Source organism: Ipomoea nil, unplaced genomic scaffold (genome assembly GCF_001879475.1).
Source record: "Ipomoea nil cultivar Tokyo-kokei standard unplaced genomic scaffold, Asagao_1.1 scaffold2647, whole genome shotgun sequence".
NCBI classification, from domain to species: Eukaryota; Viridiplantae; Streptophyta; class Magnoliopsida; order Solanales; family Convolvulaceae; genus Ipomoea; species Ipomoea nil.
In genome coordinates this window covers 1,981,051-2,051,408 of record NW_017619075.1, presented here as the reverse complement: position 1 = coordinate 2,051,408, position 70,358 = coordinate 1,981,051, and the positions used below count along the sequence as shown (strand labels likewise).

Sequence of the window (70,358 nt, the reverse complement as noted above, 5' to 3'; positions counted from 1 at the left end):
AATCCGCTTGTCAATCCATTGGTGCAATATCTTGTTGGCCATTCCTATTAGGGCATGTTCTTTTATAATGGCCCGGGTTCTTACAAAGAGAACAATGCATCTGCTTTCCCTTTTTAGATACCCTTGTCTTAACACTGCCAATGGTAGTAGTAGTGGATGGCTTCTGACGAGTTGAGACTTCATTGCCAATGGTAGTAGTAGTGGATGGCTTCTTACGAGTTGGGACTTCATTGGCCTCACGATTTCTTTTTCTTTTTGGTCTACCTGTCATCTTTTTTGGTATTGGAGCAAGTATCTCCTCAGATTGTGTCTTTGGCCAGAATAACTCCCCATTCATAGGCTGAAGTGTATGTGAATATGTCCTTAGATAAATCTCTTTTGAATAGCAGGAGTCAATGTACTCTTCTGGGTCCCTTCCAGTATCAAAGATTGCACAAATTGCATGTGGACATGGTATACCAGAAAGATCCCATGAGTTGCATGAGCAGCTTCTACCTGCAAGTTTTACTTTGAATTGTTGTCTTCCTTTCTTAATTTCATAACCATCATCTCCATTGAAATCAACCTAGTATAATATAATAATCAAGTCAAAAACTAAAAATTACAATAAAGTGATATTGGCAGTAAGCTTTCACTTGGAGTGAGGTTTACTAGCAGTGGCAGTGGCATAATGAAAGGGAAGTGGTAGAAATATAATTATTTTCCATCCCATACTTTCACTTATATTTGCATTTAGTTTCTTCATTATCAGGGGTCCATAATTTCCTATCCACCTTTCAACATCTTTCTTTTTTTTTTGCAATCCTCTTCATCATCCCTATTCTTATGTCTTCCAATATAGGGATAATGGGCTTCACTCTTGCTTTCACCAAAGTGCCATTAAAAGCCTCACACAAATTGTTATCTACAACATCGCACTTAACAAATGTCCTAAAGAAAGCCTTGCACCACAACCTTGGAGGGTACCTTAACACACATTGACACATATAACTTAATACATAGATGTCCTAAAATAATACACACAATGAAACATTGACACTTTATATGCATTAGAAATATGAAACAGTTTACCTTTCTAAGTCAGCTTTTGCAGTACGGTCCATCTTTTCTAAACACTTAAGTTGTTCTTGGAATTGAGCTTCAGTTGTAGCCTTGGCACACATCCAAAAGTGTTTCTTCAACAATTTTCCTCTATGTAGCTTACTCCAATTAGCATGCACATGTCTAGCACAATTGCGATGCTCGGAGTCGGGAAACAACTCTTGAATCACACGTGTTAAACCCTACAAAAGATATAGAATAGAATATATTAGATAATTATTCTAGTAAAATGCATAAGTGGTATTTTATTATTTTTGTTTTACCTTCTGTTGATCACTGATTATTGTCCATGGATAAGTATTGGCGATGCCCAAATCTGTTTTCAATAACCCTAGAAACCAGCTCCAAGAATCAGTGTTCTCTATCTCTACGACTGCCCACGCTATTGGGTACATTTGGTTGTTAGAATCTCTACCAACTGCACTTAAGATTTCACCTTTCAAAAGTCCTTTTAGAAAGCACCCATCCAGCCCAATCACTTTCCTACACCCTTCTAAAAACCCTAACTTTAAAGCCCCAAAGCAAACATAAAATCGTTGAAACACACAAGGACTATTAGGGGTAGTTTTATTAGTTTGTACCAATGCTTTTGTTCCAGGATTTGAGTTCATACATTCAGTAGCATAATCCCGGATTCTGCGAAATTGATCCTGAAAACCAGCATTTATTTTCTTTAGTATGGCCCTCACTGCTCTTCTCACCATAGAGATGCCCAGATTGAGTTTCAATTCTGATTGGATGTGCCTTTTCAATTCTGATGGTCCAATTGTAGGGTCATCTCTTACCTTATCTTCATACCTATCTTCAATCCATGTTGGTTCACAATTGCCAAGCTGTATTTTAGATTACATTTGTGTACTGCAGTTAGTGTTTTAAGCTGAAAGCACTTTAGAGTTTCATCGCATGAACCAGTAGCTTGAAATGGGCATGGCTTTACACATGCAACTGAAACTCTCTTTGGTTCATTTTTCACATAGTGAATGTTTCTCTTTGCGTACACCGCATAATTTATCATCGCCTTCTTGAATTGTTTCCCATCATCATATAGAGTTCCCAGTTCAAGCTCAATTAATTCAACATTGGGATTATATGAAGGGTTTCTAAATCTACTTGTTGACTTCTTGGATTGCTGAAATGATGCTTCTTCATCCTCCTGTTCAGATTGATAACTTGGGGGGTCTTCAGAGTCATAATATTGACTTTCCACTTCTTCATTCACATTTCCAACTACATTTTCAGGTTCAACCTCTACCTTTCTAGCCTCTCTATTGTCCTCATCATCATTAGATGAGGCAGCATGACATTCAACATCCACAAGGTCATCATCTTCATCACTGTTTTTGGTTTCTTCCCCTACTAAATCATCACCCAAGAATTGCTCTTCATCACCCTCTTCCCCTTCTAAATCATCACTCAAGAACTGCTCTTCATCACCATGATTTTCAGGTGTGGGTAATGCTAACTCTGGAACTACCTCTGCATCGTCTATACCATGCTCAACAAATAAATCAACTTGACCACACAGACACGCAAAATGAACAAGGTCAAGTGTACTTCTGTCGTTATTGAGTATATGTAGGTTCTCCATACGCTCATGAGGTAATTTATACGACAGAGATTGAATTTGACCATACATGTTCTCTTTAATATATTTCAGCAAATGAGGATACGATAAATAATCTGGGTCCATTATAACCTCTTCAACCTCACCATTTACATAATTCATAACAGGGTGTTGGACAAAACTGCCACCATGATGAATTCTTATACATACAGTGGAATGCATCCTAAAAAAACAAACAAACAAACAAAGACCTATATTTAAGCAATACATAGACCTATGTAAATTAAAGCAATACAAAGACCTGTATAGATTTAAGCAATACAAATCCCAGATTTAAAATATATCTCGATTTAAGCAATACAAAGAATACAAAGACCTATATAGATTTAAGCAATACAAATCCTAGATTTAAAATGCTTATATTTCAATACAGTGTATGTCATTGTATACATTTAAGTACTCTATATAGTTAACATATACCTAAAACAAACACCATGTGTAGGGGGACCACAACAAGTCAAAAAAATCAACTGCCAAACACTAAAGAAAAATGCAGGACTACACCTACCCAAGTTTATCTCAATTATTAACTACATTGTAGGGGACCCATATCACAAAGCAATCCAAATTCACACCAAGTCAAAAAAAAAAAAAAACACTGCCAAAACTATTTAATATACAAATACCCATATCTATGCCTGCAAATATACAAAATCCATATTTTTGCCTTCAAATATACAAAACTCATATCTTTGCCTTCAAATATACAAAACCCAATATACATTTTTGCTTTGCTAATATGAAATCTTCAGTTGAATAAGGGTTAGGTTTATTACCTCTCTTCAAGGTCTGTTATCGTTTGTTATATCGCTCACCGTCCGTGGAAGAAGTTCGCCCAACTGCTACAACTTCGTCTTCAAGCTCCACTGCTACAAACTCGTCCGACTTCTCCTACTCCTTTACTGCTAATAACTTCGTCTTCAAGCTCCAGTCAACAACAATAGCCTTCGTCTTGTTGTTAGCATGCAATGTTCCTTCGTAAATTTCAATTTTGGGTGAATGAAGTTGGAGATTGAAGGGAGAATTGATTTTGATGGTAAGATTAAAGTATTAGGGTTATGGAGTTTCGTTCCCTTCTTTCATTCAATCTGAAAAGCAAAGTTAATTTCCCCAATTTCCCCAATTTCCCATTTACTATTTTTACATTTCGTATTTCATATTTTTATATTTAATTTAATATTTTGTTTTTTTTTTCTTTTTTAATTTAATTTTTGATGAGTGGCATGTCAAATGTATAAAGATGGTGCCTAGTCAGCGTCTACAGAGCATTTTACCGGGTGTTATAGGTGGTTACCCGGTCAGTGGGCCTCATTGCACAGAAATTAAAAGTTCGTGTGTCTAATTGCCACTTTGAAATGTTGGAGGGCTTAATTGACTTCTTATGGAAAGTTTAAGGGCCTATTTGACCCTTTTCCCTAACAATAAATTATGAGAAAAAATACTTTAAATAACATGATATATTTATGTCTTTATACATCATTTTAAATGTAATCAGTTAAAAGTAAACAACTAATATTTACCAACATGCATCTTTCTATAACCAACTAATGATATCAGGTGATCAAACCAACTAACACAATTAACTATTAGCTAAATCAATCAATTATCAACTAACAATCAATTGCCAAACACCTCATAATATTTCAAATAACTAACACAAGAAAAAAGTTCAAAAAAGTATCAATATACAGTGAGAATACAACTCTAGACTTGGAAGTAATATAGTTCACAGTCCAAACCACCTAAAAAGAGACTTTAACTTAGAGTTAATACCTCCAATGGTCCTCCGTGTATTAGGGTATTACCAGGCGTGATCCTCTGAGTTTAAAACGACCACGAGACGTCCTCCGAGTTTTAAAAAATAACCACCCGTGGTCCTCGGTTAGGATTGGTGTCAAATGGGCGTTAAGTGTGAGGGCAAACCGGTCATTTCTCGTATGAGTTAATACCTCCAATGGTCCTCCGAGTATTAGGGTATTACCAGGTGTGGTCCTCCGACTTTAGAATGACCACTAGACGTCCTATTAGTTTAAAAAAATTACCACCCGTGGTCCTCAGTTAGGTTTGCTGTCAAAGGGGCGTTAATTTTGAGGACAAAGTTGTCTTTTCACCTATATTTCTTCCTCCTTCGTTCAGAGCAATGGTATGTCTGCAACATTCCCCCCCCCCCCCAGATGCTTCTTCAAATTAAATCCTCCACCATCGCCTTCATGTCCTGCTTCCTGGACATGTCACTAGATCCTTTTCTGTATTCACTTTCACCACTTTTTCTTAATCAAGCATACCGCATTCATGGAGTACAAGGAAAAGTGGGGTACATGTATAGGAAAACTTTGTGCCCAAGAATCAACATAGAGAGCTACCCTGGAACAGGAAACAATGGAGGAAGGGTCGTCCAAAGACTCCATCTTTGAGGAGAGAGAGAGGAGTTAATTGTATAATCCACAGGTGGTTCGCCAATCTTCAGAGCTGCCAGTTTTTTGAAACCCACGGCTTTCGCAATTGACGGCCCAAGGCCAAAGCTTCCTTCGTTGCCATTCTCGTCGAAGTAGAGTGGCCTCTTATACTTAACACCCCTTTGACAGCAAACCTAACAGAGGACCACGGGTGGTTTTTTTTTTTAAACTAGTAAGATGCCTAGTGGTCGTTTTAAAGTCGGGGGACCACACCTGGTAATACCCTAATACTCGGAGGACCATTGGATATATTAACTCCTTTAACTTATCATCTATAAACTGAAAATAAGTATACCTCCAAGATTTCACAACAAACAAAGGTCCCCAGATGCCACACCTTCCCACAACAAATCCTACACCCATGCTAATGTAAAACCACTTTGCCTCATTATTGCAGTTGGCAGTGAAGGGTGAAGAAGAAGAAATAAAACTGTTTCATTGACCTGCTTTGTTACAGAGAGGAACCATTTATATGAGAGGAAAAGAAACCAAAGGGAAGAAACTGATTCTAACTAACTTTCCTAACAGATATAACAGAAAGATTAAAGTTGATTACAAACAGATTCTAGCTAGCTTTGTAGAGTGTTGTTTGCATGTGTTGACACCCCTCCCCCCCCCCCCCCCCCCCCCCCCGCAAGCTGGAATATACATGCTATGGAGATCCAGCTTGGAGATTAAGTTGTTGAAAGTAGTTTGAGCATGTGGCTTTGTAAAGACATCTGCTAGCTGATTATCAGTGGAAACATGCAGTAGCCTTAGGATACCTTTCTGTAGCTTTTCTCTCACTAAGTGGCAATCAATCTCTATATGTTTTGTTCTCTCATGGAACACTGGATTTTCAGCTATGGCAATGGCTGATTTATTGTCACAATATAGCATGGCTGGAAAAACTTCCAAGACTCCTAAATCCTTCATGAGATAACACAACCACTGAATCTCACAAGCTGTTGTGGCTAGGGCTCTATATTCTGCTTCAGAAGAACTTCTGCTAATGGTAACCTGTTTCTTGGATTTCCATGAGACAAGGGATGAGCCAAGGAAGATGCAAAAACCAGTAATTGACCTTCTTGTGTCTGGACAAGCAGGCCAATCAGAGTCAGTAAAGCCTTTTATTTGTAGGGAGGATTTTGCTGAGAAGAACAACCCTTGCCCAGGTGCAGACTTGATGTATCTCAAGATCCTATGAGCAGCCTGCATATGAACATTAGTTGGGCAATCCAAAAACTGTGATGGCTGTTGAACAGCATAACTAATGTCAGGCCTAGTGATAGTAAGGTATAGAAGCTTTCCTATCAGCCTTCTAAATTGAGTGATATCTTCCAACTGATCACCAGAGTTCTTGCTGAGTTTGACTGATGTAGCCATAGGAGTTGAGGCTGTTTTGCATAGTAGGAAAACTGTTTCCTCAAGCAGTTCCAAGGCATACTTTCTTTGTGACATAGAAATGCCTCTACTATTCCTTGCAATCTCCAACCCCAGAAAGAACCTTAAAGGTCCTAAATCTTTAATGTGAAACACACTGTTGAGATGCTGTTTAATCTGCTCAACTTGATGTAGATCAGGGCTTGCTATCACAACATCATCCACATAAATGAGTAGAGCTACAAAACTGTCTGCACTGCCTCTGGTAAATAAGCATGGATCAGAAATGGCTTGTTTGAAGCCCATGCTGATCAGTTCTTGAGTTAACTTTACATTCCATTGCCTACTTGCCTGTTTCAACCCATAGAGGGATTTTACCAATTTGCAAACTTGGCCAGATTTCAGAGGAGTAAAACCAGGAGGTAGTTTCATATAAACATCTTCATTTAGATCCCAATGCAAGAAGGCATTGTTGACATCCAATTGGTGAAGAGTCCAACCCTTTATAGCTGCAATGGCTAACAACATCCTGATGGTGGTGATCTTGGCCACAGGACTGAATGTGTCCAAGTAATCTAGGCCAGGAGTTTGAGTATACCCCTTCGCAACAAGCCTAGCTTTGTGTCTCTCTATGGTTCCATCAGCTTTGAGTTTGGTCTTGTATACCCATTTGCATCCTATAGGCTCTTTGTTGGGAGGAAGATCTGTGATTATCCAGGTATTATTGTCTTGTAGGGCTTTGATCTCAGCCTCCATGGCCTTCTTCCAGCAATCTTCTTTAATTGCTTCATTGTAGTTCTTTGGCTCCTTAGCCTGTAAGGCATTGATAGCAAAAACCTTAAATCTTTCTGTCAAATTGTCATAGGAGAGAGTTTTAGAGATAGGATGTGGTGATGTCTTCTTGGCAACTGCATTTTGACATGTATAATCCATCAAATAGGCAGGAACAGTCCTGTTTCTATTTGATCTCCTTGGTTGAGGTGCGTGTGTTGACTCTGCATCATTTTGTCTATCATTGCTTGGTGGTAATGGCTGGGATTGAACCTGATCTGCTACTGATTCATAAACTTCAGATAAATGCATATCAGTAGGTCTTACCACATGCTCATTTAAATCAAAACATACAGCTTCATCAGAGGGTAACACAAGATCAGTGGACTGACTATCTTCAATATTGTGGAAAGGGAACTTGTCTTCATAGAAACAGACATCCCTAGACAAGAATACCTCTCTACTTTGTAGATCAAAGAGCTTGTACCCCTTAACTCCATTAGCAAACCCCAAAAAATGCATTTTCTAGCCCTTGGTGACATTTTGCTTCTCTGACAGCTAGGGACAACTGCAAAAGCCAGACATCCAAGAACTTTAAGGTGTTGATATTGAGGCATTTTATTAAATAGGATCTGATATGGGATCTTGTTATCCAAGGTTGCAGATGGCAGCCTGTTGATTATATAAACTGCATGAAGGATGCAATCCCCCCAAAGATCCTCAGGCAGATTTGCTTGGAACCTTAGAGCTCTTGCCACTGCCAAGATGTGGCCATGCTTTCTCTCAACCACACTGTTTTGTTGAGGAGTGTACACACAGGAAGTTTGGTGCACAATGCTTTTACTGTGATAGAATTCTTCCAGGTTAAATTCTTTGCCATTATCTGATCTTATGCACTTTATACTTTTAGCAAACTGTGTGTTGATCAACTCATAGAAAGTCTGTATAATTTGCTTAACTTCACTTTTCTTCCTCATTAAGTAGACCCAAGTAGCCCTGCTATGATCATCTACTAAGGTTAGGAAGTATTGATGACCATAAATGGTGGGGGTGTGATATGGTCCCCAAATATCAACATGCACAAGATCAAAACAACTTTTAGAAATAGAAGAACTGGATTGAAAAGGCAGCCTTCTTTGTTTTGCAAAGTGACAATAGTCACAAACATCTGGTTTGTCATTACAAATCTTACTATCTAAGGTGTGTAAGTACTTGATTTTGCCTTCAGATGGATGCCCCAGCCTGGCATGCCAAAAACTACAGACATTAACAGCCAGATTACATTGAGTAAAAATAGGAAATGTAAGCTGATAGAGTCCCCTCCTTAGTTTAGCCATACCAATCATCTTCCCAAGGTGTTGAGCCTGTATAACACATTGATTAGAGTGAAACAATATATGGCAGTTTGATCTCCTTGTAAGCTCTCCTAATGAGAGTAAATTGTAGTGAAAGATAGGAACACACAGAACATTCAGCAGTATCAAATCTGTGGAGAGCTGAGCAGTCCCTATGTGGGAAACCTGAGCTTGATTTCCATTAGGCAAGTCAACAAATATTCCCTTAACTTCCTTAGGATCTTGCAAAAAATTTACATTGCACACAATGTGATGTGTGGCACCACTATCCAAAATCCATATTGATTCAGAGTTTGTAAGATTGGCATTCTTACCTTCCATTCTAGTGCCAGGAATGAAGTTTGCTGCTATGGCATTAGCCTTGGCTGGTATGGTGTTGCTACTGAGAGGAGAACTGCTGGCCCTTTCACTTTTCATAAATTCCAAGAATCTTCTAAAATCATCTTCATTAATAGATGAGTTAATTTCTGAGCCATTCTCTGAGCCATTAACAACAGCTTGTGCTTGATTAACTCCCCCCCCCCCCCCCCCCTTTATTTCTTGATTTCCAACCAGGGGGATACCCATGCTTCTTGTAGCATTTATCAATTGTGTGTCCAGTATAACCACAGAAACTACACACTGGTTTCTGTTTTTTACCAGGGAAGGATCTTCTTGCATTGTTGTCATAATTTGTAAAGAAAGCACTAGCCCCTGCCAGGTTATCTCCTGGATTAACCAATTCACCATCTAACTGTCTTTCTTGCTGGGAAACCATAACAAAGGCTTCCCCAACATCAGGAAGAGGCTTCATCAACATTATCTGCCTCTTAGTGTTAGTGTAATTCTCATTCAGTCCAATGAGAAATGCTGACAGCATATCAGCTTCTAGATGTTCCCTAATCTTTTCAGATAGAGTTCTACCACACTCACAACTTGGTGAGCACTCACATGAGGGAATTGGTCTAAGAACAGACAATTCATCCCAAAGCAACTTCAGATGAGTGAAGTAATCATTAACAGATTTAGTACCTTGTTTAATTTGATGAATTTCTGACTGAATCTCTGCAATGCGAAATATCTCTTCTTGACTGAAACGTTTCTTCAAGTCCTTCCACATTCCTTCAGCCGTATTGATCCAGAGTACACTCCTTCCAATTGTTGGTGAAACAGCCCTGAGAATCCATGAAAGCACCATGGTATTGCATTGATCCCAATAGAAGTACCTGATATCTCCTCTACTCGGAACAGCCATGGTCCCATCCACGAACACCATCTTGTTTTTTTATCTCAACGCCATTTCCATAGCCCTTGCCCACGGATGGTAGTTCGATCTCCCTTCTAATTGAGTAGTCACCAGCTGAAGAGAGGGAGTTTCACTGGGATGAAGATGCAGTGGATCAACTCGATCCTTAGGCTCATAGGCAATAGGGTTTGGAGTGGGATTTGTGGAAATTGAGGCATTCTGGCCAAGATTCGGAAAAGGAGGAAGCCATTGTTGGTCTAACTGTGTTTACTGAAGGTGCACCCCAGGCCATGATCTTATGGCTCTGATACCGTATTGCAGTTGGCAGTGAAGGGTGAAGAAGAAGAAATAAAACTGTTTCATTGACCTGCTTTGTTACAAAGAGGAACCATTTATATGAGAGGAAAAGAAACCAAAGGGAAGAAACTGATTCTAACTAACTTTCCTAACAGATATAATAGAAAGATTAAAGCTGATTACAAACAGATTCTAGCTAGCTTTGTAGAGTGTTGTTTGCATGTGTTGACATCAGAATCATCTATCTCCTCTGTCTTCCTCTTCATCAGGAACATCATCATCATAATTGCTACATTTAATGAGAGGAGGCCCACAAAGATTGTTACCAACATAACAAGATGCAGTAGGGATCTAGCTTCCCCGACAAATTGTTATAAGTCAAATTCAAGTAACTCAGAAAGTTTAGATTCGAGAGGCTGTAGGGGATTTCTCCAGAAAAGTGATTTCTAGATAAATCAATGGATTCTAATTGCTTCATGTCTCCTATTTTCTTGGGAATGTTTCCTGTCAACTTATTTCCTGATAAGTTCAGGAATCTTAATTCCACTAAAGAGGTAAGTTCCACAGGTATTTCCCCCGAAAAATTGTTTGAAAGATCAAAACTTGCAAACAATACCAATATAATCATCATTGATACATTTAAGCTTGATCGATTCATTTTGAGGATGAGAAAAGACAGCAACGACGTCCCCTGAGAATAAATTGTTTGACAAGTCCAATTTAGTTATGGGAAATGTGTTTCGAGGCAATCGACCACTGAATTGGTTGTGAGGTAGATTGAGGACAGAGAGTTGAGAGGATAAGTTCCAAAGCCAAGTTGGAATTTCATCTTTGATTCCAGCATTAGATATATCTGTTGAGCATATAACCATTAATGTGTAATCCAACTATCAGCTTAGACTTTTAGTTGAGATGGAGCACATGTTTCAATTATATCCACCTCAGAAATCTCTTTTTGTGACTGCAACCAAACTGGAAATTGAGGACCCAAGTGCCAACTTCCCAACCCAAGCTCGCTAAGTTCGAAGGGAGGCAACCAATTTGGACCCACTTTCAATGTTAATCTATTTCCAGATGCATAGAAGAACCGTAATTCTTTGAGATTAACAAAGTGATTCTCGGTCACAACACCTTGTAATATGTTATTAGAAACATCAAGAAAATCCAGCATCGGAAACATGTTCCCCAGACGTTCAGGAAGAGTTCCATTCATCTTATTATTATATTAATTCTTATGGCCTGTTTTGTGTGGATGCAATGCTTGCTGAGTTGCTGGTTTAGAATGCCTTTTATATCCCAATGTTACGTTGGTAGTGTGACAAGGATTTTCTAGACCGAGTGTGAAAGAAAGGAGTTTTTGGATGGACTTTTCATATGGCTAAAGCACTGTGTTTCCATTTTTTTCCCAATCTATAGGCATTGTTTGGTAACTGACATTTTAGCATAGCAATGTCCAATATACCGGAGACCGATCAGATGAAAACCAACTTTTCAGGAGAGAACTGAAAATCAATTGCAGTTGTTCACGTGTTCAGATTTAACGGATCAAAAACGCTGTTTTTTTTTTTTTAATGCGGTGCATTTTCATATATAATAAAACTTTGAAGTGCAATTAAATTGTGTTAGAAGCGCAAGTAACAGTTTCATATAGTGCACCTAAGTGCAAGTAAAATGTATTAAAAGTGCAACAAATAATGTATATTGAGTATCAATATTAAGTGTACCTAACGTTATCATTAGTTGCATCAAATGTTATCATTAAGTGCACTAATGCGAAAGAAGTTATTCATTAGGTGCACCAATAAAGCCATCGCTAGCTACCTCCACTAACCCCTCGTTGCAGTCGGCTTGTGACACCACCTCTTCTTCTCGCATCATCTTCGATATTGTCTATCCAACCACAGCTCTGATAAATATCTTACAAACAATATATCACTTTATTTCCATTAAAATTCGGTCTAAATGTCATATTAATACTATTATTTCGTTCTATCATTTCCTATAAATAGCTTGGTGTTGGGCAGATGATTTACCATGCTGAAAAAATATAATTTTCCCTGCTTTAGAGCACTATCTCATTTTTCTTGAAACTTCTGCCCACTTTTCTAAATTTTATTGTGTTCTACCTATTGTTCTAGTTCGTTGAGAGTAATATATCTTAAGTGTTCAACTATTCAACTATATTACAGTAAATGCATTTTATCTTGAGAGACACTGCAACGCTCCTAGCACCCTCAGGGATAGCGAATCAATTTTAAGTAGAGCGTGTACGCACTACTTGAATTTTCCTTTTTTTTTTTTTTTGTATCGTTGACTTTATTTGGATTATTTCTAAGATTCTAAATCCCATTGTTATTAGTTTTTTTTTTTTTTTTTTTTATCAGGAGGAAGGGATGAAACCCACAGGATAGAACCTGCTAAGACAAAACACTATGAGCCAAGGCCTCTGCCTCTCTTCCTCATAAAACTCATGACCATTAGTATTTTTTCCTATTTATCAGACTTATTCTCCAACAATCATTACTTCACAGCCAAAATATTTATGATAGTTCTGACTTGGACATTAAATATAAACTGTAAATAAATACTTTTTGGTACTACTAATCATTTGGGGAGGAGAGCCCCAAAAAAATATGGGGGGTTTTTGGAATTTTAATTTGATACTCTAGTGATATTGTTAAATAATGCTTCCAAATAATTGGTATTAATATTTATTGAATTATCTAATAAATAAATAATTAATATTAAATAAAAGTTTGAGTTGATTAAAATTATCATATTCTCACCACTCATCATTTTTAGATGATGATGGAAAATATGGATTGAAGATTGATGTGGGATCGGGGGCTGGAAGACTTCATAGTCAGTCAACGATAGTTTTCCTAAAACAATTGTGGAAATACACCCTCAAACCGCGTTTAGTGTCGATACTCGATATGACAAATTGAAAATGGCATGACTGAAATGTTAGTAGAAAATTCCTCACCCTCAAAAAGATTAGTAGAGGTATAAATTAAGGCTCCGTTTGGAAAGTAGGAAAATGACTTTTCGAAAATGTTTTTTGAAAAATGAGTCATTTTTCAAAAAATATTTTCCTTTTCAGTGTTTGGCTACCCAACGAAAAACTGTCGTTGTGTGTTTGGTTCATTTTCCAAAAAATGAGTAGGAAAATGAAAAGAAATGAATACTTCAAAATTTTAAATGTTTAATACTTTTGATAAAATTCTTTTTTGAATAACACTCTTTTGATATATATATATATATATATATATATATATATATATATATATATATATATATAGAATCGCACTCAAGTGCGAAGGCTTTGCCCAGGCGCGAAATAGGAATGGATTCTGTCCGTCCACGTGTCAAGATCTAATGGACGAGAAACACTGATTTTTTTAAAAAACGCGGTGACATTTTCGTAAATAATTGAACATCGAAGTGCAAGTAAAATGTATTACAAGTGCATGTAAAATGTATTATTGGTGCAAGTAAAAATTTACACTGAACATCAATACTTAGTTGCACCTATAGTTCAAAGTAGTTGCACCTATAGTTCTAAGTAGTTGCGCACATAGTTATAAGTAGTTGCACCTAGGTGTATGAATGTTTGCGAGTGGTTTTCAGGGGTATTACTACCCGCTGAACACAGATCAATGAATGTTAACAAGGCAAAATTACATGCACTTATAGGTGAAAGTAGGTGCACCTATAGTTATAAGTAGTTGCACCTATAGTTATAAATAGTTGCACACATAGTTATAAGCAAACCCAGGTGCATGAATGTTTGCGGAAAGTGAATTCTAACAAGGTAAAATTACATGCACTTATAGGTGAAAGTAAGTGCACTTGTAAGTGATTTTACTTGCACTTCGATGTTCAATTATTTACGAAAATGCCACCGTGTTTTTTTAAGTTATTAGATCTGGACACGTGTCGCGCGCTGATTCGTTCGCATTTCCTTCCTGGGCACTTATTCGCACCTGAGTGCATCCCTATATATATATATATATATATATATATATATATATATATATATATATATATATATATATATATATATATATATATATATATATATATATATATATATATATATATATATATATATATAATATTTTAAAAAACGTAATTTAAAAAAAAAATTAAATACGAAAATAATAATATTATTTGTAGTTTTTACTTTTTTTTTTGAATTTTGAATTCAAAAAAAATAAATTCACGGACCGGCCCGTAGCGCCCGTCAACCCGCATGGGGTGGGCTTTGGTTACATGATTTCTAGCCTGCGGGTTTGGTTGGCCGACTCGCTAAAGCCCTCAAAAAATTAGGCTCGAAAAATTTTGCATGTCTATCCCTTGGAAAATGACTTCCCCCAAAAAAAATGAAAAGTCATTTTCCTCCAAAACATACATATTTTTCTTTGACTAGTGCATCATTTTCCATTGACCTCATTTTCCCCCCTCTAGCCAAACACTAAAAACTCGGAATATATTTTTCGGAAGTCATTTTTCAGGTTTCCAAACGCACCCTAAGGTAAGAATATTCTCTTAATTGGGAAGATCAGTGCTTATTGCTCACAAGGAATCCATTATAATGGGTGAAACTCCCACATTAGAGTTGTCAGTACTTGATCTTGAGTTCTCATTTTCAATCTATCACCTAAGTACCAACTAAGCTACTCATGTAAGTGTTTGTGCCTCATGTGTTTCCTTATAGGGATTTGCAGCAAACGTCTAGCAGCTCACCTTCTAGTTTGCAGGGTTCAGAGGCCAGTGATGTTGTGTTCAAGTCGTCTCCTGTGTTTACACAGTCCGTGGCCATTCCCACGATTGTTCAATCACCCGCTCCATCTTTCGCGTCTTCTCCAGCTACGTCTCTCCCTAACGTAGCCGATTGTCCACAACCTGCTCCGATGGATGTTCAAACTCCAGTTCCAACACAGGTCGGCGAAAACAATCTGGATGTCCATCCCCACTTGTTCACCGTCAGCTCAGTCCAGTTCATCGTCACCTTCTGGTTGCCCGTCACCTACTGTTCCAGGAAGTGACCAATATCCCAGCCAATCTGTGTCTGACTCCCAGCCTGTTACCACCTTCGACATTTCTCAATCGCAGGATAATTTACGCTGGTCTACTCGCGAGTGTCGTCCCAATCCCAAGTATTCTGACTATGTTACCATCCAAGCCACGTCACATCCCCTGCCTACCGCTTTAGAACCCTCTACCGTCGCCCAGACTCTTAAAGACGCTAGGTGAAGGAAAGCGATGGATGAGGAGATCGAAGCACTCCATCGTAACAAAACGTGGCAACTGGTTTCCTGCGGCGGGGCTGTCCCGATTGGCTGCAAATGGGTCTATCGTGTCAAGCACAAACCAGATGGGTCCGTTGATCGGTACAAAGCGTGGCTTGTTGCTAAAGGGTTCTTGCAGACTACTAGCCCAGATTATTTTGAGACATATAGTCCGGTGATGAAACTAGTGACCATACGTGTGGTCTTGACCATTGCTTTGAGTAATCGTTGGGGTTTGCGCCAATTGGACATTAACAATGCATTCCTTAATGGAACGTTGCAAGAGGAGGTCTTTATGGAGCAGCCACCGAGATTTGTCGATCCTGCTTTTCCAACTCATATCTGCAAACTAACTGAAGCCTTATATGGCCTTAAATAGGCTCCCAGTGCTTGGTACTTGGAACTTTCCCAGGGCTGTTGGGAAACATTTAAAGGCAAAAGGAATTTATTGAGTTTTGTCTTTCAATATTATTTTCAGTCCCTATTTTTGTGGATCATCTCACCACCTTGTTCATATTTCATTTGAACAAGCATAACGTGTCTTTGCATAGTTGGTCTTCACCCACGTTTTGCGTCCTCATCTTGTGGCTGGTAAGGGGTGGGCGGTTATAGGCTTATAGCTTGCAGTATATATACTGCGTTCTCCTTTCACTCTAAACACACGACATTCCATTGCTTATGTACTTCTGAGATTAAGCCTGAGAGTGAGTTTACAGGTTAGAACCCTGTTGTTCTGTGTAACCTATCGAGAACATACGATACACTGGTCGTAAATGCTTTTAAGGTAGTGTTCCTCAACACGACACAGAAATCTACTTCCTTTTCGTTCATATACACGAGCCAACCCACATAAAATAGTACCTCTGCGTACAACATTGTTGTCTTCTTCCAGGTTGTTCTTCGCATCTGCTACGTACAACAAGGCCTTGTCCGTGGTCAACGCGTTCTCAACACTGGCTTGTCCGTTAGTTTGTTGGAACTGATGAGTGGTAAAAAATAAAATCTGTAGTTATGTTACATTTTGCCAGATCTTTAAATTACATATTGACTAGATTTATTTTTGAAATGGAATAAGGGTTAAGTAGACCATAGAATTACACACGAAAATAAAGTTAGGCCATTGAACTAAAAAAAATATGCAATTGAGTTCCTGAACAACGCAAAATGATGCAAAATGAAGAGGTCTCCATGCCGGAGACGAAGGGACCTCTTCGTCTCTAGGCTGCCGAAGACGAAGACTAGGTCTCCATCTCCAGGCTGCCAAAGACGAAGACTAGGTTTCCGTCTCCAACCTAGAGACGAAGGACCTCTTCGTGTCCAGGCTGCCGGAGACGAAGACGTTATTTTTTATTTTTTATTTTTTTTTTTAATTTTGTTATTTAAAATTATTTAATAAAATAAAAAATTATTATTTTAATATGATTACCTCTCCGTCGGCAAACTAACAGGTAAACAATCACTTTTGGTTCAATTGCATTATTTTGCATTGTCCAGGAACTCAATTGTATGTTTTTAGCTTATTTGGCCCTTATTCCTATTGAAATTTATGCTTCTGTTATGGTTGTATTGACGTGTGATATAATTCAGGTTGAAAGGCGTGTTCATAACCACTGTCCGTGCCACAATTATCAAGGCTAGAATGATTTTCATTGCTATCGCTGATGCTAGCTCCGCTTGCTTGTGACCACATACGTGATTGGGTACTTTGTACTCCAGATGTTTAATAATCTTGCCGGTCTCCATACAATTAATTTGAAATCATATTGCTCGACTGATGCTCTTATCCAGGAAACATGGATATCTAGCGATAGCATTCAGTTACGGTACTCAGACTACTCAGTAGATACCAATACACCATCTAGGGTTCTGAGTCAGGTCTGAGGCAAAACATGGCTATACACCATCTAGGGTTCTGAGTTAGGTCTGAAGCAAAACATGGCTAACGGTCTTCCTTTAAGAGGCAACACAACAGGAACATCAACTATGGCTGGAGATGCACGGCTATCGCTTCAGCTCATACGAGGTCAGATCTCTCGTATACTATTATGTATTAGTTAGACTATTTAGATCTAACAATATTTAGTTGTAAAACTACTTCTGATTTTGCCTTTGATAATTAAGGGTGTATTTGGTTGGCACATGCATGGGAATCGAAATCGAAATCGGAATCGGAATCGGAATGAGTATCAAATACTTGGTAATGGTAATGGGGCTTAGTGAAAGTGTTTTGCATGTTTGGTAGTATGTTGGAATGAGAATGATTAAAAATGTTGTTTGGTTATATATGATCCAATAATGAGAATAAAAATTTTAAAAATACAAGAACACAAAATCAAGACAATTGATTCTAATATAAACATATCCAAAACACCAATATGAAAAAGGGAAAGAAAGCTATTACTAGGTAAACCAGGTAATGAACAGGTGAGACTATTGAATGTCTAACCTAATTTCCTCAACATTGCACCATAGTCTCGACAACAATGCATTGAAAGTTATTGAGCGAACTAATGTTTAATCTCTTAGCTTGAAACATAATATAGTTTCACCAAAAATACATCTAAAAATCTGTAATAATGATATGAAAATCTCATGATTCGATCTTTATTCTTATATGACAGAATATTATAAAGTTTCTAAGTATAATTTTTTTTTTTTAAATATATGGTACTTCATTAGAAATAAGTCGAAATAATGTCAGGTAGGTGATCATCCCAGTACATAGCAGCAGACTACTGGTATGCGGAAGTAGCTAAAATATGAGCTAAATAATTGTCTAGTCTAGTAATATAATTAACTGAACAGGACTGAAATAAAGATATAGCTGCTCTGCAACTGTCAATGGCATAGCCGACGTAAGAGCGTAACGCAGCAGGTGGCGTAATAAGATATCGTTGTAGTGTCAAACAATCTGTATATATATCGATGTGTTGTTCCACTCGATCCTTCAACCATGATAAGGCTTCCTTGGATGCCAACGCCTCGGCCATAAGTGGTGAGGAGCAATCCGGGAGTGGTGCAGTGAGAGCCGAGATATATTCCCCATTCATGTCTAGGAGAATTGCTCCAACCGTGGCCCTGCCCGTATCTGGTAAATACCCTGCATCGACTCGACAGCGCCTCCGGGGTGGTACGGACTGTGAGACGGGCTCTCGCTGTGGCTACGACGTGGGGGGTTGCACCGCATGGTCTCGGGAAGCCGTGGGTTGGCGCACTTGTTTCCATGCATGCATGGAAGTCGTTGCCGCCGTACGTAAGTAAAGAAGATGGCCGCGGCAGGCAGGCATTCCATACCGCTCCGTTCCGTGCTCTCCAAATATTGTATAGAATTGATGCTGCATACAAAATCCTATCAGAGTCTATAACATTTAGGAGTTCACCAAACCAAACATGAAAAACATTTGTCATAATATTTAGCATTGGAAGCTAAGGTTGAATCGCTCCCATATGTTCTTTGCATATTCGCACAAAACTAAAGCATGCATAAAATTACAAACTGTTATAAATATTATTATTATGGACATTATTGTATATATGGTAGTAATTGTAATTGATAGGTTACTACCTTTTATATGTATTGTAATTACTTTATATTTGGTGATACCTTTGTATAAGAATTCTAACGATGAATGAGAATCTCAACCTTTCCTCTTCTCTCTTTGTCTATTATTCTTACAACATGTTATCAGCAGTGATGCTCTATCCAATGATTATCGATCGGAGACGTTACGGAGATATTCGGTGAAAAGCGGTCGGTCAGCACCGTTCCAATAGATGGAGTGAGCAGCGGAGGCACCACTCCAGCCCATTCCCCGACGAGAGGTCACCGAACCGCCTCGACCTCTCCGCCCTAGGATTAGCCGGCGATCCAAGGCCTCAGCCGTCGCGCCGATCGATCTTCGCGGCCATCACCGATCGGAAACCCAGACAGTTGATCGACGATCGGACCGGCGACATCACTCCTCTGCCTTCGCAAGGCCTCAACGTCTCTCAGCAACATGATCGCAACCCCCATTTTCAAGATCGGCGGTTGGTTGCAATCAATCGCATCGCGATTCCGATTTCGTCCTCGGCGGCTTCTTGCGGTGATGCATGGACAATCTGAGGCTCTGATTGGGGCCGGGGCGGGGTCACGATCCTTCCCTGATGCTCAGTTTGTTGATACCCGATGATCCTTCCTTGATGCTCTGTTTGTTTATCGGCGATGAATTCCCGACGATCGAACATGTTTCTGACCAAGGAGTTGGTAGTGGCGTTGACCATGGAGTTGATCCCTCAAACTGGAAAGGTTGCTTCTGTGAACGGGAGACTCCGGCTGCAGCACAACAAACAATCATCTATATGATCAAGAGCTAAGTACCCTACTCATATATATATATTTTGTATATATTGCTGCTATGTTCATATATATATCGAAATGGGTAAACTATTTGCTTACTGCATGCACCTCGTTTTGGTGTTTCTTTAAATTAGAAGAGATCTTGTTTATGACGGTTCATAAACTGATATGATTGTGTGTGCAAGTAAAAGTGAAGAATGTAGTCAATTATGGCATGTTCTGTGCTTTCAAAATGCTGAAAATTTTCTTTTCATGTGGTAAAACACAAAATGACAACATGGAATTACCACTGGTTACATGGATCACAGTCTTGAATTTCACTTGCATGCTCTTACACCCTATTATAAAATTATGCCGTTTTGATTTTTTTTGTATCCCCTTAAACAGTAGTAGTAATTCTTTGGAGAAATAGACCAAATGAGTTTAAAAGCTTTCCAACTCTATGAGTTACTGCTTCTAATAGACCTGCTGTCCATGATATGGGCTGGGTACATCTTTGTGTGATTTCATAGTAAATGAGTTGAATGAATTACAGAGCACCCAAGATTCTGATTAATTATTTGGTCAATGCTAATGAACTTGATCTACATTAAAATGTCTACCATTTCATTATTTTAGCTTTATTTGAAGAAAGTTAATATGTGGTGACATTTGCAGTATTTGGTTTACTTCTTTCATATGTTAGGGTTCTCAAAAGTTCACCTCATTTACTGGAATTTCTTTTGAGTTTAGCAAAATATTGGATTGTTTGGTTTGTTTTGCACTTACTTTGTAGTATTTGTGATCCTCCATATAGAAGTCAGATTTCCAATTGGAGTGTTGCCCTATAAATTGGTGTTGAGCTGTTTGCATTTGCTGAAAATGATTATAGGTTTTTATATTTCAGAATTTTATTGTGATCACTAATGCATGCCTGAAAAATTCCGAGATTGCCAATTTCAGCATCTTGAGATTGCCTTATAATTTGCTTGTTTTATCCTGAATGCATGCGCATAATTTGCTCGTTTTGTAAAATAACAGAGTACTGATGCCCAGAAGGCACAAGCACTCACTTTGCCTGAAGCAATCTCAGCCTTCAGCCTTTAATGATAATGATGATGATGATCTATTGCATTACGAGCTTGAAGATTATGGATCGTGAATGATCACCATGTGATTGTTTGATAGACAATTATATATTTATTTATCCCTTTTACAAACATTTTATTGGTAGTTTTCTGATCCATTTTGGACATTAATATGTTTAATTCATGATGGACATTTTGTCTATTTTATTTTTGGATCCCGGTTTTAATATTTAATTTTATTTGGAAATCATTTTATTAATATATTCATTAAAATGCTATGATGATATCTATTATGGGCTATTGGCATCTGTAAGAGCCATATTACCTATGCATAGTTGATTAATTGATAACATTTGGCATATAATCTCTTGATTAGGCTCATAGAAGAGAATTTGTTATTTCTCTTGTTGGCAATAAATTATTTGCTATAGGCCATAACTATTGTGATTTATCATGCAATGCATAAGTGAGACAATAACATGAATTCTCAATATGGTTTTCATTGTTAGGTTGCACCTGTCGTTGCTAAACCTTAATTTGATCTTGTGATATCAATTAGATGGTATGAGTCTAAATATTGTGATATATAGCATAAATATTGAATATAACTTTGCCCAGAAGGCGAATTTATTGCCCAAATTATATGATAATAGCACTAGGATAAATTCTCCAAATATAAAATTGACTTGGTATTGATTTAAAAGTCAATTATTATTTGTCCATAATTCAAGTTTATTGGCTGCGTTAATTTATTATAGCATTGTTTCACATGAGTCTTTGACATTGAAGTAAGTCTGAAATTTGATATTTAAACAAAAGGATAGTACTTATTTTTTTTAATATAGTTTTGCCAAGAAGGAAACTTATAACGTTAATTTATCTGTCACTCGTACTCCAGTAGTAGTTCTTTGAGTGACCAATGACTCATGACTCGTGAATGAAGTTTGCAACTTCTGTTTTTAAAGCTATGCTACTATGCAAAAATACTATGTGCTTAACTGCCAAAAGCGAGTCACATCATGTTGGTTTGCCTGAAGCAAACAAATTTTTAATATTTGATAATTTTTTCAACATCTATACTTCTTTTGGCGTTTAATCTCCCTAAGATTGTCGAATGTTTCACTCATTTTGTTCAATGTGTATGCTTGCCCTATATGATTTTATATGCCACTTGTGGTAAATTTCATATACTTTTGAGAACTTATTGTGTTGCGATACTCTTTACATTTTAGAGACCCAATTTTTAATTATGGCATGACCAATTAGGTCACTGAGGGCAAACATAATGAGTTAGATATTACAATTTCTATCCACATGAGTATTTTATAGAGCATGTGTGAAGGAGAAATTATTGAATTATATGTTTTGGGGATATTCTTTTGTTTGAAATCCAAATCTAACTCACTGCATTATCACAAATCAATCCCTCAAGGATTGTTATGATTGTTATACCTAGTACATGTTTTCAAAATAAACATTTCCCTATCTGCGTTATTATTTATAGTGCGCAGTCTATTTCAATATATCACCACCACAGCGTACCTCTAATATACACATGATAGTAGACTAATATACATATTCTTAGGCACGTTGACTGCATACTTAATTAATGAAGATTGTTTCTCGGCATTAGGGGGAGATAAGAGTTCAAATTTAATAGAATGCCAAGAAATTCCATAGAATAAAAATATCTTCATTATTTAATTCATGTACTAGTTAGACTGAACTGAAAGTTCAGAAGATGATATATTTGCGATATTAGCAAATAATCTGCCAAATACATCTATTGATCATACTGATCATAAAAGAGTGACTAGGTCCATATACCATCCCCAATTTGGACCAAATATATCTACCGATACTCCTTGATGTCAGAAGTGTAGGAGATCTATCGGTGTAAGAGATAAGAATCATTATACTAGATCTAGTAAATAAACATTGTCACTCTTGTTATACCTTGAATAATTATGTCTTGGAGACGTTCGTCCAGATGACGAAAAACCCTAGTCAATCTATAGGTGCACCAAACAAACATAATACTAGGGATGCGGGACAACCAGATGTGATCTGAATAAAGTTCTGGGAAATGTCTAGAATCTGGTTGACTTAAATATTGCCATAAACAATTATAAATATGGGAGAGATTTATGAAAGTATTATAGTTGTCGACAACACAATAGCCTGTACAAATTGCTCCATTATATGATAATCTGGATCTAGAGTTATGCACCGGAAGTGCCATGACTATTTAACGTATAAAGGAGCAATTTAGGCATAGCTCGACTCGCTTATTAATAATTCTCTTTATAACAATACACCGTTGAGAGTTAACCCCGAAGGTTACAAGTGGGTGTGTACACGAAAGAGAAATAAGAATAATGAGGTGATATGATATAAAGCGAGTTTGTAGTCTTATGGGTTCACGCAGATACCCTTGATTGATTTTAATCAAACATATTTTCCCACGATAAATGGCTTTAAGTTCCGCTACATCATTGGCAGAATAATAAATTAGATATGCAACTAATATTAAATTCAAAAGTCCTCGAAGGATTTTAAGTTCTCAAAATGAGAAAAAGTGAAAATCGCACATTAAAATATTAAGGTCTTTATAGGACCTGAAATAGTTAATATTTATTTTTGAGAAATTCCTGATGGATTTATAATTCCCGAAATGAGAATTTAAGTGTCATTATATTTACTCTTTAAAGGGCTGCGAATGGAGTTAATATCCTCATTGAAGGAATAATATGTACCATTGTGTGCTCGATAAAGGGTTGATAATGAACTTATTTATTATTTATTATCTAAGTTAATATTGATGGTGGAAAACATCAATGAAATATATAAAGGGCTTGATGATGTTAGCCCATATCTAAAGACGAAGATTTTGAAATAAAAGCTTGGGAAAGCTAAGTATTATCTCGACTTGAAGATCGAGTTTTTCTTTAAAAATTTTTATACACCAGTTAGCCAATATATGATTTTGATTGGATACTTAGACAAACCAATATACAATGGGCTACTTGGGTACTGGCTATTATTTTTGTATTCCCATAATGCCAAGTCCCAAAACTGGATGTACTATATTTACCCCATTGTCCCATAAATGGTCAATAAAGATTGTGTTGCACAAATAATAAAAGGATATATAATGAAATCCTCTTGACTAGATACTATGATATTAATATTATACCACGTGAACTCCAGAAGAGTCACGAGATTATCATAGAGTATATTTACTCAATTGACAATTGTATATATTTATTTACAAAATTTATCTGTACAGTTTGGAAATTTAATGTATGGGAATTAAAGATTGTTATCTTGAGGGGGAGTATCATTTTACATGAATCAATCTTGAAGATTGAGTCTTAGATGACTAACGGCTGTACTATTTTCCTTAATTAAGTTTTTCCCCACGGGGTTTTTCTTTAAATCTAAGGTTTTTAATCACTACAAGAAAAACCATTTTTAGTGACAAAAAATTAGTGACGGGTAGAAAAACCCCTCACTAAATGTATTATTTGCATAGTTTTTGTGAGGGTTAACAATTACTCTAGCTAAAGGTTTATCATTTAGTGACGAAATTTTATGTTTATACTTATTTTAAAAATATATTCTCACTATTGGTACAAAATATGTTGTTACTCTCACTATTAATGTTGAAAAATTATTTCATTCAAATTTAATTCCCACCAAAATTTTATTGTTGGCGCCCTCTTATAAATAAAATTTTATAGCCACACGTCTTCATCTTTTCTCTTTCCACCTCCCGTGCATCTCAGTATCTCACCCGCTCTCACTATCTCCCCATCTCTCTTTCTGTTCACTATCTATTTCCCTTCTCTTCACCATAAATTACTTGTGGGTTTTTCTCAGGTATCATCATTGACTAACCATAAGGTAATTTCTTAGATTTAGTGTTTTTTTTTTGTTTTTTTTTGTTTTTATTTTTTTTGCAGTATTTCTCCAGTAACTTCATAATCTTCCCGTTGTTCAGACAAAAAATCGCCGCTGCAAATCTCCGCTCATACACTTCCCGCCGCACCAAATCCATCACGACAGCCGCCTCTTCCCGCCGTTCCTCGACCAACTCCGACAGCCTACAGCAGCAGTGCACGCATGGGTCTTCGCCGTCACAGTCGCTTGCCATCGCCATTTCTTTTGAGCTAAGGTTCGTTCTATTACTCAAATCTTAAACCCTAATCCCTAAATTCCTAATTCCATTTGTCCCTAAATCATAATTTCATTAAGCCCATTATAGCCCTAAATCCCTATGTTTCTCTTTTATTGTAATTTTATTAGTGAATTTGCTATATTTGAAACTTGTAAATTAGTGCATTGTGTTGTTTTGACCAAAAAATTGGTTGAGGTCTTTCCTTGTTCTGTAAATATTTGAATTTGGCAAAGTTGATAACTTTACCTTGCAGATTAAGTTGTGAATTTTAATTGAATTCATTTTGTAGATATTAAATCCGTTGTGTTATGCTGAGGTACTGCATAAAGTTTAATAAGAAGAAACCTAATAGGAAGCATCTGAACTTATATAGTTATGGGCAGCATGTAGTTTTGTCTAAATCTGGTTTATTGCATAATTTGAGCTATTATATATGCATAAATGTCCACTTGGTTTAATTTGGTTAGTTTGAAAAGCTTTAAAGCTGGGAATTGGGATGCATAGTTGCATACTGGTTTTGCTAAATGTAATGTCTTATGAGGTATGAAGAGTTTAATATTCTAATTATTTGATTAATCATGTCTCATACTGGTTTTGCTAAATGTAATTAGATTAAAAGTTTGTTAGTTTTTTGAAAGAAAGAAAACTATTTTTCACATGTATACTAGTTTTCTTATACAGAGAATTGTATTTTTTTCACATGTATACTAGTTTTCTTATACAGAGAATTGTATTGTTTGACTGAGTGGGTAGTGGTGACATCATAGAGAAGCCCAGTAGGAAAGGGACGAGGGAAGGTTTGCTATAGAGTGACTGGTGGGAGATGGTAGCTTGGGATGTTGATTAAGCTACAGATTCATAGGGGTAAAGTGTTAGGGAAGAATCCTTTGGCTCTTAATTCCTGCCAGGTTCATATTTTTGTAATTATGGAAATTTGTTGGTAGCATCTCTGTTGATGTGGCTGGATTAGTTGTTGATATGGAATGGGCTGTAAAATTTGTAAATATTTGACACTCCTATGTATTACATTACCACTCTTATAATAATCTAAATAATATCATCTGCAATTCATTTCTTTCTTTTTTTATTTCTTAGAACTCAACTATGTCAAATTTCTCTGTTGGCTCCAACAAGTCTGCAAATCTTTTAATAAAGGACCAAACAGTTAGTGGGATCTTGTGTACAATAAGACTTACACAGGTATGGCTTTTAAAATTTCAATTCTTTAGTTCTCTCCTTATGTACCCTTGATGCTTAGCAATAGTGCATTTTAACATTTGTGCTGTTTCATGGACTTGACTAATGCCTGAAGGCACTTCTCTTGTATTCGCAATATTAAAGAATTGTTGGTTTAGGGATTATGAGGGTAGTGTGCTTTTTTGGTAGATCAACTACTATTCTGTATAAAAACCACTTTCAGACATTCAGTTTATAGGCTGGCATTTGGCCTTAGTCTCCCATCTCATGTTGATACCATTGTTTCACATTCTTGTAAGTAAAATGTATAGGGACACAATGAGATTATCTTTGGTTTGCTGGGAAGCGATGCTTATGTATCCTTTAGCTTTCTTCCTAATGAAAGTGATATATTCTATACACAATTTTACTTGGGTATCTGTGAACAGGTAGAAGAAAGAGAGTGGACCATAGATTCGACCCAAGCATCCACATCAGGGATGTCTTTCAGTGTGCAGTATTCAAAGAAGACATCCAGGGAAGGATGATTGATAGACGGGATATAGATGCTTCATTTGATAACTTTCCATATTACTTAAGGTAACAACTCTTCAGAACATAATCTTAGCATTTAATCATCTTGTTTGTTGTAATTTTCGTTACTTTGATCTTTTAGGTTTAATTTGATTCGCTATGGTTTACTCAAGTTGCTAGATTTGATTTTAATGTTCTCAATTGCTGTCATTATGATTTGTGGAATTATTAAAGCTAACTTCAGTGTGGGAATTTTGTGCCTAATTGGCTTAATTGTTGACATTGGAAGAATTTTAAGTTTGCAGGTTTAGTTTTATAATTTTGTTCTGTTTGATGAGTTAATAACTATTGAAATGGCTTTTGTTGCAATAAGAGAATGTTTTTGTTTCTCATGTGTTTGTGAAAATATCTCAATGAATGTCTTTGTGCTCACGAGCTATGTATCCTGTCAATGATGTAAGTTCACTTCACTTTTGCATTTAAAGTTTGCTGATTTTTTCTTGAGTTAAGGTTTTATAAATGTCTTTTAGCTTGAGTTGTGAGTTTTATTTGGGAATATATAACTTGAGTTGCATACTAGTATTTCTTGGCCCTTCATCTATCTGGTTGGGTTGGTTGAATTGTGAGTTAAATGTGCATGCATGATCTTTAATTGCATATTCAATTATACTGAGTATATTGTCCTTGATTATTTTTATTTACAGGTGGCAAAGCTATTGATGAAAAAGGGCATACCAAACACCACATAGAAAGTAATTTTTTTTTTTTTTTTTTGTATGAAGTAGACTAGACATTTTTGCTTTGGGGCTGCTTTTGTCTAAACTAAACATGTTTATCTGTACCATCTCATTTTTCAAAATAGCCAATAGATACATTACTATGGCTATTTGTTATAATTAGTTTCTTTACCTTTTGTCTTTACAAAGTTGTATGAAACATTTCATTTTGGTAGTGATGATGAAGTCTTTTAATATATTGATTGAGTTTACTTTGGCCAACACAATATCTATAATTACAACATAACATAATAACGATTAGTGGGAGTTATAAAAATTAATATTTAATGAGAAGTAACAATATATACAAAATTAGAAAAATAATATTTAACACTAAATTATAATTTTTAGTGACGGGAAAAATCTAATATAATGACGGGATTTTTCATCATTACAATAATATAAAGAGAGGAAATTATGTTAGTGAGTAGTTGTATTAGTGACGGGATTCTTTGTCACAAAAAGAACGTTTTAGTGACGGTAAATATACTATCACTATATGTTTACTAATGATGGTATCATATCCCGTCACTATTTGTTTTTAACTTCGGAAGAAATAATGACGGGTCGTGACGGTAAATTTCCCGTCATTAAAAGTCTTTTATGATGGTTTTTGAGTTTTTAGTGACGGTTTTACCTCTCACTAATGAGCAATTTTCTTGTAGTGAATGTGGCAGCTAATCTAAAAAGAATACACATACATCATGCACTCTTTTTGCTCAACTAGTTTTTTTCCACTGGGTTTTCTAGTGAGGTTTTTAACGAGACATGAGTATGATATAGTAATGTAAATGGGAAAAATTTGCAAAATAATTGCTTAAGTAAACAAACCCCAAAATCCTGAAGATTATGTCGATTGTGCCCTGAAGGTTATGGTTGTATTCTTTTTCCCTTAACTAAGTTTTTCCCACAGGGTTTTCTTAAGTTAAGGTTTTTAATGAGGCAATCAGTACAAAATATGTTCTTACAAATATCATGTACTCTTTTCTTCAACTAGGTTTTTCCCACGTGGTTTTCCTAGTGAAGTTTTTTAACGAGGCATGAATATATACATTTATACTCTTTTGTCTAGGTTTTTTCCCATAGGGTTTTCCTAGCAAATTTTTACAAGCCAGAATTATGTCAAATAATGTCCAAGGGGGAGTGTTATAAATATTATTATTATGGACATTATTGTATATATGGTAGTAATTGTAATTGATAGGTTACTACCTTTTATATGTATTGTAATTACTTTATATTTGGTGATACCTTTGTATAAGAATTCTAACGATGAATGAGAATCTCAACCTTCCCTCTTCTCTCTTTGTCTATTATTCTTACAACACAAACTACATAAATAAGACAATAAATTTTGATAAATTTATTCAACTCAAATTTAAGCATTTTAATATTCGATATGAAATACGTTTCTTCTAGAAAATTGCAAACTTACAAATTACATTTTCGATCACTTCAAGTGGATCCTTACATGCAAAAATACAACTCTTTGGTCATCAAATTATATTATATAATTAATGAGTCGTCGCCGGTGAATTCCAATCATATGTTTATTCAATTTGAACTCAATAGTTTTACAACTAAATATACCCTTACAGGCTACATAAAAGTGGACAAGTTCACCTTTGATATAATCATGGTTGCAGTAGGCGCTAGACGCTAGTTGGGCGCCCGGGCAGTGCCGAAGCGGCCTAGGTAGAATCTAGGTGGCGCCTAGGCGGCGCTAGGCAGGCGCCAAAAAACAGTGGCAGACTTGCAGTTTGACAATTTTAATGAGGCTGTTTTCAACATTCAATCAAATAACACACCCAAATAAATGAAATAATGATAATTCATAAGTCATAACATCAAAACGATATAAAAAATTAAAAATACTTAAATATGAAATACTCAAAATACTTCAATCATCCAAAGATTCAAAGTATCAAACTAGTCTACCGGTGTATATGTCATATTATATATATGTATGCATATGTGTGTGTATATACACACACAAATATATATATATATATATATATATATATATATATATATATATATATATATATATATATATATATATATATATATATATATATATATATATATATATATATATATATATATATATATATATATATATATATATATATATATATATATATATATATATAGAGAGAGAGAGAGAGAGAGAGAGAGAGAGAGAGAGAGAGAGAATCGCACTCAGGTGCGAATGCTTCGCCCATGACCGAAATAGGAATGGATTCTGTCCGTCCACGTGTCCAGATCTAATGGTTGAGAAACATTGATTTTTTTTAAAAAGCGCGGTGGCATTTTCGTAAATAATTGAACATCGAAGTGCAAGTAAAATGTATTACAAGTGCATGTAAAATGTATTATAGGTGCAAGTAAAAATTTACACTGAGCACCAATACTAAGTGCACCTATAGTTATAAGTAGTTGCACCTATAGTTCTAAGTAGTTGCACATATAGTTATAAGTAGTTGCACCTAGGTGCATGAATGTTTGCGAGTGATTTTCAGGGGTATTACTACCCGCTAAACTTAGATCAATGAATGTTAACAATGCAAAATTACATGCACTTATAGGTGAAAGTAGGTGCAACTATAGTTATAAATAGTTACACCTATAGTTATAAATAGTTGCATCTATAGTTATAAGCACACCCAGGTGCATGAATGTTTGCGGGAAGTGAATGCTAACAAGGGAAAATTACATACACTTATAGGTGAAAGTAGGTGCACTTGTAAGTGATTTTACTTGCACTTCGATGTTCAATTATTTATGAAAATTCCACCGCGTTTTTTTTAAGCTATTAGATCTGGACACATGTCACGCACTGATTCGTTCGCATATTCCTTCCTGGGTACTTATTCGCACCTGAGTGCATCCCTATATATATATATATATATATATATATATATATATATATATATATATATATATATATATATATATATATATATATATATATATATATATATATATATATATATATATATATATATATAAGGCCAAGCTGATCGGGTTAACTCGATTGAAATGGACAAGTTAATTCGGTTAAGTTAGACACTAATCGGCCAAGTTAGGCGCTAGGCGGACGATCACCTAGGCGAGCGTCTAGGGAAAAATCGTCACGGTTTAGGAGCGCCTAGCGCCTAGGCGGACGCCTAGACCGATTTTTACAACAATGGATATAGGGGTGTAAATGAGCCAAGCTGCTCGCGAGTCGCTCGTGAGTGGCTCGGTCAACGCTCGGCTCGAACTCGGTCAAAATCGAGCTCGGCTCGAGCTCGAGCAGCTCGTGGATTAAACGAGCACGAGCCGAGCTTAGGTATTGTAGGCTCGCGGCTCAACGAGCCGTTCACGAGCCTTATAATATATTTAGTATATAATATAATTATATTATAATTATATTATAATTATATTATTATATTTAGTATATAATATATAATATATAATATAATTATATTATATTTAGTATATAAAAAATAATAATTTGGGGAGGGAAATTAAAATACTTTAATAATTATGTATGGATAAAAATAATAAAACAAAGTAGTTTAAATTTTAAATCAAACAGGTCAAATTTGAGATCAAAATTGAGCTCAAATTGGAGCCTAAACTCGAGCTCGAGCTCGAGCTCGAGCAGCTCGACAATTGCCGAGCTCGAGCTCGAGCATCAGTTCACAAGCTCGAACGAGCTCGAGCTCGAGCTCGAGCAGTGCTATCATTAACGAGCACGAGCATGAGCATACGCAGGCTCGGGCTCGGCTCGGCTCGTTTACACCCCTAAATGGATATAATAATACAAGAAAAAAGTTTTTAGAAAATACAATAAACAAGGAACAATCCAACTCTAACCAAACCATCTTGAAAGAGACTTTAACTTATCATTTATATAAACTAAATATAAGTATACGCCATTTGAAAAGTCCATTCAAAAAACCTCCGTTCACACTAGATCATATGAGAATAAGAATACGGGATATAAATTGGGATTGAGGAATCAACTTTTTGAAAAAAAAAACATGGGGATATAAATGTCATGGGACGACTTCTAGTATATATAGTTGGCTCATTGTCTAATTTAAACGCTATGACTGAATGCGATAATGTAGGGATTCGAATCTCACTATAAACTTGGATCCCTTGTGCACAGGGTGAGTCATATGGACTTAAGATTAGTCCAAAAAAAAATACATGAGGATATAAAACTATGTATAAACATATGACATTTGAAAAGTCCATTCAAAAACCTCCTTTCACACTACCAACGTGGGGATAAAAAAACATAAAAGTCAATCGAATCATTATCATGGAATTGTAAAACCAGCAATAATCCTACGTTCTCTTTCAAGCCTTTGAACCAGTCCCTGGAGAGCTGTTTTTGCTAAAACTCCAGCAATTTCTTGAAAACTCGCTTCCGATATGAAACTTTTGATCGAGTATTGAGAGATGCTTTTGTTATTCCCAATATAAGGGCTGGATAACAGATTGCTTAGCTTCTTCTAAAGCACGCCCCATTCAAAACCTGAAGAAATATAATAATCTCCTTTCATCATATCATGGGTGGTTGTCTGCTGCCTATAAGTCCTCTTAGTTCCTTTAAGTTATTCATCTTTGTTTGTATGATAGCTGAGTTTGGGTTTTGTTCCGGAAACCCAAACCCCATTTGCAGAAAAGATGAGAAGCAGGCCTTGCTGTGCTTCAAGAAGGGTTTAGTTATAAATGATCCACGGAGTTCGCTTTCGTCTTGGGTTGAAGGAGACGATTGTTGTGCAAAATGGGTTGGAGTTTTGTGCAACAACGTAACTGGCCGTGTCACTGAGCTCCACCTCGCCAATCGCAGTTCAGGCGGTGAACTTAGTTCCTGTTTGCTTGAATTGAAACAGCTAAGTCACCTCGACCTTAGCGGAAATGATTTTGAAGGAAGTCCCATTCCCAGCTTCCTAGGATCTCTACTAAATCTGTAATTCCTCGATCTATCTGATTCTGCAAGATAATCAGTTTTCGGGTCCAATGTTTGATAGCTCATAAAAATTTTCATCATTGAGAGATTTAAGCCTGAGAGGTAATAAGATAAATGGAACTATACCCAAGGGTCTGGGGAATATGTTTCCGATGCTGCAACTTTTGGATCTTTCTGATAAGATAAATGGAACTATACCCAAGGGTCTGGGGAATATGTTTCCGATGCTGCAACTTTTGGATCTTTCTGATAATGCACTGGAAGGTCTTGTGACCGAAAATCACTTTGTTAATCTCAAAGAATTAGTGTTTTTCCTTGCATCTGGCAATAGATTAACATTGAAAGTGAGTCCAGATTGGTTGCCTCCTTTCCACCTTATAGACCGGCTTGGACTGGGAAGTTGGCACTTGGGTCCTCAATTTCCAGTTTGGTTGCAATCACTAAAAGAGATTTCTGAAGTTGATATATCTAATGCTGGGATCAAAGATGAAATCCCAACTTGGTTTTGGAACTTTTCCTCTCAAATTTCTGTCATTGATCTATCCCACAACCAATTCAGTGGGCCATTGCCTCAAATCTCATCTTCTGACATAACTCATTTGGACTTGTCAAACAATTTCTTCTCTGGAGATCTCATTCGTTTCTTATGTCCTCCTCAAAATGAATCAAGAAGTATGATGAAAAGTCTTCACCTCAGAAGAAATGGTTTATCAGGACAAATTCCTGATTGTTTAAGTGGAAGTAATTGGCCAAATTTGAGAGTCTTAGACATGGCAGAGAATAGTTTAAGTGGAAGAATTCCTAAATCTATTGGGCTTCTAAATTCATTGTCATTTTTTGACTTGGACGGTAACAAACTTTTTGGCAATATACCTCCATCTATACAAAATTGCACCAGTTTATGGAAACTTGACTTGGGTGAAAATGAGTTTGAAGGGAATATTGCAAGCTGGCTTGGGAGTTCACTTTCGAGTTTAGTAGTTCTAAGGCTTCGTTCAAATAAGTTCCACGGTGAATTGTCTCCGGATTTCTGCCATCTCACATCTCTTCGGATACTAGACCTTGCTAATAACAACTTCATTGGTACAATCCCAAAGTGTATTAACAATCTCACTTCAATGGTTGAGCAAAGTAAGATCCTTATTAGAGAGATCGATCTTGAAAGGGTAAAATTATATGAAGAAAGTGCTGTGGTGACAACAAAAGGGCAAGAGTACCAGTACTTTGCCATTATATTTGTGTTGATTACAAGTTTTGATCTTTCCAACAACAATTTTTTGGGAGAAATTCCTATGGAATTGACCACTTTAGGAGAATTAAGATCCTTGAACCTATCAGGAAATAAGTTGACAGGAAACATTCCCAAGGAAATAGGAAACATGAAGCAATTAGAATCCATTGATCTGTCAAGAAATCATCTTTCTGGAGAAATTCCCTACAGTCTCTCAAATCTCAACTTTCTGAGTTACTTGAATTTGTCTTATAACAATCTGTCTGGGAAGATCCCTACTGGTACTCAACTTCAAAGCTTCAATGCATCTTGTTATGTTGGTAACAATCTTTGTGGGCCTCCTCTCCTTGGATGTAGCAATGATGATGATGTTCCTGATGAAGAAGAAGACAGAGGAGATGATTTTGAGGCAAAGTGGTTTTATATTAGCATGGCTATAGGATTTATTGTGGGATGGTGTGGCATCTTGGGACCTTTGTTTGCTGTGAAATCTTGGAGGTATACTTTTTTTTCAGTTTATAGATGATAAGTTGAAGTATCTTTTTAGGTGGTTTGGACTGTGATGTATATTACTTCCAAGTTAAAGTCTCTTTCAAGATGCAATGGTTTGGATAGGGTTGGATTTTTCCTTGTTTATTGTATTTTCTAATAACTTTTTTCTTGTATTATTATATTGTTAATGGTGAACTTTATTGTCCACTTTTTATGTAGCCTGTAACAGTATATTTAATTGTAAAACTATTTCTGATTTTGCCTTTGATTATTAAGGGTGTATTTGGTTCGCAATTGTAATCAGAATGGGTATCAAATACTTGGTAATGGGTCTTAGTGAAAGTGTTTTGCATGTTTGGTAGTAGATTGGAATCAGAATGATTATAAATAATGATGTTTGGTTATTGATGGGGTATGGACCCCAATCAATCGTTATGCTATGGACCCGTGTCTAGCCTACAGTGTGGACACGGTAACGGTGCCGTTAGTGGCACCGTTATCTTCCATTTTATTTTTTTAAAAAAAAAATTCAGATCGCTTCGTTATAGAAGCATATGTTCATAATTTTACCACTATATGTTCATAATTGTAAGTTCATAATGTCATAGTTCTATGTTCATAATTTCATAAATGTACATTCATAATTCCATAATTGTACATTCATAATTCCGTAACTGTACATTTATAATTCAATAACTGTAAATTCATAATTTTCGAAACTCTATGTTCACAATTTTAGAGCTCTATGTTTATAATTTTATCACTATATGTTCATAATTGTAAGTTCATAATGTCAGAGCTCTGTGTTCATAATTCAATAATTGTACATTCATAATCCCATAACTATACATTCATAACTCTATAACTGTACATCCATAATTTTCGAAGCTCTATGTTCACAATTTTATCACTATATGTTCATAATTGTAAGTTCATAATGTCAGACCTCTGTGTTCATAATTCCATAATTTCATAACTGTACATTTATAACGTCATAACTGTACATTCATAATCCCACAAACGAATAACGCCGTTAACGGAGAAAATCAATTTTTTTTTTTAAAACTGGAATGACGCGTTTTCCCTGAAGACGACGTCATTTTTGACTCGTGTCCACAATGGACATGCATTGTGGACACGGATCCAGGGCATAATTTGCGGACCCCAATGAGCTAGGGGCCCAAATAAAGAAAATAAACAAGAAATATGGGCTTTCTAGAATTGGGCCAAGAAATAAAATCTGCTCTGTAGGCCCAAGAGGACCTCGTCCCAAGAGGCCAAGAAATAGACAGAGCAGTCGTTATATCGTGCACCGCGGTGCATAATCTATTATGCACCGCGTGTTAAAACGGCGTTGTTTCTGCAGTTATAACGGAGTGACACTACAGTGTGTCTAAATCTGACACTGTCTCACGTATTATTTTTATATTATCAAATGAAACTGCAGTTATATCAAAATGAAAGTGTTGTGGTGAAATGAAACTAAAGTATATATAAAATGAAACTGAATAACATTTCACATATTTGAGTGTAAGTTACAATGAAGCTGTAATTATATTGAAATGATCATGTAGTTGTGTTTTAATGAAACTATAGTGTATATAAAATAAAATTAAATAACATTTTCACATATTCGAGTGTATAAATATTGAATGAAACTGTAGTTATATCGAAATGAAACTGTAGTTGTGTTGAACTGCAGTGTATACAAAATGAAACTGAAAAACATAGTTATTTTTTGCGAAGATTCTGTTTCTTTTTCATTAAACATAACGACCTCGTTTTGATGCGCAGTGCATGATCGATCATACACCGCGGTGCATGATATAATTTGCGTAGACTGAGCCGAGTCCCGAGAGTCGTCATCAACAGAGGTTCGGTCAGCCTAGGTGACCATCGCCACTTAAATACGCGCCATTAATTATGCCAGTCAACCCAAGACGAAAGCCGACTCTGTGGATGATTTATAATTAAACCCTTCTTGATGCACAGCAAGGCCTGCTTCTCATCTTTTCTGCAAATGGGGTTTGGGTTTCTGGAACAAAACCCAAACTCAGCTATCATACAAACAAAGATGAATAAAGGAAGAGGACTTATAGGCAGACAACCACCCATGATGAAGCTAATTGGGAGATTATTTATATTTCTTCAGGTTTTGAATAGGGCGTACGTGCTTTAGAAGAAGCTAAGCATGCAATCTGTTATCCAGCCCTTTTATTGAGAATAACAAAAGCATCTCTCAATATTCGATCAAAAGTTTCATATCAGGAGCGAGTTTTCAAGAAACTGCTCGAGTTTTAGCAAAAGCAGCTCTCCAGGGACTGGTTCAAAGGCTTGAAAGAGAACGTATAGTAGGATTATTGCTGGTTTAACAATTCCATGATCATGATTCGATTGACTTTTATGTTTTTTTCTTTTATCCCCACGTTGGTGTGTGAAAGGAGGTTTTTTGAATGGACTTTTCAAATGGCATATGTTTATACATAGTTTTATATCCTCATGTATTTTTTTTGGGAGTAATCTTAAGTACATAGTTGACTTTATTTGAATTATTTCTAAGATTTTAAATCCCTATTTTTTCCTATTTATCAGACTTATTTTCCAACAACCATTACTTCACAGCCAAAATATTTATGATAGTTACCAAAATATTTATGATAGTTATGACTTAGACATTAAATATAAAGTGCAAATAAATACTTTTTGGTACTTATCATTTGGGGAGGAGAGCACCAAAATTTTGCAGGATTTTTGGAATTTTAATTTGATACTTTGTTAAATAATTCTTCCAAATAATTGTTATTATTATTTATTGAATTATCTAATAAATAAATAATATTAAATAAAAGATTGAGTTGATTAAAATTATCATATTCTCACTACTCATCATTCTTAGATGATGATGGAAAATATGGATTGAAGATTGATGTTGGAAGGCTGGAAGGCTTCAGTCAGTCAACGATATAGTTTACCAAAAATGATTGTGGAAATACACACTCAAACCGCGTTTAGAGTCGATATGACAAATTGAAAATGACATGAGTGAAACGTTGGCAGAAAATTCCCCATCCTCAAAAAGATTAAAAAGATTAGGGGAGGGATGCACTAGGAGTTTAACTCACTGGTTCATAGTATTTGTGAGAAGAGATCAATATTTAAATCTCAGCAGTAGTAGGGTGTAAATTATGTCCAAAGTAAATTGCTCTGTCGAGTCGAATGAAAGGCCTTTAGGGTTGGAGATTCAACATTTTGGGAGAAGATTAGTGGAGGGATAAATTAAGATAGGAATACTATCTTAATTGGGAAGATCAGTGCTTACTCCTTATAAGGAGTTCACTATAATGGGTGAAACTCTTATTCTTTATATAAGGAGTTCACTATATATAATGGGTGAAACTCTCACATTAAAGTTGTCGGTGCTCAATCTTAAGAGTTTAGACCTGTCAATTTAATTTGTTGATCTCATGTAAAAAGCGAGGGTGGATATGATCTATCTATTTAGGTATATCAACGGTTGAAAGTTGTTAAAAGTGAGGGGGAAAGTGAGTGTGATCAGTTTTATAAATATTGCAAACTTAAAAGCTTACAATAATTATAAAACTGACCCTATAGGTGAGAAGTGTGGACAAATATTTTTTTTTTTGAATGCTACTAGCTCTATTACATATGATTCGTCTATCTTGTAGATCTAACGATTGAAAAATAAACAAAAATATGAAAAATGTGTGGTGTCATTTCTGTAATACTATTGTCCATTTAGAAATGCTTGACAGTGCATTTTAAAACTCTTTGAGTGCAATTCGTTCTTATGGGGTTTTGAGGAGCGCGCAAAATTGTTTGAATTCTATGAACGAGTCTCGGGAGCTAGGATGCATGCTAGTTTCATAGAACCGGGTGGAGTGGTACAAGATATTCTTCTATTGGAAAAATAGAATTAAAATGGCATTTTAAGTGGTTATTTTGTGGTACAATTATCAGTGGGGTCTACTTCCGATTTGGGTCAGGTCAAAGTGGATTCGGGTTGTTCATAGTGAGACGAAGAGATTCATATATTGTACGCTCAAAAAGGATAATGGGAGAATAAGATATTGATTCTCAAAGTAGACCCATTAAGTTGGAAAAATGAAGGGAAAAAGAATGAGCTTTTGTCCCACATTAGTTTGGGAAGTGGATTTGCACCACTATTTATACAAGAGCCTTTCAATGACTTATTGAATTGTATAGGATAGAGGCTCTCTCGCGCGCAAGGGGGTGCAAATCAAATCCCAAATTGCGTTTGAAAAGACTTGACTCGTGTACGACCCGAACCTAATAGGTTTGGCTCATGAGCTGAGTTTTAATTCTCACGATTTGAACCGATTTAATATCAGTATGAATGCCAACTAAATGCTATTTCTGCTCCTACTCCTTCTTGCAACTGTGTTCTGCCCGTGCTCTTGTTCGTCGGGTTCATTCGTTTGGGTGCTCAAACGTTGAACCGTAGTACGTTTTATACTGGGAAACCTAGGCTACATCCTAGCACTTTTGGAAGGCAGCAAATAAGGTTTTAAGGAAAGAGTGTTGTTTCGCTCGACTCGTACTAACCATCTTTCTTCATCTTCATTTCTTTTGGTTAGAATTATAATCTGGAGGATTATAAATTCCATGTTGGTTGTTATATATATATATATATATATATATATATATATATATATATATATATATATATATATATATATATATATATATATATAGGGATGCACTCAGGTGCTAATAAGTGCCCGGAAGGAATATGCGAACGAATCAGCGCGCGTCACGTGTCCAGATCTAATAGCTTAAAAAAACACGGTGGCATTTTCGTAAATAATTAAACATCGAAGTGCAAGTAAAATTACTTACAAGTGCACCTACTTTCACCTATAAGTGCATGTAATTTTGCCTTGTTAGCATTCACTTCCCGCAAACATTCATGCACCTGGGTGTGCTTATAACTATAGGTGCAACTATTTATAACTATAGGTGCAACTACTTTCACCTATAAGTGCATGTAATTTTGCCTTGTTAACATTCATTGATCTGAGTTCAGCGGGTAGTAATACCCCTGAGAACCACTCGCAAACATTCATGCACCTAGGTGCAACTACTTATAACTATAGGTGCACTTAGTATTGATGCTCAGTGTAAATTTTTACTTGCACCTATAATACATTTTACATGCATTTGTAAAACATTTTACTTGCACTTCGATGTTCAATTATTTACGAAAATATCACCGCGCTTTTTTAAAAAAATCAGTGTTTCTCATCCATTAGATCTGGACGCATGGAGGACAGAATCCTTTCCTATTTCGCTCCTGAGTATTGATGCTCAGTGTAAATTTTTACTTGCACCTATAATACATTTTACATGCATTTGTAATACATTTTGCTTGCACTTCGATATTCAATTATTTACGAAAATATCACTGCGCTTTTTAAAAAAAATCAGTGTTTCTCATCCATTAGATCTGGACACGTGGACAGACAGAATCCATTCCTATTTCGCTCCTGGGCGAAGCATTCGCACCTGAGTGCGATTCTATATATATATACATACATACATACATATATATATATATATATATATATATATATATATATATATATATATATATATATATATATATATATATATTAGTGTGAATATATATATAATATTATTTTTGGTAAATTGACTTGGTTCATTATTTCCAACTTCTTCTTGGCATATTTTGAGATATAGATTCTTTCACACAACAATTTGCTTCTAGTATCAACGAATTAGAAGAAATGTGTAGAATACAAATAAACAAGAAGAAGAGGAAAAATTAATATATTGTGTCTTGTATCAACTTCAATACAAGCACTTGTATATATGGTGTGCTAACAAGATGATGAAAAATAAATACAAATGAGAAAATAAAGAGACACATGGAAAACCCAACAGACACATGGGAAACCCAAGAGACATATGGAAAATCCAAGAGACACATGACTATTAATATAGATGATTAATATCATCAAATATCTCAACAAAATGTCAAGTAACAACCGTATCTAGAAACAACAACTAGTAGATATTGGTAACAAGCAAAAGAATTGGATTCTGTGGTGTAAAAAAAACGCTTTGTTAGTGGATTTCAAAAAAGAGTGTTCAAATGCACTGTCAGTTATCCACGAATACACTTTCAAATTTTTCCAAATGCACAATCTTAATTACAATAAATGTCACTGCATTTTATTTTATTTTTTATCTTTATTTTTCAACCGTTAGATTTTACTAGATTGATGGATAATATTTATCCACACTTCTCACCTGAAGAGTTGTTGTTCTCATGGGAACCAAGCCAATATATACATTTCACTTTCAAAAATAGCTTCTCTATTAGTGCCTTGATATGCATGAAAGATTCAAAACGGTAATTGATTGTAGCATATTTTAACAAACAAATATCCAGAGTATCCCGGGGTTATCGATCCATAAGGAAGTGGGGTATTAAGCACTAGCTACTAATCTATTCTGTTGAAGCTATTCCTAATGTCACGAGAGATAGCTTAATATAATCAAATACTAGTAAAATAAAGACAAGGCAAGCAACTTAGGAATACAATAGAATGTGGATGGGATTTTCGGGGGTTAAGTGTTTAATCACCTAGTGCCAATCTAAAGTGAAAAAATTAATTTGGTCTTAAACAAGTGTGAAAGATTGCATACAAATAGAATGAATTACTCCCATTATTCCAACCCAAAATAATGTGAGTGAATATATTCATTGCCATGAAATAATCACTCAAATAATTCAAGAGCAAGCAATCAAGATAAAACTCCTTAGCCAAAATTCCATCTCTCAAGGTGCAATAGCCAAGTGCAATTGTGGATGCCCAAATTTATACCCTAACTCTCATCAAGACACAAATATAGCAATGAAACATGTAATTTGGATCATTAATTACAAGTATCAAGAATATAAACTACAATTGCAACACAAGATATAAAACACAAACACATATTTCATTAAGGAAATTAAGAACAAGACACATAGGTTCATAGACACTTTCAACCTAAAAATCCCAAAATAAGCTTAGCCAACCATGTCTAACATTGTATTCATTACACAAGTATTAAGGAAATTCAAAAAACAAAGAAAGTAAAAGAAAAGGGATGAGATTTTCCTGAATGATGTTCTTCCAAGCTTTTCCCCCTTTCGTGTGACTTGAAGCTTCCAAAATGTGATTCTACTCTTCCAAGGTGTGGGGATCCCTCTTTCTCCCTTTTGGAGTGTGAAGAATCACCTATGTTCACTTATTTTGTCTTCCAAAGCCACCACACATCTTAGGGTTTGTAGGAAATGATGTTATATATAGTACGGGTGGAGAATGGGGGTCAAAAAAGGCAATTTTCTCAGAAAAATGCGCAGATCTTGAGCTCTCGACGTGTCGAGATAATACAGAGAAAATTTGGGGCCATTCTGGCACCTCTCGCCGCGTCGAGAATCCTCCTGTGACGCAGGTGCAGTTTGTAGGCTGATTTTGACCCTCTTCCCTCCTGATTTAGATTTTGATGTCTTCATAAGGGTTGTAGCTCTTTAGGTCTTCTTTCCAATGGATCAAGAATAACTACATTTGGATATTCCTAGGCTAAGATATGGTCCAAATACATAACAGTGGTCAATCTGTGCAAGAATTTTATCTTATTGACTTTTGCTCCACTTTTGCCTTGGTTTGCGCAAGTGATCAAGGCTATTGAATACACCAATCTTTGGCACCTTTTGGAGTATTTTAGCGACCTCCTTAGCATCACCCTCGCTCTCATTAACTCGAGATTCATTCAAAATGCACCGAAAGACATACGATTGTTTTCAAATCAACAATTTATGCACCTAAGGATATAAACAAAGGAATTAAGGCACATTAATACTATTATTAGAAACAAAATCATCATTTTTAATTTTCCGCCTAAACACTTAATAATAATAAGGTTAGTAGTAAAAAAAAAAGGAAAAATAGAAAAGAATCCGTAATTCGAGAACCCATAATGTTCTAAAACTATTTCTACGTGTTATTTTACTATTAATCTAATGAATATGAGTATAAGGAATATTTTGCAAAAAAAAAAATATATTAAAGGAAAAGAATCGGTTATTTAACCATTTAGATTAAAATTACATGTCGTTATTTTAATATTAATTTAATGAAGATTTTGCAAAAAAAAAAAAAAAGAAAAAAAAAGAATTGGTTATTAATAATCTATATCTATACTATTATTAAAAACAAAATCATTCTTTTTGACTTCCCGCCCGAACACTTAATAATAATAATAAGGTTAGTAGTAAAAAAGGAAAATTGAAAAGAATCTGTAATTCGAAAAGTCATAATGTTCTAAAATTATTTCGACGCGTTATTTTACTAATAATATAATGAATATGAATACAATGAAGGTTTTGCAAAAAAAAAAAAAAAAAGAATTAATTATTTATAATTTAGATTAAAATTACAGATCATTATTTAACTACTAATCTAATCAATCAATACTATTATTAAAAACAAAATCATCATTTTTAATTTCCGCTCAAACACTTAATAATAATAAGGTTAGCAGTATAAAATAAAAAGTAGAAAAAAAGTTTACGTAATTCGAGAAGCTATAATATTCTAAAATTATTTCTACACGTTATATTACTATTAATATAATATATATATATATATATATATATATATATATATATATATATATATATATATATATATAAAAGGAAGATTTTGTAAAAAAAAAAAAAAAAAAAAACAAAACAAAACAAAACAAAAAGAATCGATTATTAATAATTTAGATAAAAATTACAAGGCGTTATTTTACTATTAACCTAATGAATATAAGAAAGATTTTGCCAAAAAAATTAGAAAAGAATAAGTTATTAATAATCTATACTCTATACTATTATTAAAAACAAAATCATCTATTCTAACTTCCCACCCAAACACTTAATAATAATAAGGTTAGTTGTAAAAAAGGAAAAATGTAAAAGAATCCGTAATTCGAGAAGTCATAATGTTCTAAAATTATTTCTATGCGTTATTTTACTATTAATCTAATAAATATGAATATAAGGAAGATTTTGCCACAAAAAAAAAAAAAACAATCGATTATTAATAATTTAGATTAAAATTACAATGCATTATTTTACTATTAATCTAATGAATATACCGAAGATTTTGCCAAAAAAAAAAAAAAAAAAAAAAAAAGAAGGAACAATTGGTACTAAAACAATAGTCATGGATGAAAATTTGTACTAAAACAATAGTCGTGATGAAAATTGGTAGAAATTAAACAGTGCAAATACCAATTTTGGTCCCACGAGTATTAACAAAATGACGGTTTTGGTCCACATGTTTAACTCCTACCAATTTTCATCCACGACTATTGTTTTATTACCAATTTTAATCCACAACTATTATTTTAATACCAAAATTTATCACGTCGGTCACCCATCTATTTAAAACATCTCGAAATCTAAAAATTTTAAGGAAATTTTTGTCATTTTCAACTTAAGATTCCAATTTGAGCATAAATAAATGATTGTAAGCTCTAAGATCAATCTCAATTCGCAGTTATCCTCATAATCAACTACCTTTAATTTGAGGAGGAAAACTGCGAATTATGATATATCTTAGGGCTTAAATCCCTTTATTCATGCTCAAATAGGGATCCTAATTTGAAAAGCACGAAACTACCCTTAATAATTTCATATTTCGGCATGTCTTAAACGAAGAGGTGATCGGCATGATGAATTTTGGCACTAAAACAATAGTTGTGGACTAAAATTGGTACTAAAACAATAGTCGTGAATGAAAATTGGTATGAATTAAACATGTGGACCAAAACTGTCATTTTGCTAATACTTGTGGGACCAAAATTGGTATTTGCTCGACCTTGTGATCCAATGGTACCAAGTTCCTTCCTACGTGGGAGGTGATGAGTTTGAGTCCGTTTAGGTATTCCCTTTCTTTGTAATAAAAAAAATATGTGAATCAATCATTTTGCTAATACTCTAGATCAAAATTGGTATTTGTTCACAAAAAATAAATAAATTTCTGACTACCTAATGATTGGGATTCTAACTATCAGTGGTCGACGACCTTTAATTTAAATTTATTACAAATATTACAATTTTAACCACTTTTTAAGGATGATCACGGTACTATTTGAACTGACTGTATATTATAAAAACTGAATCATGTATTGTAAGAATTAAATCCGAACCCAAACGAAAGATTTCGATTTTAAAAAGAAAAATACTACTTCTACTCTCAATTTTACTCTCTCTCAAACTTTGGGATCCACAAAAATAAGACAAGAACATGCATTCTATTATTCCGATCAATGGAGAATCCTATCTAATAACTCCATAACCGAAAGTCTGAACTTGTCGGAAAAAGCAAATTAGATTCATCTACAGATAACGGAACAACGTTTTCGTGTTCTTCATGGGACGACGACGAAAAACCTGCAGGTTTTGTTGCCATCTCCTTAGCCTTCTTCTCGGTTTCATTCTTCAACCTTACCAAAGAATTCCTAAATTCCACCAATTCCTGCAATCCCATTCCGTCAATATCTTTAGCCCACCACAGCATCCCTCTCTCGCCGCCGCCGCCGCCACTGCTCGCCGCCGTTTGTCTGCGGTTCTCCTCCGCCAGCTGCTCTTTCTCCGCCGCCAGCGTCTCAACTCCTTCCACCCATTCATCGCCGCCGCAGTAGTCCGGGCACTGATCTCCCCCTGGCCCACAGTTTTCGTAGCGCTGAATAACCGCGTCGATGCTCGGGTGGCCGAAGCCGAAGACCCGACCCGCCGGAGAACGCACGAGGACGGCCACCTCCGCCCCGCACAGCGTTGAAAGCTCGCTGGCTTTCTTGAATATTCCGGCCCGGCGTTTGGAGAATGTGACTAGTCGGCTACTCTTCGCTTCTATTCTCTTAATCTCAATCTTCCTTTTCCCTTTACTTCCCTTGTTTCTCTTGTCCTGGGACTCCATAGCCGCCATTCAATCAAGAAACCTTAAACTTCAAACTCGAATCTTAAACTTATTGATTATTTTTGTGTAGGAAGGGAATAATGGTGAAGGGGTGTTATTTATATATATAGTTGCAAATCACATCCTTATCGGGATTAGACAAAGTGTCAATTTCTTTCAATACTAGGTTTAGGTAAATTTCCTAAATTTTCGTTTACTCCTATGATTGACTAGACTACCTGCCAAAAATTAAAGAATCTCTCAAATAGGTTCTTAATCAGCAAGGCAAAGACCGGTTTAATTAAGGCAGTAAAAAGTCTCTAAATTGGGGTTTGAATAAATCATGGTTAATAAGGAAATCAGTAGCCTTAACTTTAGGAGGTCAGACAATCATTATTGGTCCACACAGTTAATAAAGTATATTCAGTACACAAATAATATATTTTTAGTATATTAAATACGTACATTATATTATATTTAAGAAAAATACATTATTTAAGTACTGAAAATATATTATTTTGTATAATATATATTCAGTACACGAATAATGTACTTTTAGTATATTGAAAATATACTTTTTGTTATGGTGACAGAGTATTATATAGACCATGGTCCACACAATAATTTGATGAGGTTCAAATGATGGGCTTAAGCGGCAAACTTAATTGCATTTATTTACTATAGTACATAAGAATTTATGAACTCTGATCTATAATAAAGTAAAGGAATAAAGGTCAAATATGTCATCCAACTACACACGATAATTCAATTAGGTCACCGAACTTTAAAAAACTACAATTGAATTTCTAAATTAATCAATTTCACGCAATTATTCTAATTTACATATTTTTCAAGTTTTTAACGGGTCACCTAAATTTATTTATTTATTAATTATTATTATTATTTGACACGAGTAAAATTCTGGTTAATACTATGTAGTTTCATAGTAGGTGTCAATTTTTATTCCTAAATCCTAATCCTACATTCCTACTCATGCTGCTTTGGAACAAGTACTACTTTTCTTATTTACTTAGTTTCCTAAAAGAGTTTTACTACAATAAAAATTATTACCTCATTTTCTTTAAAAGAAAAAACATTATTACCTAATTTGGACTCGATCTATTTATGGCATTTCATCTTCTACTTAATTTTTGGTGCAATTGACTAATTCATATATAATTAATAAATATAAATAATTTATTTAAGCATTATAAATAACATCACGTAACCAATAGAGTGATTTCCAAGCACCTCGATCAATCCTAGTCACGCAAAAGCATGATTTACATGGATAGTTATGCTGTGGGCTCGTGCCCAGCGTGCTTCATGCGCACGGATAACGGTGCCGTCAGGCACCGTTATCTTCCCTCTTTTTTTTTTTTTTTTTTTTTTTTTTTTTTTAATTTAATTTCAGACCGCTTCGTTATAGGAGCATATATTCACAGCTTTGTGTTCATAATTTCATAACTGTACATTCATAATTCTATAACTGTACATTCATAATTGTATAACTGTACATTCATAATTCCGTAACTGTACATTCATAATTCAATAACTGTAAATTCATAATTTTCGAAGCTCTATGTTCATAATTGTAAGTTCATAATGTCAGAGTTCTATGTTCATAATTTCATAACTGTACATTCATAATTCCATACTGTATATTCATAATTTCATACCGAACATTCATAATTTTCGAAGCTCTATGTTCATAATTGTAAATTCATAATTCCATAACTATACATTCATAATTCTATAACTGTACATTCATAATGTCATAACTGTATATTCATAATTTCATAACGAATATGCCGTTAACGCCGTTAACGGCGTTTCGAACAAATTTTTTTTTTTAAAATTAAAACAGCGTCGTTTTCACGGAAAACGACGCCGTTTTAGCGTCGTGCGCATAGCATAATTTGCCGATTTACATCATCTTAGATGTTCTATTGGGCCGGGGTATAGAGGGCCCTTGGAGTTGACAATTCAACCTTTTGAGAAGAATGCCAAAGCAATAGCCAAGGCCATGCCCAATTCCCCACCAATCGTTATACCGTGCATCACGACGCACATATCAATGTGCTCCCCGCGCCTCCCAAAACGACGTCGTTTTGTTAAGTTGTGTAGGGAGTTGATGTGACAAAGTGTATGTGTATACTGTTATATAATTATGTACATTTTGGAAAAATTGCATATTTAGTCCCTGAGTTATAACTAAGTTCCGACTCAGTCCCTAAGTTATGGCCGTATCCGAGTTTAGTCCCTCAGTTATGAGCAAAGTGGCGAGTTTGGTCCCTAGCGTTAATATTCTGTCTGCAGTTAACGGAAAACTTAAAACAATTTAATAATAAAGGGGTAAAATAGGAATTTTAAATTATAATCCCCTTCTTATGTTGAAGCCCATTGCGCAACAGTCATTCTTTTATTCTTATACCTACAATCGAATGACTTTTTCTTCTCCAAGCTCTGAGATCACAAATTCGTCCAATTCTAAGCTGCAAAATTCATAAGTAAATTGTTTCTCTATTTTATATGTTTAAATAAATAATCAATATTCTCCGTATTTATGCGCAAGAAAAAAGTAACTTGGAGGAGGTGTTTGCTAACTTCATGAAGAATATTATATTGACTACTTTTTTCTTGATAATCAATATCCTCCAAGTTACTTTTTTCTTGATATAAAATAGAGAATATTAATTACAGAGTATTTATTTAAACATATAAAATAGAGAAACAACTTGCTTATGAATTTCGCATCTCGGAAGTGGATGAATTTAAGACTTTAGAGCTTGGGGAAGAAAAAGACCTTCGATTGTAGATATAGTAATAAGAAGAAAATAATAACGGTTGCGCAATGGGTTTCAACATAAGGGGATTATAATTTGAAATTCCTATTTTACCCCTCTATTATTAAATTGTTTTTAAGTTTTCCGTTAGCTGCAGACAGAATATTAACGCTAGAGATCAAACTCGCCACTTTTCTCATAAGTGAGGGACTAAACTCGGATACTACCATAACTTAGGGACTGAGTCGACACTTGGTTATAACTCAGGGACTAAAGATGCAATTTTCCCTTATGTTATACAATTATGTACATTATGTTATACAATTATGTACATTTTTTTTATACAATTATGTACATCCGAAACAGGAAATTTTTTTGGAATAAAGGTTAAATAGGCCACTCAACTGCGCACTCAATTGCAATTAGGCCATCAAACTAAAGAAGAATGCAATTGGAGAACAACACAAACTCATGCAATTCAATCCAAAAATGACCTGTTTACCTGGAAAGACGGTTATCGAATTTAAAAATATATTTTTTAATAATTTTAAATAAAAAAATCTAAAATTAAAAAAAAAAAAAAAACTGCATCGTCTTCGCCAGAGACGAAGAAGTCTCAGGACGTCTCCCTGGCTAGCGAAATGGCCTAAGACGAAGGTGGCCGTCTCCATGGCCGGGGAGACGGCCCAAGACGAAGCAACCGCTTCTTCTCCGGCGGAGACGAAGGGTTTTTTGTTTTGTTTTTTTTTTTTTTTTTTTTTTTTTTTTTTTTTTTAATTTAAAGTTATTAAAAAAATATTTTTAAAATTCGGGTAACCGCCTTACCATGTAAACAAGTCAATTTGGATTGAATTGTATGAATTTGCGTTGTTCAGGGACCCAATTGCATTCTTTTTTAGTTCGATGACCCAATTGCAATTTGGTGCGCAATTGAGTGGTCTATTTGACCCTTATTCCATTTTTTTTTTAAAGAGTTAACATGGTGTTTGGTTGGGAGGAAGAAATTAGGAAGGAAAGGAATTGCAATTCGGTGGGAAAAGAATAAGGTAGGAATAATGTAGGAATTCAAATTACATTGGTTGGTAGGAAGAATATAATTATTGGGAATGAGAAGGAAAAAAGTGGTATAAGGACTAAAATGTCCTTGTGTAATAAGAAGAATAACAATCATCAAGGGTATTTTTGTCATTTCATCTATTTTTCCTTTTCCAAAAGCATTGAATTGCAATTCAACAAAAGGAGGGAATTGCAATTCTGTGGAATTGCAATTCCCTCTAACCAAACATCTATTTGTTTTGCAATGGAATAAAGTAGGAAAAGAATTACAACTACATCCAACCAAACACCCCCTAAAAGTTTGTGTATTATGTTAAGAGTTGATGTGTATTATGTATTATGTTAGATTATGTGTATTATCTTTTCAAAAAAGAGTATGTGTATTCTGTTATACAATTATGTAGATTCTGTTATACAATTATGTACATTCTATTATACAATTATGTACATTTTCGAAACATGAGATTTTTTTTAAAGAAGTTAACAGCCGACACGGAAAGCGAAATTTACAAAAAAAAGAGTACAAAACAACGTCGTTTTACACCAGGGCGCACAATGCAATGTGCGCCCTGGTGCACGATATAAATTGCCAATTCCAATTGTTATGCTGTGGAACCGTGTCCACCTTGCAAGGTGGACACGGTTCTATGTTAATAATTACTGAACTATATGTTCATAATTATAAAGCTATATATTCATAATTTTTAAACTTCATAATCATAATTATTAAACTCTATATTCACAATTACAGAACTCTATGTTCATAATTACTGAACTTTATGTTCATAATTACTGAACTATATGTTCATAATTATAAAGCTATATATTCATAATTTTTGAACTTCATATTCACAACTATTGAATCTCTATATTCATAATTACAGAACTATATGTTCATAATTATGTTCACAACTCTATATTCATAATTATAGAACTATATGTTAATAAGTTTTGAACTATATATTCATAATTATGAACAGTTTTGGAAGGACATGGTTCCACATCATAATTTGCCCCTTTCACTTAACTTTGGAATGTTTCATGGGCTTAATTGTATTGATTTATGATCTTTATTGCATATTCCCTTACTCCTTATTTTAGCAATAAATATAATAGTAGATTTTGATTATGCAATGTAACATAGGATTAAAAATTAAAACAAAAAAATATTAATAAAATTTCCTTGTAAAAATTACACAAGTTATAAACTATTAGCATTACACTTTTCTATTCTAAGTAATGAAGCAGTATGACTTCATCACATTACAGGTTTGAAGAAGACGTAAACGTTGACATCATCAATCATCAAGTATGTTACGTTGTAGCAACAAAGGTTACTGTACTCAATGTAACAAGACTTTGAAGACGACGCAATTAATGATGTTAGCAATTATAGTATAAGTTGAGTTGGAGCATAACTTGCACCTTGCAACACAAGTATTGAGAAAGTAAACCTTGAGAGCAATAAGCTAGAGATTGTAAGTAGTAGAAGTCTACTCATAGTAAGAGTTGGAAGGCGACTGACAAGTTGAATATTCGAATTTGTTTTCCTCTAACGAACAAATTCAAAATCAAGTTATAAATATGAAGAATGCTAAAGAAGAAAACACAAGATACATAAGAGATAATATCAAGCATACAAAAAAGCATTCAAATTCTTCAAAGCTTTACATCCCGTCATCATGAAGAAAGACTCGTAGAGCAGTCTTATATATATTATTAACTTATTTTTCCGATCAAGCGTTTACGAACTTTATTTCATAATACAAGTATAGCAACTAATTTGCCCAACAATCCGCTCTTAGCACCTATCAATCCTAACCACTATGGCAAAAGCTACATACCAGCCCATTCAATAATCTCTTCCTATTTAGCACCTTTCAGCTTCAATCACGTACTATATTAAAAGTTATAACTAGTAGATATTGTATAACTTTATTTCTTAATTCTTACACAACTAATACTACATTTCAATAGTAGGATGTTAGACTTGAACTTTTAATCTCCACCAAGCACTTATCATTAATGTGTAGAGTAAGTCCTAACTCTTATAATCCTACCCAAACTATTTTCTAGTTGGACCCTTTAATTTATAGAATGTGATTTTAAGGGAGTGGATCTATTATTCCTTTAGACGAAGAATCGTAACCTTAATCGCAAAAAGTATTTGACTATATCCCTTTTTCAATTTTATATATATATTCGAGAAAGCATACCTAAATTTAATTTTAAGAAGGGCATTTGGTTTAGTGGTATGATTCTTGCTTAGGGTGTGAGAGGTCCCGAGTTCAATTCTCAGAATGCCCCATTTTATCCCTTTTTATTTTCTTAGGCGAGTACCCACGAACGAATTAGCTAAGTCATCTAACGTTATCTCATCCTAAAACACTCTCTTATTTTTAAAAACAAACCATATTGTCAAATTTATAGATGTCCGATAAGCTTGATGGCCTCAAACAGGCCGGGCTAGCTCGAATCACTATAGGCTATTCTTTGTTTCAATGGTAATGTGAATATATATATATATATATATATATATATATATATATATATATATATATATATATATATATATATATATATATATATATATATATATATATATATAAGGATAGGTCCTCACCTGATCCGGAACCGGTGAGGACCTATCCTTAGGTGTGGACGTGAGGACTAATCCAGATTATCCATTTTGAGTGATCTAAAGGCTACGACAAAACAAAAACGCGCTGCCCAAAAAAGTGGGATGGATGCACAACAATCACACTATGAATGCACAACAATCACACTATGAATGCACAACAATCACACTATGAATGCACAACAAACTGGACAGAATGCACAACAAACTAACACAGAATGCACAACAAACTGAAAATGAATGCACAACAACTGAGTACGAATGCACAACAAAATTAGTACGAAAAATTAAATTCATTGCATATAATTAAATCACAGTCGTTGGCTTAATTAAATGAAAGGATCAGATTAGTCCTCACGTCCTCACATAAGGATAGGTCCTCACCTGATCCGGAATATATATATATATATATATATATATATATATATATATATATAGGGAAGGGTTCAGGTGCGGGTATAGCTTCTCGTGCGGTTAAATCTGAGCAGTTGATCAAATTTAGATCAACGGCTCAAATCAATGAAAAAAAAAAAAACGCGTGCCTGGAACAAAGGAGTATAAGCTAAGGTGCACCCTAAGTGTTAGATCTTAATCACAAACTCACGCACTTTAAGTACAAAACCAACACACATTAAGCACAACCTCACGTACATTAAGCACAAAACCCACGCACTTTAAATATTAACTCACAGACTTTTAAGTTTCAACAACTACTGACATTAAGTACAAAACCCACGCACATTAAGTACCAAACCCACGCACATTAAGCACAAACATCACGCACATTAAGCACAAAACTCACGCACTTTAAGTATTCACTCACAGACTTTAAGTTTTAACAACTATTCACGTTAAGCACATCCCCACGCACATTAAGCACAAACCTCACGCACATTAAGCACAAAACACACGCACATTAAGCACAAAACTCACGCACATTAATCACAGATCCACTCACCTTAATTTTGACCTAGATGCAAAAATTATAAAATTGCCACCGCGTTTTTTTTAAAACTTTGATAATCCTGGACGTTGATTAAAGCGAGATGAATGACTCAGATTAAACCGCACAACCGCACCTGAAGCCCTCACCCGCACGAGAACCTAAATCTACACACACACACACACACACACACACACACACACACACACACACACACACACATATATATATATATATATATATATATATATATATATATATATATATATATATATATATATATATATATATATATATATATATATATATATATATATATATATATATATACACTAGTTTTACACACGCATTGCGCGAATGAGTTAATACCCAATGTTTATAATTAAATAAATATTTGAAAGTATATCAATGCAAGATTATATATGAGAAGTTCATACATAAGTAATTTAATGTCGAATTTGTTTATTTAAATATGTAACTCATAGTATATGAATACAATGTAATATAGGAGATTCATTATAATTGTTACTAAACTTTTTTTAAATAGTAACTAAGTATTTTTGTTGCAAAGGGTTCTAATATATTTAATGAATGCACATATATACAAGATCAATGAATGAATCAACGGTACCAGTCCTTTAGGTGTTTTGCTTAGTGTTCATTTAGTTCAACCATTATTGTTGAATAAATTATTATGGATAAAGAAATTTATACAAACATTGAAATTTACAATATTTTCACTTAGTGTTTTTGAGAATGATTTCCCCAAAACACCTCTATATTAAAAAAAAAAAGAAAAGAAGTTTACTGTAGAACCATTTCGACTCATTGAACAACAAGAGCCAGTTTCGTTGGCTCACTACTTGCCCATCAACGGATGGACAATCTTAATTTTTAAATTGGAGCCTTAAGGCTGCTTTTATAGGAGTCTCAAGGACCCCATGCCAATTTTTCCACCGATGTGGGAAAAGTGACAAAACTAAGGGGAGCGGAACGTTCGGCTCCTCATATGCTTTATTTTTTATTTTTTTAAATTTTTTAACTTTTATTTCTTTTATTAAATTATTATTATTATAACCCAATAGGGTAGCTCAAGTGGCAACTGAGCTCTCTTTATGGGAGAGAATTTCAGGATAATCCGGGGACATTGCGAGGTAGTTTCCCACTTCAATTTGTTGTGTGATTTGAATACTCTCTTTGTCAACAAACCACTCAAGTAGTTAATATGATTGACTTACTTATTTTTTTTTTTTTTTCATGGTATTAATAAAATACTTGGTAAGTAAATATATAGCATTATTTTGTATTATAACTTTGATATTTAATTAAAAAATAGTGCACAAAAAAGATAATAGACAATGTAGTGAATATAATCAATTGATGAATTTGAATCTAAAGAATATTTTTTACATTGGAGAAAAATAAAGACAATATAACTAATGAAATTATTTCTCTTAATTAACTTATTGATAATGAATAATTTTTTTTTGAATAAAGACATTGTAGGGACAATGTAGCGATTATAATCAATTGATGAATTTGAATGTAAAGAATTTTTATATTGGAGAAAAATAAAGACAATATAACTAATGAAATTATTTCTTTTTTTTTTTTTTTTTTTTTTTTTTTTTTTTTTTGAAAACCAACCGGATCGATTGTATTATATAATCAACGAAGCAATATAGTCAGGAGGGATAACATCCCAGTACATAGAGTTATCTTGAGTAAAAGCTAACGATGCTAAAGTATGCGCAGGTAAATTAAGCTGTCTAGAAATAAAACTGATAGAACAATAAGTAAATAATTAAAGCCATAGATAGTCTACAATGGTCTATCATGACTTCAGTGTAGGATAATATGGCCGTCGAGGCGTGATGTAGAATGCTGCGTAACTCGGAACAATCTGTAAGAAGATCAACCATCATAATATTCTTCTCCCTTAACCAAGACAAAGCTTCCTTACAGGCTGCGGCTTCTGCCATAAGTGGTGAGAAACAAATTGGCAAGATACCATTTGTTGCTGCAATGAAAGTCTCGTCCGCTGCTAATAAGACCGCTCCGTATGTGGCTTCGCCAGTGGTTGGCTTGAAACCGGCATCGATGAAACACCGTGGGCGTGTATGTGGCGGCATGGGCAGTACAGTCGTGGTGCGTGGTCCGTGAGATGTCGGGTGGCTTTGTCCATAGGCGTGGAGCACTGCCTCGGCTTAATTAACTTATTGATAATGAATAATTTTTTTTGAATAAAGACATTGTAGGGACAATGTAGCGATTATAATCAATTGATGAATTTGAATGTAAAGAATTTTTATATTGGAGAAAAATAAAGATAATATAACTAATGAAATTATTTCTCTTATTTAATTTATTGATAATGAATAATTTTTTTGAATAAAGAGATTGTAGACGCATAATTCTAAATTAAAGAAATGCATATGTATTATTTTTGTTGTAGCTACTAAATTATTATTTAATTTAATAAGAGTAAAATAGAGTACTAACTATGCCAACTTTGATTGGGATGGGACTCGAACCTAAGACATTTTTTATTGAAATCAATGAATAAGTTAATGCTGAACTAACCGAAATTAACAGAGAAGATAATATTTAATGGAAAAGTTAATCAAAAATCATATAATTAAGGATAAATTAGGAAATCTAAATGAAAAATTAAAATATGATCAATCTGAGCCATTCATTTGATTAAAAAAATTTGACGGTCATTTTTTCTACCCATTATAGGCCATTTGACGGTCATTTTTTCTACCCATTATAGGCCTAATTCTCTTTGGCTTTTATTAGTATAGTAGATAGTAGATAGTAGATAGTAGATATACTCTAAGTTTATATGTAAGTTCATATTTACTATATTTTATTAAATTTGTAAATAAAATTATATAAATATATTAATAAATTTATTACAAAATACAATATTTTTATGAAAATAAATATTTAAATAAAAATGTATTATAATTATTATATCATAGTGTAAATATATTAATTATTTTTAGTTGAAATTTGAAAATAGAGGTTTATATTGATTGAATAATGTATATGTTTGTATTTATTAGTGTAAATGCACTAGTTTATTAAAATTGAAAGTTTTGAATGTTAATTTAAAAATGTCAAAAGTTTAGTTAAGCCTGCCAGATAAGCATAACAACCTGAGGTTTTAGGATTAGCACCAAGAATTTGGCAAATTATATCGTGCACCACGGTGCATAATCGATTATGCATCGAGATTCAAAACGACGTCATTTTGTTTAATGAAAAGAAACGGCACCCTTTTCGCGCCGTTCCGCAAAAATGAACTCTTTTATTTAGTTTCATTTTGTATACACTGCAGTTTCAGTTCAACACAACTACAGTTTCATTTCGATATAACTACAGTTTCATTCGACATTTATACACTCAAATATGTGAAAATGTTATTTAATTTTAATTTATATACACTATAGTTTTATTAAAACACAATTACATGATCATTTCGATATAACTACAGCTTCATTGCACAATATACACTCAAATATGTGAAATGTTATTCAGTTTCATTTTATATACACTGCAGTTTCATTTCACCACAACTATAGTATCATTTTGATATAACTGCAGTTTCATTTGATAAAATATAAAATAATACGTGAGGTAGTATCGGTTTAGATACACTGTAGTGTCAGTTCAGATACACGTACTGTAGTTTCAGTTGGTAATTAACACACCAAAAAATGCACACTCCGTTAACAGTAACGGTGCGCCGTTTCTTTACTTAAAGAAACGACGCCGTTTTGACCGCGATGCACATGCACCACGGTCCACGATATAACGACCGCAAGAATTTTAAACCCTACTAAAAAAACCTTGTTTGATAAGCATGACAGCCTCAACTGGTTAAACATATTAGTTAGTTGGAAGAAAATCAACATTGGGTAACTATGTGTTGGCTTTTTGATCAACGCACTAATTTATTTAGAAGCTATTGACTCTACTCAAAGAGTCAACACCGCCTCCACTAAGGCTCGATCTCATGACCTCGCAATTCACTGTTGCAAAAATCGCGCCTAGGCGCTAGGCGCTAGGCGCCCGACCTCCTAGGCGGCCTAGGCGCCCGCCTAGGCGCTCTAGGTGCCCGCCTAGGTGCTCTAGGCGGTCCCCAGGCGCCTAGAAGGCGCCTAGCAATTTTTTCAACTTTGCCTCGCGTATGATAGAGTCACTACATGCCATCTGAGCACATGGTGTTTGACAATACACTAGTTTACATTCACTTGTAATTTGTGAAGTACAAAGTTACTAGTGAATTTCCTCCCGGTGGATAAGCGAAGAGTGGAGTAGAGGAATTACATCATCCTCAAATCACTATAAATGAATTTCTTGTCTCATTTTACTTTAAGCACATTTACTTTACTCAAATTATTTATTTTGTTTATTTTTGTGTTTGTTTAATAATTTTTGAAAATCTATTTTCCGATCCATTTTAAATCTCGACCAAGGTTTTACTTTGACTACTTGGTTAAGATTTCAATAAAAATTTTTATTCAACCGTACCCCCTCCCCTCTAGACTTTGCCATCACTTCCGAAACCATCACCTTATTTAAAGTGTGACATAATGCATTTTTTGAATGATTTTTATTGTTTTAGCAAGTTCAATTGAACCTTTAGAAATCAAATGTTGAAGCAAAGGAATGATTGGAAAAAGCCTGGGAATGGAAAAGAGCAAAAATGGAAATTACAAATCTTAATTCCAATAGTTTAGCGCGGCAAGAGCCCTATCCGACGCATCGAGATATTCCAAATATTCAACTTTACAAACTCAAAATTTTTGGATTTAGATTTTATCTTGCTCCCACTATAAACAAATTCATTTTATTTCAAAATCCTAACTTTGGCAATACTTGGTGGATGCTAAAGAGTTAGATGTTGTAGGATTTCCATTAGACAAAGGTGAAAATTGAAGGAATCTACACTTTTAGAGAAGGTGAATTTCACCATGGTCAAGAAAGATGGAGGATTCAAACTACCAGAGACTAGGGAATAGATTTGGAGAACACCACATTTTGAGAGAATCTATTGCCTTTTTTTTTTTTTTTTTTCTACTTTTTACTTGCATTTTCCTTCATAATTTGTGTATATGATACAAACACGAGTGGCTAAAAAACACTTTGAGATTTTTGGGTATATAGTGTTTATGGACATTTGTGCCTGCTACCTCTTAATTTTTTAATAAAATGTTTATTTAATTTGAGTAATCTTGTGTTGCAATTTGTGATTTATATTGCTGAAGTGTATGATTAAGAGCTTAATTGCATGTTTCCTTATTATCAAATTGTGTCAAGATGAGAGTAAGGGCACTCACATTTGTACTAAACTTTGCACCTTGAAAAAGAGTGCGTATGTTGAGGTATTTGCACGGACACTTGTTCTTAAATTAATTACTTGTATGATCATCTCATTGGAGTGAGTTCAATTGCACTTATCTATGACTTGGTTGGAATTATGAAGATAATTCACCCCCCTTTGTTTATTGCCTTCCTCACTGTAAACACAAAAAAGTAAACTTTGTATATATTCACAAAATTTCGTGTACAGCGTGTGTATAATTCAATGCAGGTACAAAATCTCTGTCTAGTCCTCTGATTCTTCACTGACGTTATCTATTGAAGTGCCTTCGGGATTCAAATAGCGTAGCCTCCGGGATTCAAGTGGCGCGTGCCTCCGGGATTTAATTGGCGTAGCTTCCGGGATTTAATTGGCGTGACTCTCAACAACGAACGTCAAGAATTTAGAAGTAATCAATCCTGCAAAATTTCAAAAAACACATGCAATGGATTCAAGCCGCCTTAAGGTCCTCAAATGCCTTCAAAAGACTTCAGGATCTTCGGGACAATCAATTCTGCAAAGCTCCAAAGTACCTGCAATGGAGTCAAATTGCCTGCAAAATATTCTAAAGATGCCTCCAAGCCTTCAAGCGTTCTTCAAATGCTCTCAACTCCTTAACTCCTTAAGTCTTCAAGTTGTTCAATGCCTTCAAGCTCTAAGCCTTCAAGTTCTTCAAGCTTTTCAAGTGTGTCTTGGAATGAAAATGAAGGCTCTATTTATACTAGAAGCCTAGCCAACATTCCTCAACAAACTCCCCCTTTTTAATTAATTAATTAATTAATTAATTATTTATTTAGGAAAATGAACCTTACCCAAAACCAAGTCTAGGTTCATTATTGTATAATCAAATTCAAATTCAAATTAAATTATAATTATATAATTCAAATATAATAAAATTGTATTATATTTAAATTATAATTATAATTTATAATTCAAATATGAGATGGGCTTGGACCAATTAATTAATTAATTCAATGGCCCAAATCAAATTTAACTGGACTCATCAAATTAAATTAATTTCTATGATCCAATTAATTAAATTGGCCCAATCATCAGTCTCAATATTGACCCAATAACACTTTAATCGGCCCATTTGATGAGTTCAAATTTTCCGTGTCTACAAATTGCCCCCTCGAGACTCGCCGGGACATGCTACTTGATGTGCTTGGACTGAAGAAGTCTCGAAGTTTAAGAAATTTGACCCAAACTCAATCAATGGGCCAGAATAAGGATCCAAACTTATTTATCCGCATGGCATCCGTCAAATGCTAACACCCTCTTGATCCAAAAGAAACACACGCAGGCCCAACACATTATGGCAGACCAATATCTATGTTCAAATTATCACATAAAGGATTCCTAAATGCATTAGAACACCAACGTCCGATAACAACTCAAAGATATCATAGTTGCGTACCAACGTCTGATAACAACTCAGAGATATCATAGCTTCGTAACAAATCCAAACACCACCAAATTCTATCCCATTGTGTGCTATAAATAGGTGCCTCAACAGAACCACAATTACGCCAATCGACAGAGCAGAAGACCAAGGAAGAATTTGCAGTCTGCTCTTCTTACCAAGTCCGTCCTTTCTATCAGGTAAACTCTTTGCTCCTAATTTTCTATTTTCTATCTTCGTCCGCATGCATTTTATTGTAGGAAATAGGAAGAGCAGAAACGATCCAGTTGCAGCGTGAAGAAACGGAAGGCCGACCACCCATCGCTTGTTTTTTTCATTGCTGATCGTTGACTTCGCCGGAGATTGTCTGTTTTTTTTTTTTCCTCTTCTTTTTTGAATGCCACTGGAGATTTGTTGCTGCTCTCGCCGGAGGCCGCCGCTGGGAGATTATCGCTCCGGAGACCCTTTTCGTCAAAGTCACCGGAAGTTCGTCGCTGAACTATTGATGCTCGCCGGAGCGTTTTTTTTTTTGTTGTTTTTTTTTTTAGTTGGAGGTTGCCGGGCTGCTGGAATTGTTGGAGGTTACTGTTGTTGGAAGTTTCAACTGCAACCGAATGTTGTTCACCCTCTGTTTCTTCACCGTGCAGTGGCTGTTGCAGGGGAATTTTTGTTGTTTTTTTTTTCAGGAAGTTGCCGGAGCTCTTCACATAAGTCGCCGGTTGCTTTTTTTTTTTTTTTTGTGCGCTTTTTTATTGCCATAGGAGGTTCGTTGCGTCGGACTGCTATCCACCGGAATTTGTTCTTCATCAAATTCGCACGGGTTGGGAGACCGCCGCTAAGAGTTGGCGCTGCTGGGTCCAGAAGTCGCCGGGGTTTGCTCTACATAGCTGAGGCTGCTAGACTTTTCCGCATGAGACTATGACTCCTTGCTCTATTGTGGAGAGACTCGTGTCATTTTGTAGAGAGACTCGAAACAGAGGTCAAAGCCTGAACAACGTGCATTTGCTGATACTGGTTTACAAATCTCAAAGCCTTCACGTGATAAAGATGCTGCTGTCATGTTTATGGGGAATGAAAGAAATCATTAACTCAACCAGGGCCCACGTACATCCAACAAAGTTTCACAGCATACCATCCTGGGGCCTCACTCTTTTCCGTTTTTTCTCTTTTTTTGTGTTTTCCCTTCATTTTTCAGTTCCTATTGTTTCATTTTTTCCCTTCGTTTTTCACTTTCCCTTTTCTTTTGTTTTTTCATTCTTTTTTTTACTCTCTTTTCATTCTTTGCTCTTGTCTTTCTGTTTCGTTTTTTTCTTTTCTTTTGCTTTGTCTTTTCTTCTTTTTTTTTTTTTTTTTTTTTTTTTTTTTTTTTTTTTTTTTTTTTTTCACTCTCTTTTTTTTACTTTGCTTTTCTTCTTTTTTTCCTTTCGTAATTTTTTTATTACTTTCTTTTGTCTTGCAATGTCTTGATAACAACTAATATAACATAATATAATAATGTTATATTAGAAAAGCCCACCAACTCTAATGTTACATAATAATAATAATAATAATAATAATAAACTAACGTTGTATATATATGTACATAGTATATATGTAATTCACATGTAGTATATGTATACAACTATTATTGCATATACCATGGTCCATAAAATTGTGTGGACCATAGTCCAAAAAAAATTTGCCATATATATATAATTTGTCGATTCAATTTTGTGTTATGTATATGCTATATATTTGTGCATAATATATCATAGTTATTGTTTTTTCCCTTTTTTTTTTTTTTTTTTTTTTTTTTTTTTTTTTGCAGCGACTCTGTCTTTAACGCGTTCAAAATGGTGTACTTTCAAGATCAACGACGTAACGGGCAAGATGTCATGGTTATATCGAGCAGAAATAGTGATCATCAAGTCACACTGAAGGTTAACCCACCCATAGTACTACGCGACTCGCCAAAGCTCACGGTGTCGTATCATGCGAGTAACTGGACCCCCGAGTACGAATGGCCGCCATCCAAGGTGTGGACCTTGCTACCCGGAATGCAGCACCAACCTTCCAAAGACGCCCTTCCTACACTGGGGCATCGTATACTTAATGCTGAGGTCTCGTGGGGCCAAGATATAGACTTCGAGGGCAAATTCACTTTTCTAAAAGGATATTGGGAGTGGGTTGAAGAAACGCTTCACTTCTCCCACGACACCTTAAAGGAGGGGAAGATATATGATGCTGTGTTTGCGTCATTATTTACATATGACCGTAACATCAACATTGTCAAAGCCTTCTGCGAAGCATGGTGCCCAAGAACCAACACCCTGATCACCTCGTCTGGTGAGGTGAGCATATCGCCTCGGGATTTGCACGTTCTTGGGGGACTACCACTGTCCGGCGGTATTTACGATGAACACATCCCGAGTGCCCTGGACCTAAAAAGGGGCCCAAACAGGTGTTGTGCAAGCTTATTCGAGGCCTTTTATCTTTTAAACCAGCAAGAGGGTGGCACCCCCTTTGTTCAAGCATTGCGATGGATTGACTTCTGGTGCAGAAAACCGCGAACCCATCCAGCTCCTCCACCTCCATCTCAAAAGGACAGGAAATCTCAGCCAAAGAATACCCACAACCCAAGCGGAGAACTTAACAAATCCCTCAGGTGGTTAGATGTGAGCAGGACGCCCTTTCTCGAACTAGGCATCTCCTGGCGTTTCGAAAAGGAAGCTTACTTGGCCGCGTTTTTATCTTGTTGGCTTTGCGTGTTTGTCCTGCCAGGTACACCAACAAGAACCATTCGCCCAGAGACTTTCAAGATAGCATGTATGATGGCTAAAGGAGATAAGATATGTCTTGCGGCTCCAGTACTTGCTAGTATTTACTCTGGTTTAAACTCAATCTCGGAATCCCACTCTCCTGGTCAAATATGAGATCCTTTTCCAATCCATTACGTGTACAGCTGGCTAGCAACTTACTACCAAACCCACTTTAAGACCCCCAGCCTCACGTTAGCAAACCCAAAGATGGTCACTAATTCTGGAGAAGGTGGTGCAAGGTATTACACCGAGATGGATGCCCGCAAGAAGATATTCAAAGGGGACGTTTCTTGGCTCTGCAACTCCCGCAAGGATAGTAGAGATTTTATCTTTTACGACGACCGTAGAGGGAGTAGGGAAGACTTTGAGTACTTCATATGTTTACGCCCCAGCTTCCTCGTTTTGCGCCAAGGGTCTCAATGCAAAGCTGAGCCTTACATGCCGCATCGCTTCAGTCGTCAATTTGGATTCTATCAAGCATATGCCCCCGGCTTGTTGGCGAAGGATGTCCGTTATGCTTCACTCACCGAAGGATTCCGGCTTCATCGCCAATATGATAATATCAACTCCCAATCCAGGGCGACATTTCCCATGAGCCCGGCTGCTCCAAAGAAGCATTTTTCGACTAAGTACAAGGCCTGGTTGATCGATGTGAGTGCAAACCTTCTCGAGAATCATTTCACAGACATAGCCGTTAACGGAAACCCAAACGTACCTGTTGGCGAGGAAGGAACTCAAGAACGAAAAGACCAATTGACCAACTCAAGGAACAAAAAAACACCTGCACAAGAGGACATGTCATCTCGGGATAGGGCCTCAGGACATGCCGTTCGAAGGAGCAGGGAGGAGCAAGCGAGGCAGCGAAGCTCGGACGAGGACGCTGGTAGTGATGACGACCAAGATCGCTGTTGGAAACGGCCTAGAGGGAGACCATTGAACCAGGTTAAGATACTTCCCCAAATTCTTCCGTTTCGTATATCGTTGGACTTTGGCCTTTGTTAACGTACATGCACTACTTCTTACAAGATCCTGCCGAGCCACATGTTAGCAACGATGTCCAGTCATCAAATCACCAGTCTTCAATGGGACAAAGTGGCGGACGCTCTAATACCCTTGACCTCGAGGTAGAATCCCACCAGTCGACGTTGCCCTTAAACACAACTCCCCAGGAGATGCAGCCAGAGCCGTCCCAAGCCTCTATCTTCCCCGGCGAGGAGTCGTTTATATCACAATACATGGCTTTCATTGCGGGAGTTTGGGGTAGTATCTGCAGGAAGCTTAATGAGATTCCAGCTGAAAGAATTTCTTCCTTCCAAGGAAGCGTTGAAAGACAACTCCAAGAAATGGGACGAGACGGGGTGGACCTTTCAATATTGAAGCGACGAGTGGCCGAGTTCTTTAACAAAGCCAAAGATTACGATCGGGCGCGGTCGCAGCTCTCGAATGCACTGCCCGTTGAAATTGATTACTGTAATTTGGGGCAAACAAATAATACCCAGAGTATTCGGGTTGTCGAACCACAGAGAGGTGGTGTACTAATCACTAGCTACTAGGTTACTCATATGAAACTAGTCCGAACAAAACTTGAAGATTGATTGATTGCATAAAATAACAAGCAGAATAAAATAAGTAGCAAGGTTTTGTAGACAATAGAGCAAAATAGGATTCTTGGGATCACAATGTTTAATCACCTAGTGCCAATTAACGTTTGTAATATTTGGTTTGGAATTAAGATTTGTATGGGAATGCAAAGTGGAATCGAATTACTCCCGTAATCTCTATTCCTAGTGAATTTCCACTCCCATGGCTTAAACACCCAATAAAATCAAAGATCAGCATTCAATTATTCCTAATTACTACCATCTCCCGATGAGAAATAATCTAGAATAAAATTCCCCTAATAAGTTCCCCTTTCCCAAGGACCAACCATTAGGTGCAATCGTGTGTGCCCTAATTTATGCCCCAATTCCCATTGGTGACACAAACATGGCTGTGAAGCTAGTAATTTAGGCCTTTAACTACCAACAACAACAGATTAAAACAAGATTGCAACACAAATCATAAAACCAAACATAAATATATTAAGAAATTAACGAACTAGGCACATAGGTTCATAAACAAATTCACCCAAAAAATCCCTAAGGAATTTAGCCGAGCATGGCTAAATTATACATAGCAAATATGAATAAAGGATTACAAATCATCAGAAGAGTACAAGAATTGACCAAGAGATTCTCCCGAATCTCCGTGGCTTCCTCCTTGCTTCCAAAGATAACTTGAGCCTCTTGATTTCTCTCTTTCTTGTCTACAAAGAACTCTGAAAATCTCTTGGTGTCCTCTTAGGGTTGAGGAAGGAGGGATTTTATAGTGGGTACAAAGTTGAGATGAAATAGGAATCTTGTACCAAATTGGACTCAAATTCTAATTCCTATATTTAAATAAAGAAATTGCCGTCTTTAATGATATTTAGAATTTGGAAGATTCCTTGAATTGCTAACTTTTAATATGGAGATATGAGCCTTGAAATCCGTGCAATTGATATTAGGAAAAGAAATCTCGCGCTTGTATTGAATTTTGCCCAGCTGCGCCACTTTAGGCGTCTGTTTTTATCCCAGAAATAGACGCCTATTCTCTCGACGCGTCGAGAATTTTCTCCACGCGTCGAGACTTCCTGTGCGCGAATTAGTTAGCTACTGGAAAATTTCGACGCGTCGAGTCCACTGGGCCCCGAACTCATCCAAAATTGCTCCAAACTCATCCTTGAACTTCCCTTGCTCATAGAATTGACCTACAATGGTTCAAAAACACTAACAAACACCGTAAAACATTCAAAACAAGTACGAACCATAATTAAATGATAATAGCAAGGAAAACATGTATTAAATAAGCAAAATTAAAGAACTTAATTACTATGATGATTCAAAATAACCATAAAAACAAGCACATATGTGATAACATCAGAAACCCAAGCCGCGAAGCTAGTTCTAACGCAAGGTGTCCTTATAGAAGCTCAAAAGAAGTGTTCTCAAACCGAAGCGCTTTTTCTTGACGAACAGAAAACCCTCAAAGACGCCGACGATCGAAAAACCCTCCTGAAAAAAACGATAAAGGATGCACAGGAAGAGTTGAAGGAGCTTGAAGCCAAGGACCCGGAACTCCAAGACCGTGTGACGAAGGCTCAAGAACAACATAACGCATCGCAAACGGCCGTGACCACCGCTGAGGAGGAAGTTAAACGTATTCGAGGCTGCCCCACGTTGACAGATGAAGATGAAGAAAAGCTTACCTCAATCAAAAGAGAGCTGGAAGCGTACAAAGAAGATCTCATGAGCTTTAGAATACTTTAGATTTTTTTTTTTTTTTTTTTTTTGCTTAAAATTTTTTTGTATAACACATGAGTCTTATACTTGGAAACAAGACTTGAATACGACTTGAATTCTCTTATCTTTTCAACAATACTTGCGAACAATTGAACTTCAGCATGAACAGAAGCAACTAAGTCTAAACCCAAACGAGTCACTCTAATAGAAATCTGACAAAAGAATTCACCCGTAATTACAACGTGAACAGAGATGACCCATCTCCAATACATCTACATTATTCGAACAAACGTGACATAAAAGGGACACAAAGGGGTTTATTTTAGTTATGACTGAACTTAGAAGAGGAGGTGTTTCTAAGCTGCCTACGTACTCCTGCGAAGGAGATCAAGTCAAACATAGTTCAAAGGACCATTTGAATAGGTAGGGCCGTTCACAGTTTAAACTCATGCGGGCCAGGAGTTTACCGTACACAGTTTAAGCTTGTGCAGGTCAGGAGCGTCTATGACTTGGGCCCACCCATAGACAAGCGAGATGCATTAGCAGTTTAACCACGTGTTGCATTTTTGGTGGATATCATTCATTACGTAGTCCGTGTGCTTAGGGATGATAGATCTTTAAGAATTTCCCGTTAATAGGGCCAACTCGCACACCATCTTCATCAATTAGCTTGTAAGCACCTCCTGAGTATGCTTCTTGTACCACGTAAGGTCCATCCCATTTTGGAGTAAACTTGTGCCCAGTTTTCCTCGTAATAATGATAGGTCTACGAACCGCCAACACCTTGTCACCAACCTGAAATGAGCGAATCCTTACCCTCTTGTTGAAAGCTCTAGAAATTCGAGCTTGATAGCATTCTAAACTTTGTTGGGCCTACAATCTCTTCTCATCGAGAGCTTCTAACTCTGCCAACCGCAACTTTACATTATCCTCGTCTGTAAGGCCTTCTTGGATAGCTAACCTTAGAGAAGGTATTTGGCGTTCAAGAGGCAATACTGCTTCAACCCCGTAAACCAGTGAGTATGGAGTGCTTTGTGTTGGTGTACGGTATGTAGTTCTGTATGCCCACAGTGCTTCTTCCATCCTTTCTTGCCAATCACGTTTTGACTTCGACACCACCTTTTTTAGTAGATTGCATAGATTTTTGTTAAAAGCCTTGGCAAGTCCATTTGCAGCTGCATAATAAGCTGATGAATTTCTTTGCTCGAACTCAAAAAGTTTGCAGATTTTATCCATCAATTTATTATCGAATGGTTTCCCGTTGTCGGTTAGGATATACCGAGGGATGCCAAAACGATAGATAATGTGAACTCGGATGAAATCTGCAACATTTTCCTTCTTCACTTCCTTTAAAGCCACTGCTTCAGCCCACTTTGAGAAATAATCGGTGGCTGCTAATATATACGAATGCCCTGCTGATGACTTGGGTGTAATAGGACCAACCACATCGAGCCCCCATGCATCAAATGGCCACGATGCTACCGTCGGATGTAGCGGTTCAGGAGGTTGATGGATAAAGTTCGCATGAAATTGACATGCTTGACATCTCCGTGCATAGTCTATGCAATCCTTCACCATCGTAGGCCAGTAGTAACCCATTCTTTTGATGTGAAAATGTAACTTAGGACCAGACTGATGAGCACCGCACACTCCAGAGTGAGCCTCCTCCATCGCTTGTAAAGCTTCCTCTTCGCCTAAACATCGAAGAAACACACCATCAAACGAGCGCCGGTATAGCGCATCCTTGAAATATATGAAGCGAGGAGCTCGACGTCTTACATCTACCCTCTTACGAGGGTCTTGAGGTAACTTCCCATCAACAAGGTAGTCAATTAATGATTGCCTCCAATCCTCTTTATCTACCTCATAGACAGAAGCAGTCGGGAGTTCAACAATGTCGTCAAGAGAGCCATCGTCCTCGAAGATTGGAGGGACTACCCATCTTTGGCATACTCGTAGCCGAGCCTCATCTATAGGATGTGATATAGTTGAAGCCAAAGCAGCTAAGGCATCGGCTTGCTTATTATGTTTCCTTGGAATGTGCTCCATCGTAGCATATCCTAGCCAATGGAGGAGCGTCTTTGCATAACTGTTGTATGGGATCAACTCAGGCTTTTTTACTTCGTAAACCCCAAGTACTTGGTTGATAATTAGTTTGGAGTCCCCGTATATGTTAACCCTTCGTTGCTTCATATCGGCTGCAATTTCAAGTCCCAAAATGAGTGCCTGATACTCGGCAACATTATTCGAGCAGCGCTCTGTCAAGGTAAATGAATAAGGAAGCACTTCCCCTTCAGGCGTAACAAAGACAACTCCAGCGCCTGCCCCCTCTTTGTGTGCCGCTCCATCAAAGTACCTCCATGGAGGTAAAACTTCAACCACAAGCACGTCCTCATCAGGTAGGTCACTGGACAGCTCCCATTCGGCAGGAATTGGATGATCAGCTAGGAAATCTGCTAAGGCTTGCCCCTTGATGGACTTCTGTGGTACATAAGTGATCTCAAACTGTTGAAATAATAAGTACCACCTAGCAAGTCGATCGGAAAGAACAACCTTTGACATGACATACTTCACTGGGTTTGCCCTGGAAACTAGTCGAATTGTATGTGCTTCGAAATAATGCTTGAGCTTCCTGATGGCGAATACAAGGGCCAGACACAACTTCTCAATTGGCAGATATTTGAGCTCATTTGGCGTCATCATTCTACTTAAATAATAAAGGGCATTTTCTTTCCCGTTATCATTCTCTTGTGCAAGTAAAGCACCCACCGAGCTTTCTTGGGCAGAGATGTAAAGGATCAACGAGCGTCCTGGAATTGGAGCAGTCAGCACAGGAGGCTTCATTAAATAGGACTTGATGCTTTGGAATGCATTCTTGCAGGCCTCATCCCATATAAATGGTACACCCTTCTTCATTAATCGGCTAAAGGGCTGACATCTTCCTGCTAGGTTTGATATGAATCTTCTTATATAAGCCAACTTCCCTTGCAAGCTTTTAAGCTCATGAAGGTTCTTTGGCTCAGGCATCTTCATTATAGCGTCGATCTTTGCTTGTTCGATCTCAATGCCCCTATGTCGAACAGTAAACCCAAGGAATTTGCCAGCAGCAACCCCAAAAGCACATTTCAGAGGGTTCATTTTGAGTTGAAACTTCCGCAAGCGGTCAAATACTTGTCTTAGATGCATCATGTGATCTGTGCGAAGTTTCGACTTCACAACCAAGTCGTCTACGTAACATTCCACCATTTTATGCAGCATGTCGTCAAATATAGTCTGCATGGCCCTTTGGTATGTAGCACCTGCATTTTTCAGACCAAAGGGCATCACTTTGTAGCAGTAGATACCTTTTGGCGTACGAAACGCTGTAAACTCCTCATCTTCTGGCGCCATGCGGATTTGATTGTAACCGGATGAGCAATCCATGAATGACATGATCTCGTGTCCAGTTACAGCATCTATCATTAACTCTGTGATAGGGAGCGGGAAGTCATCTTTCGGGCATGCAACATTAAGATCTCGAAAGTCTACGCACACGCGGATCTGGCCATTCTTCTTGCACACAGGCACAATGCTGGATATCCAAGTTGGGTATTTAACTTCGCGAATGAAACCAGCCTCTATAAGCTTGTTAACTTCTGCTTCGATTGAGGGAATGAGCTCGGGGCGGAAGCGCCGTTGAGCTTGCTTAACCGGGCGACACCCCCTTTTCACTGCCAAGCGGTGCACGGCTACCTTTGGGTCCAACCCTGGCATCTCCTTATATGTCCATGCAAATACATCGATATATTCTTTCAAAAGTGTGACATATATTTCTTCATCTTCGTTGGAAAGGAGTGAACTAATGAAGATAGGTCGAGGACTTTCAGGAGTTCCTAGATCCACCTCTTTTAGTTCGTCCACTGCAGCTTGTACCCCTTCTTCTAGCTCTTGAGGCGCATCCTCTGCATCTTCACCCTCAGTTGGAATCTCATCATATAATGTTATATGAAATGACGATGCCATCTCATCTTGACTTGGTGTTGCCTCACAACTTGAATTAATGTTCTCTTGACTTCTTCCTTGCACTTGGGTGTGTACAATGGTTCTTGGTTGGACCTTCAAAACTTCACCACACGAGACATGGATATTAACTTCTCTTCTCATGCGAGATGGAACGGCACTCCTGAGCCTTTTTGAGGGTTCCATTTCAGTAGGAGGGTTGGTCTGCTCCTTCGAACTCTGAGTAGGCCCAATTCTGTCATGTACTGATTTTCTCTTAGCAGGTTTGGGATTCGGCCCAAGTCTACGGAAGACTGATTGTCGTGCTTCTACATCTCCGATTCTATCAAAAACAGACTGTTTCTTGCCAACTTCCTCCTCATCTGTAGAAGTGATGCAATTACTTGTGGCTCTGTTTATGAATATTCACACGGACTTAGGGGGAACGTAACCCAATCCCTTGCGTTGATGCGGCTCCTGCTGATTTGACTTGCCTTTACCACCAGCTTCTGGGATGAGCTTCCCCAGCTTTTGTGGCTCTTTGGGATCATATCCAGCTTTGAATAGAAGTTTATATGCGTTAGGGTCGAAGCCGCCAGTGCGCTTAGCGGGCACTGTTTGACTTGCCGCAACTTGAGCTTCATCTTCAAGCGGTTTAACTGGAGTTGCTGCCTTTAATGTTTCAATCCTTGCGAGTGGGAAAACAAGTTCCTTGTGGCAATGAGCTTGGTCTACAACTTTCTTGCCTTTCCACTTTGGATCAAGAGGTGTGTCAACATTGCTTTGCTCAGCCTCCTTTACAACTTGT

General features: G+C 36.0%; 3 protein-coding genes and 1 long non-coding RNA gene across 4 annotated transcripts; 2 read left to right on the top strand and 2 right to left on the bottom strand.

The window, feature by feature from the left end:
• Window positions 1-9,933: 9,933 nt before the first annotated feature.
• Window positions 9,934-11,404, bottom strand: LOC109154393 (receptor-like protein 12). The gene is made up of 6 exons (XM_019302194.1): window positions 11,128-11,404; window positions 10,808-11,044; window positions 10,518-10,710; window positions 10,336-10,339; window positions 10,157-10,261; window positions 9,934-10,113 (listed from the first exon to the last, which is right to left on the bottom strand). The coding sequence occupies exons 1-6, from the start codon at window positions 11,402-11,404 to the stop codon at window positions 9,934-9,936; spliced, it is 996 nt and encodes a 331-aa protein (XP_019157739.1).
• Window positions 11,405-24,653: 13,249 nt separating this feature from the next.
• On the top strand, window positions 24,654-27,773 carry LOC109154573. The gene is made up of 4 exons (XR_002049746.1): window positions 24,654-24,797; window positions 24,895-25,068; window positions 26,697-26,847; window positions 27,486-27,773. It is a non-coding gene; the product is annotated as an uncharacterized LOC109154573 (long non-coding RNA).
• A 4,948-nt stretch (window positions 27,774-32,721) lies between these two features.
• LOC109154572 (probably inactive leucine-rich repeat receptor-like protein kinase At2g25790) lies at window positions 32,722-34,413 on the top strand. The gene is made up of 2 exons (XM_019302351.1): window positions 32,722-34,295; window positions 34,346-34,413. Exon 1 carries the CDS (start codon window positions 32,745-32,747, stop codon window positions 34,284-34,286), a length of 1,542 nt encoding a protein of 513 aa, XP_019157896.1. The 5' UTR covers window positions 32,722-32,744; the 3' UTR covers window positions 34,287-34,295; window positions 34,346-34,413.
• Window positions 34,414-44,640: 10,227 nt separating this feature from the next.
• Window positions 44,641-45,285, bottom strand: LOC109154392 (MADS-box transcription factor 23-like). The gene has a single exon (XM_019302193.1). The coding sequence runs from the start codon at window positions 45,283-45,285 to the stop codon at window positions 44,641-44,643; it is 645 nt and encodes a 214-aa protein (XP_019157738.1).
• Between the last annotated feature and the right edge of the window lie 25,073 nt (window positions 45,286-70,358).

Coding starts and splice junctions, on each gene's coding strand:
- LOC109154393 (XM_019302194.1), bottom strand. CDS start 11,404: ATGAATGGAACTCTTCCTGAACGTCTGGGGAACATGTTTCCGATGCTG. Junction 10,711..10,807: donor TATCAATGATGATTATATTG/GTATTGTTTGCA, acceptor TGAACTTATCAG/GAAATAAGTTGACAGGAAAC. Junction 10,114..10,156: donor GTGCACCTTCAGTAAACACA/GTTAGACCAACA, acceptor AATCTTGGCCAG/AATGCCTCAATTTCCACAAA.
- LOC109154572 (XM_019302351.1), top strand. CDS start 32,745: ATGTTTCCGATGCTGCAACTTTTGGATCTTTCTGATAATGCACTGGAA.
- LOC109154392 (XM_019302193.1), bottom strand. CDS start 45,285: ATGGCGGCTATGGAGTCCCAGGACAAGAGAAACAAGGGAAGTAAAGGG.